General features: G+C 41.4%; 2 protein-coding genes and 2 long non-coding RNA genes across 4 annotated transcripts; all 4 read left to right on the forward strand.

Annotated features, from left to right (window-relative positions):
* The first annotated feature begins 311 nt into the window (after nt 1–311).
* Nucleotides 312–24,091, forward strand: LOC135363543 (rho GTPase-activating protein 20-like). Its single transcript, XM_064584024.1, has 10 exons — nt 312–351; nt 604–679; nt 1,376–1,543; nt 7,969–8,118; nt 10,585–10,626; nt 11,264–11,348; nt 15,466–15,543; nt 17,781–17,847; nt 20,373–20,561; nt 23,847–24,091. The coding sequence occupies exons 1-10, from the start codon at nt 312–314 to the stop codon at nt 24,074–24,076; spliced, it is 1,125 nt and encodes a 374-aa protein (XP_064440094.1). The 3' UTR covers nt 24,077–24,091.
* A 5,674-nt stretch (nt 24,092–29,765) lies between these two features.
* On the forward strand, nt 29,766–34,789 carry LOC135363649 (uncharacterized). Its single transcript, XR_010409528.1, has 3 exons — nt 29,766–29,898; nt 31,140–31,315; nt 34,580–34,789. It is a non-coding gene; the product is annotated as an uncharacterized LOC135363649 (long non-coding RNA).
* A 1,565-nt stretch (nt 34,790–36,354) lies between these two features.
* Nucleotides 36,355–40,192, forward strand: LOC135363648 (uncharacterized). Its single transcript, XR_010409527.1, has 3 exons — nt 36,355–37,113; nt 38,500–38,675; nt 40,070–40,192. It is a non-coding gene; the product is annotated as an uncharacterized LOC135363648 (long non-coding RNA).
* Nucleotides 40,193–51,322: 11,130 nt separating this feature from the next.
* On the forward strand, nt 51,323–57,088 carry LOC135363650 (rho GTPase-activating protein 20-like). The gene is made up of 4 exons (XM_064585012.1): nt 51,323–51,426; nt 52,665–52,840; nt 54,229–54,390; nt 55,909–57,088. The coding sequence occupies exons 1-4, from the start codon at nt 51,396–51,398 to the stop codon at nt 56,020–56,022; spliced, it is 483 nt and encodes a 160-aa protein (XP_064441082.1). The 5' UTR covers nt 51,323–51,395; the 3' UTR covers nt 56,023–57,088.
* The last annotated feature ends 14,795 nt before the right edge of the window (nt 57,089–71,883 follow it).

A 71,883-nucleotide genomic window follows, 5' to 3' on the forward strand; every position in this document is an offset into this window, starting at 1 on the left:
TGGCAGTTACGACATGAGCCTTAGATCCGTGACATCATAATGGTAGTGATCTCAGGTTACTATGGAATCCTCAGGCTTCAAGCATTTTACAGTACTCTGCCTAGTGCTGTAGACTCACTTGATTTTCAGTCCTGAGAACTGAAGACAAAAGGATGTTCACATCATTCAGAAAGTATGCAGAACTTATAGGTGGTCATTCAAGGCTTCACTGCAGAAGGTAGTCTTTTGATATACTATTTTTGAGCCTCAAAACAGACTGACAATAACAGGAAGTGTTGTTCTCTTTTGTTTCTTCTAATACGTGTACACTAATGAGTAACTTCAGCACCAGCTTCGTGAAAGGCTACTCAGGTTCGTAAGATTCAGTGCTGCTGAGCTGAAGAGAGCAGGGTTTACATTCTCGGAGGAGACACTTTCTTGGCTCCACGAGAGAGAATTTTCCCAGGTCTATGAAAATATCTGTCCTATTTATGAAAGAACTTTTGCATTCTGTTCAATTTAGCTGTTTTACCTATGATGACCGAAAGTCCTATCAGAGCTCAGTCAGAGCTCAGCCAAGTAATAGCTAAACTCTTGTGTTTAGAAACTTTTTGATGTTTCCAGTATTTTTGCCGATCTTTGAGAATTTTCCCCCAAGTTTGAATATTGATTTAGATAAGATTTCGATAGATTTAGATAAGTAAATTTCCAGAATCTTCAGTTGTCTTCATTTTTATCTTAACATGAAAGCAAATTGTAATTAATTCTTCACACACACACCATATCATTTTGTTTTATATTAGGCCACCAATTGTCCTGTTTGTTGTTGTTGTTTGTTTGCCTTCTTGTAATACACTCTACCTCTTGATCCTCCCCTTCCTAAAAGCTCATGATTAGCTTTGCTGCTTTCTCCACCCCATGTCTAAGTGTTGGCATGCCCAAGGGCTTTGTCCTTGAAACTGTTCTCCATCTGCATCAATTCACCAAGTGACCTCATCTCTCTCTCCTTTTTTAAAATATTTTGTTTATTTATTTGAGAAAGAGAGCATGTGAGAGAGAGAGAGAGAGAGAGCTCAAACAGGGTGGAGGGGTAGAGGCAGAGGGAGAAGCAGGCTCCCCGCTGAGCAGGGAGCCCGACGTGGGACTCGATCCCAGGACCCTGGGATCATGACCTGAGCTGAAGGCAGACGCTTAACCGACTGAGCCACCCAGACGTCCGACCTCATCTCTTTCAATAGCTTTCTATAACTCAGCGATCCCTGAATGTGAGCTCTGGAGCTCTGCTTTCGGGGTTGAGACTAAATTTTAGTGTTATGCGAACCTTGACATTTAGCATAAAACTCTATTGTGTATTTGACTAGTAACTAGCTGCTCCGTGGTGTTTGGTGGGTTGCAGGAAGAGCTCTTCTGTTGAGGTGGATGCCTGCAGCAAAAGCACTACATCATCTGAGGGTGCCGCCCATACCCTGCTTATCCACGGCCCCGTCGAGCTCAAGAGAGGCTGGAGGAGGCAGAAGCGGCACCTCTTCTTATTCAGCGATTTCTTGCTGGTGTCCGATACCAAGTATGTATACTAAGCAACGTGCCCTTGTGATGATCACGAAGTTACATTTCCATTAACCCTTACCATAAGAAGACATGACATTTTTTTCTTTTGTTTTTGCCCATGTTTGGATCCTTCATTCATTCAACAAGTACTTATGGAGGTCTTGTTTTGTGCCATACCCCGCTCCCCCCCGCCTGCAGAGAATACAATAGAGAATGTGACAAGCAGTGTGTCTCTTGCCTGGAACTTACAAATGACAAAAATAAGAGGGGTAATTATAGATTGTGATTAGTGCTTCTGATAGAAAGTAGGCAGGGGGCCGTGTGGAGATGATGGGAACGTATGAGAGAGGGGTAGTCCAGGAGGGCCTCTCCTAGGTGGCAGCACTGAAACTCGATCTATGGGATGAGAAGCAGCCACAGTCCTAGACAAGGTGCCTGAACCTTCTAGGCTGAGGGACCAGCAGGCTACGTGGGTGCAACCTGACCCCTGGGGGGAGGGGCTCAGGAAGGCTGATTTGATGGGAGCCGAAAGCATGGGGCATGCGATCAGATGTGAAACTGCGCTCGGGGTCCAGTCACACACGGTCTTCACAGGCCATGGTGAAAAGTGGAAATATTTTGCCAAAGCATTTTTAACTAGGACTGACTGAATCTGATTTATAGCTCTCGCAAATTTTTCTGACTGTTGGTAGGTAATGGATGGATGGTTGAGCAAGAGTGGGAGCAGGGAGACTGGTTAGGGGAGGCAGTAGTCCTGATGCCTGCTCTCAAGGGCTCCAGGATAGGAGTGCAGTAAAAAGGAAGGAGGCAGCAGACAGATTGGGAATATATGCTGGAGACAGAACTAACTGCGTGCACTTTCCTCTCAACCCTGAACACAAAGGTAACTGATAGCCAGCCTGGAACCTGATGATTGCTCAATAAATGTCCAAAAGCAGGTGGATGGGAGGTCAGCTGTTTACTTGCTCTGTCTCTGTCTTTTCATTATTCACAAAACATCATGAAAGACAAAGACTATTCCAACCAACCAAATATCAAGAAGCTTTTTAGTCACCAGAAAAAAAACTACGCCCCCTTTATTTTGCTGCCCTCACCAGCTCCCAGTTATGCCATGCCATTAGTAAGCCATGCAAGTACTAATTTGGCAAAATGCTGTACTCAATCTGAGTGACATTAATGATAATTTATCAGGGGCTTACTACATGACAGGTGTTATGCTAAGAACTTCATGTATGCAATCTTCTCCAACCTTACAACTACCCTGTGAGATGGGATTATTTTTATTTTAGAGAAGACCTCTGAAAATCAGAGGTCTGAAGGTTTTGCCCAGGTCACCATATTAGTGATGAGTAGAGTCTACATTTGAAATTAGGTCCGTTTCTTTCAAAGTACAGGCTTTTATTCTACGTGTGGTGCTGCTGTTTCTATTATTTCTATTTTTCTGAATTTCATACAACATTCCATGAACACCTAGATTCTCTCTCATTATTGAAATCAACCTTTCCTTTATGTTGAGTAAACAACTCCAATCTGCTTGGTATCTGGTAAGAAATAGGTCAGAATGCTTAGTGAACTGAGAAATGAAGGTAGTGTAGCTGTCCAAAAAAAAAAAAAAAAAAATCAGAGGCAAAGACAGAAATAGTAAAATATATTTGAGATGAGTGATATTGCCTACAGATGTAGCCTTGGAGGTGGTGATGTCATGAGGAGGACAGAGAGAAAAAGACTGTCCAGGTCCTGGCATGAGGTCCGTATGACGCACTCTGCTCCTCCTGATAGAGGGCCACATCATTATTTTTAAAAAAGCAGACTAGTTACCATTCCCTTTATTTAACCAAGGTGAGTACAGGAGACTAAAATGTGTGGGATGCATGCTGGGGACCACACGAGGAGCATTACAGATTCCTCGTGTAATTTCCCCACAGCCCTCCAAGGCCAGTATTGTTACCATCCACCGACTGCAGAAATGAAAGTGGGGATGGAGGAAGTCTCAGGAATGGACCTGTCATCCACAGGGAAATGGTGGGAGAGACTCCAAGCCAGGCCTGCCTTCATCCCAAGGCCACACTCTTCCTGCCACACCATGCCACACCTACTCTTGCATGCTCAGCCCGAGACACGCTAACAAACAGCAAACTCCTTTCCTGCTCCTTGGGACCTTGCAGACCACTCACATTCGATTTATAAGGGGAACAGGTTGTCCTTCACTTTGTTTTCATCTTTGTAATTATTATAGCACTTAGGGAGAGGAGAAGACCTTTCTTTTCTTACTAGAGCCATTTATTGTCCTGGATACTGCTTACCTCTCAGCGGGTTTTACAGAACCTACGGTGTTCTGCTGAAAAGATTTTATATAAAGGCAGTGTTCTTTCCCCATGAGAGAACTGCATCCTTTTAAGAGCTGAATTTTTTATTTTGATTGGTTCACTATTACAAAAGAAGTGCAACATTTTTCCTCTTCACATATTGCTTTTGAGATAGGTCTTTGTGTCTACGCAAGGGTTTTTATGATGTGACAAAATCTACATCAATGTATTTAATAATGTTCTCTTTAAGAGACTCAGCTCCTGAAAGATTATCTTATATACTTTTTACATCCATTTGGAATATTAGAAAATGTAAGTGATCTCAGGCACTTGAATGTGGCTTCTAAAACCAAGGCCCTTGACAGAGAGAGAACACAGATTTTTGGAAGTCCAAGTTCGGGACACCATCAGGGTCAGGTTCCCGCGAGAGCTGTCTTTCTGCGTGCAGATGGCTGCCCTCTCGCCTATGCCCTGTGGGGTTTCCTCAGCGCCTGCATGTACACACACACACACAGAGCTCTCTCTCCCTCTTCTTACAAGGGCACCAATCCTACTGGATTAAGCCCTTACCCTGATGGCCCCATTTACACTTAGTTACCGCTTAAAAGCTCTCTCTTCAAACATGGTCATATTGGCAGAGAGGGCTTCACGGTAAGACTGTGGGGAGCAGTGGGGGAGGGGACACAATTCTGTCCCTAGCAGTCACGAGCAGCACTTCATGCTGTGGCCGCGTACAAGTTTTTGCCACAGTTTTTAGAAAACGACCATGAGAACATTCCCATAGTAAACATTTGGGTATATTTATGATCACTGTGAATATTGGACAAGTTTACATTTTTTTTTTCTAGAAGGAAACAACTAAAAAGAAATAGCTCCTGCATTAACAACCTTGTTTCATCCCTGTCATCCTTGTTCTTGGAGGATTGTGTTATGCCCTGAATCAATCTGTTCAAATTAATCATCTGAATTTAGGGCCTACGTTTTCCAATTAGCCATAAGAAGGGGTTGGGGTGACCCAGGTTCTGTTTTACCTCAGCTCACCTGCAGGCTTCAGCTGGAAACTCTCATCTTTAGGTTGACGCTATAGAAATTAACACAAATTGGGTAAGTAGTTGACTAATTGCTACCTCTGTATTCTGTCAAAATTAGTGAATTTTAGTTTGTGTGTAATAATAAAAGGAATTTAAATGTTTGTTTCTTCACAAAGAAATTATATTTCTCTAGTCGTACAAGATGTTAATAATAGTGAAAATTGTTTGGGGATTCTTTTCATACGCCTTCAGAAATTTCTCAAGAATTGAGGTCAGATGGAACCTTCCTTATTACTTTTGATATTCATTAGAATACTAAATAAGTTATTTTTCAAAGAAAATTATTACTTTATTTTTAAGAACAGTATCTGCTTGATAAATATTAAGATATTAATACTAGTAGAGGCCCATGAAGAATTTACAAAAAGGAAGGGACTGAACTTAGTTCTTTAGACATCACATCCCTCATATGTAGTTATTAAAGAATATAAAATGAAACAAAAAATGAATTTAAATTAGGTCAAAAGATGAAGATGACTATTAACTCATTATCCGTGAAATTACAAAGAATTACTTACAGAATATAACAGGACCCCCACTCCCAACATCTGTAAAAGGATACCCCTATCTTAGAACAGGGGAAATCCCCCTAGAATCCTGTAAATTTCCACAGTGCACTGGGGCTTCCCTTCTGGTATAAAGGTTAAGGTAGCAGAAAGCAAGAGTGATATCCATCATGTTAATACAAATATAATAAAGGACTATTTTTAGAAATAAAAACCACAGTTCTTTCTCCTCCTCTTTCTTCTCCTCAAGTCAGTTTACATTAGATTAATACTTTCTAATTTCTACTGAGATAATCCAGTTGGGTCAGTGATTGAGAGTGAAGAAATGCAGTAAGACCCTAGAAGAATCCACTGAAGTATGAAGCTTTGTTGTAATAAACTTTAAATATTTCCAAGCTAGTAACCAGCTTTGTTAATATAATGTCTTGAGATTTATCCTCTCACTCCCCAGATAATCCAATGAGAAAGCCTGATGGCTCTGGGGACCGAAGTGAGGCTGAGTGAGGGTAGGAAACATGAGAAGGGTAGTTCATGGAACGATAGGTCAGCACCCACAGAGGCCAAGTGGTTACAAACATGGGCTCATGAGTTAGGCTGTCTGGGTTCAAACTCTCTTGCCTTTGGCAATTTAGTTGACCTTTCTGTGAGTTTCCTTATTTGTAAAATGGAGCTAATAAAGACCACCTAGTGTAGTTGTTTGAGGATTACATTTTTTATATTTGTATTTATAAAATATTTAGAACAGTGCTTGGCATATGATAAGTGCTCCAAATGTGATAGGACAGTCGAAACCATGCTCTGGGCTTTGGGATAACTCCTTGGTTTGGAGTAGATAATCTTGGTGCTTTCTTGAACTAAGGAGAGAATTACTGAAATGCCTTTTTCCAGGTCAATGTATTTGGAAGTCCCCACACAGTACCTTGGGTGTCTGTATACACACAGATACCTACATTAGAAAAAAAAAAAAAAAAAATCTTAAAAACCAACAGATATATGTCTATCTTTCCCATTAGCCATCTATTTCTACCCTGACAATGCCTTTGGAGTTACTATCTAGAAAAATGATTTTATCTGATAATCAGACATCTGATATCTGATAATGATTTTATCCGATGACTTTATTCATTGTGTCATAAACTTTGAATCTAGATTATCCTTCAAGTGTGCGTCCAGCAAAATTATTTTTATTTCATAAAACCCATTGGAGAGTCTTAGCTTTAATTGTTCCATGAATCACTGGAGTCACAGGGATTTTTGCACATGAGGTGTCTTTGATCTCATTTTAGTTTAGTGTTTCCACATGTGTTTCTGAATAGTAAGGAGTTCCAGAGTGGTGTGTCCAAGTTCCCTAAGCATCCCTCAGAGGGCTTATAACTATTTAAATCCCAAGCCCACCTGAGAGTTAAAGTTGTGAATTAACCAAATCAATCAATATGGTGGTTTTCATGTTAGAGATCAAAGAAGATTAGGCAGAAATTGTCAAAAAGCAATTTCACCACTGACAAAGTTGATCACCTTCTGACTCCTCAGAGAAATGGGAAGTATCCATCACTCACATATAAGACCTCCTGACCGCTGATCTGGGATTGATTGATGGATGGATTGATGATTTTTAAATTGGGCTCAATCTGTAGGCTAACAGTTTTTCAGTTTTAGCCAGAATCTAAGGGAAAATGATATGGATAAAATTTTAAGAAGGGAAATTGAAAATAACCTATGCTTTAAAGGCTAGAAAGTATTTTTTTAAAATTAAGGTTGAAAATAACTTTTAAATCTTTCTGATCCCCCCCCCCAAAAAAAATCTTTCTGATCCAAGTTTATTTTTTGTTCTTGGTTTGTCTCTCTCTCTCTCTTTTTTTTGAAGATTTATTTATGTATTTATTTATTTTAGAGAGCATGAGCGTGAGCGGGGGGAGGGGCAAAGGGAGAGGGGAAGCAGACTCCCCACTGAGAGGGGAGCCTTACATGGGGACTCGATCTCAAGACCCTGAGATCACCACCTGAGCCGAAACCAAGAGTTGGATGCTTAACCGACTGAGCCACTCAGGCGCGCCCCCTGGTTTGTGTCTCTTAAGCAAAAAATTGTATGACTATTTTTATAAATCGTGTATCAGGTAGCTTTGTTCAGCCCCTCAAATACTTTTTGAAGTAAGCAAGTCATAAATGAATAATTAACTATAATAATAACCATAAAACTATATATAATAAGAAACAAATTCTAACAATAATAAATGAATTAATGGTTTTCTTAAAAAGCTCTGGAATATATAGTCTTTACTCAACACTCAACATTCAGAAAAATGGCCACTTGCTGCCATTTGAGGAAGTGTTTTCAGGGCCTTCCTAGGGCCAGACTTTGCTCAACACACACTTTGTAAAGGTCATGTCACCATTTGCTGTGCTGGGCACAGAGGGTAATAGAGACAAGGGAGGCATGCTGTGCCCTGGAGCAGTGAGAACTGGTCTCTGATGAGCACAGCTGTTCCCATAACATTTATGAAACAAACTAACAGAGGTCTTGTTTGGGTATCTTTCTAGGTATAAGAAAAAACTTAAGATAAAAAAGAAAATACCACTGAACACCATGTGGACTGCCAACTGTATGGACAGAGTGGAGGATGCCAACATCTGTGCTGGGAGGTCCTTTATCCTGGGCTGGCCCACGGTGACCTTTGTGGCCACCTTCGGGTAAGACCGACCGTTTGGTCTTGTATTTACATGGGATAAAAAGAAAAACATTTTAATCTGATTATATGTCAAGCCAGTGACTCCCTTTTTGACTTCCCATAATGACACTCATTTGCCTTGTACTTCCCCCCAAAAGGTATGTACAAATGGGAGCAAGTAGATAACAGAGTGGGAACTATTGGAGTAATTTCTTTTGGTTTTGATCAGTGGTTTTTCCCATGGGCTCTAGGAGCCACTTGAGGAATTGGGTGTTTTAGGCATATGGAAGGAGAATCAAGAGAGTGAGGTTCTAGAACCCCTCTCCAATATCCTGCCCCCTAATTCCCAGGGGTATGTGTGTTTCTAAATCACTGGCATATTTTTCTTGAGCAAGTACTATTAAAGAGTCCAATTAAATTTGAAAAATTGCTCTTATACTCCCAAGGTCATTCCTTTAAAAATAGTATGGAATTATACAAATAAATTAATCATGTCATTGAATATGAGGTTGCCTGAATTGCTGTGTACTGATTATCTTAGTTGGTGTCTCTAGAGAGGTGACCATCTAAAACAAAAGTATGATTGCATTGAGTAGAGGTTAGTTGTGCAAGACACATTCTTAGGCTGACACGAGGATGGGGAATGTGACTCTCTACCCCGGACATCCTGAGCAGACACTCCTGAGTTTACAGGGGTGGTGCAACACTTACATCTGCTGTTTGAAACAACCACACCCCAAGTCTCATTCTTGTTTTGCACAATGAGTGTTCATCACATGCACTTAACACCCTTCTTTCTTCTCCTCACCCCACTCCACCAAAATGTCACACGTCATCACAAAGGGAAGACAACGAAAATGTTTACAAGTTGTTAATTTATTAAGCCCTATAATGCAGCGTTGACTTAAGGAGAAATTTTCAAAGCTTATTGGGAAGAAATATGTATTTATATGCTCTCCGCATGTCTTCTTTTCCACGACGTATTTCTGTAAAGATTCTCAGTTCCTCTTGCTTCCTGTCTTCTCCATGTTGCAAATGGAAGGAAACAGTTTCAATTGGGAATGTATAAAGTCTTTGACAGGGGAGTTTCCAAGAGACTTTTTTTCCCTAACAAGGAGGAAAATGTGGAAGCCAGGCTTATACATGTTATATTAGTTAAAAAGCTGTGTAAACATATAGAAGGCATTTATAACAATTCCTGGCACCTAGTGCTTTTGCTATTTGTGATTATTACTGTTCTGCAGATCAGCATGGCTAACTAGAAGCTGTGTCCATGCGCATAGGCAGGCTGGGACGCTAAGTGGGCGTTCCATTTTCCAGATGGGACAAATCCTGAAACAGCGATGGAGGGGTTGGGGAGCAGTGTTGCTGGGAGGAGTATAAAATGTGGCAGCCACTGTGGACAGTTTGATGGTTCCTCAGTAAGTCAAACAGAATTACTATACGACCCAGCAATGCCACCCCCAGATAGATACCCAAGAGAAACATAGGTCCACACAAAAATTGATACACAAACGTTCATAGCAGCATTGTCGACAATAGCCAAAAAACAAACAAACAAACAAAAGTAGAAACAACCCAAGTGTTTATCAACAAATACACAAAATATGGTACAGGAGCTAGAAACAGGAAGGAAGGAAGAGTGACTGCTTCGTGGACACAGGTTTGCTTTTGGGTGAAAAAATGTTCCAGAACTAAACAGTCACGGTAGTTGCACAAAACTGTGAATGTACTAAAGGTCACTAATGGTCAATTTTATTTTGTGTAGTTTACCACGGTAAAAAAACGCTAGTAAGTGGTAAGGCCATGTATGCATGAGGCTTAAAACATTCGCAACTTTGGGTATTAAATGCTGTGAAAACTTTAGTTGAGAAAAGACTAACCTTTAGTAGTTTAGCACTAGCTGGATCGATCTTGCTCAGAGGATCACAGTAACGAAGAATGTTTTCTAGAAACTAATTTAACACATTCCAATCTGCTATGTGTATAAAGAAATAAAAATATTACAGGTGTTTCTTCCTAAAAAGCTATTCTTGTTTCTGGGCCAAGATAGTTCCATCCAAATGCCAAATTCCTTAAGTATGATTTAATTTGAATAATAATGTTCTTTATATCTGAATAGCACTTGCAGCTGCAGGAACACTCGGGGTATAATTAACCCTTTTCCAGTTCTGGAAACTGAAGATCAGCGCAGTTAAGCAAAGTGCCCATGATCACATAGCTTGCATCACATAGTTACAATTAAGTGTTCAGATTCAAAACCAACTTTTCTCCCGCTTTAGGATCTACTTCCCATTGCTTTAATACGCTCATAAAAGAGTGGGGTCCCTCCAAAGCGCAACTATGAGGACAGTATGATATTAACACATGCATCCACATCCTTAACAACTGGCTGGTGCTATTTTTTTCTGGAATGGTGATCTTATTTTGCTAGTATAAGTATTGTATGTATCTTAATTTTTTCTTCCCATTTTTTTTTAAATTGCAGTTCTTCGGAACAAAAGGAAAAATGGCATTCTTTCCTTCAAAGGTATCTTGTCACTATACATATTATACATCTTTAACCCATGAGAAAAGAATAAATCTCTTCAAAGCAGTGCCCCCACACACTATGCTTCCCCTACTTAGTAGAAATTGTTAGACTATCCTCAAATAATTTCTTATTTAGATGTACCCTGGCTGCTACTGCAAATAATCTGCTCTTATTTACATGCACATATTGCTTGTTTTTGATGAAATTCTGGTTATCACTCTCATCTTCCCCTTCTCTCAGACCTAATGATTGGAGCTAACATTATTCTCAAAAGATACATATTAAATTTTCTTAAGTGCAATTTACTCTCCTGAGTGATGCTCAAAGCACCTTCTCATTCCTACCCTTGAAGGTGCTGGGCCCTCCAGTCTAGGCAGGAAAGCTTTGATGACTGGATCCGCTACTCACATCTTACATGACAAGAGCAACCTGTTGTTTTCTGAGTCATGTCTTATTTTCCTGAAATAGTTTTGCATGTTTTCTTCCAACCCATAATTTGATGTTGCTGAGTTTATTTACATGCATTTAAAAATAACAGAGTATGTTGAAAATTTTAGCCACATAGATCAATTTGAAAGTAAGCTAATAGCTAATTCATCCTACTCTATTTGGGGTTATTATTGAATTTGATTAGGTACATCAATCTGGCCAAAGAGAAGGACCAGCCCAAAAGCATTCCTCTCAGAATCTTCACTGAGGACATCAAGAACTGTGCCTGTGTAAGTGTTTTTAAGACCAAAAATTAAATTCCATGTTCCTGATTCAGATAGAATGAAAGAGATGGAGATGGAGATGGAGATGGAGATAGAGAGAGGGAGGGAGGGAGAGATGGGGAGGTAGGAAGGAGAGAGCAAGAGATAAGAAGAGAGAGAGTATTTGGAAAAGTACCATGTGGGAAAATGTATTTTCCTGTCTACACGTGTCTTTGTATACATAAAGAGTGAATCCTAGGTAATATGAAGCGAGAGGAATCCATGCCACAGTACTTAAGCATGGAAAGAATATTGCATGTTAAATATCCATAATATTTCCCTGGCTCTTTCTAATAGCAACAACACTGGCTTGTAATAAGGTGATTTTCACATGCAGGTATTTCCTACTAGAAGTAAACATTTTTTCCCAATGGTTACTACTTATGTACAGAATGGTTTGGATTGTTTCCACAGTTCTCCACCCTCCCCCCATTGACGCTTTATTTGGTATAACTGTAAACTCACAGAAAAGTTGTAGGTATAAAAATAAAACAAAAAACACCCCATGCACCCTTTACCTAGATTCAGCTATTAGTAACATTTTACTCCACTTGCTTTATCATTTATTTTCTTTCTCTGTCCCTATTATGTGTATGTTATACTTATTTTTGAGGGTCATACAAATGCCATGGCCCTTTATCCTTAAACCTAGGTATTTCCCAAGAATAAAGATATCCTCTTATATCACCATCACACAGTTATCACCTTTAGTAAATTTAACATCGGTGTAATACTTTACTCTGCCTTCCATGTTCCCATTTTGTCAGTTGACCTCAATAATGTCTCCTTTCCAGTACAGGATCTACTCAAGGGTCAGGTATTTCACTTAGTAGTTATATCAACTGCAGAGGGGTTTTGAAAGGTCTTTTGATCCAAGGAATATCAGGGTTGAATTGAGCTCAGAGGGATGACACTTTTAAGGGATCAGCATATTTCTATCTCATTTTCTTTTGGCTGTTGGGGGAAAAAAAATCAAACCAGTTGCCCATTCTTGGTATAAAATTTGATTTCTGAAATTGTAGTGCAGTAGCCAAGACATTTGCAATGATGAACAAGATACTTTGGGTATCTTTAAGTGACATTTTTTTTTTCCTGTTATACTTTACAGTAGCTCTAGGTCACACAAAATAGTATTTGAAGGTGGAAAAAGGGGTAGTTATTCCTGGCCAAAGCAAAAGCCATGCAAATATTTTGATTGGTTTCTAAGCACCAGGTAGATGCATTGCATGAAGGAGATAAGGCCAGAGGGTTCTCTAGCAGCAGAGCACACTCTTGTCTCTGCCTGCTTTGATTTCAGCTGTGGCAGTGGGTTACACTCAGAATTTTCCATGGAAAATTACCTTGAAATCTTTAAAAATCAACTTTATTTATGTATAATTTACACAAAATAAGCATTTCTAATGTTCTTCACTTGTTCCTGAACATCCAAGTTTCCCTCTAACACTGTTTTCATTTCATCCTAGAGAGATGATCCTTAGCATTTCTTGTGCAGACCTGGTGCAAACAGATTTTCTTAATTTCTCTTATCTGAATATGGCTTTATTTCACACTCACTCTTGAAGGATATTTTGAGGGATGTAGAATTTTGTTCGCAAACTTTTTCCTTTCAGCTCTTTAAAGATGTTCCACTGTCTTTTTGTCTTTGTGCTTTCTGATGAGTAGTCTGTGATCAATCAAACATTAATCCCCTGTAGGTGATTTGTCATTTTTCTCTAGCTGCTTTCAAGAGTTTCTCTTTATTTTTGGTTTTTAGCAGTGTGGCTATGAAGTATCAAAGCATGGTTTTCTTTGAATCTGTCCTATTTGGCATATTCTGAACTTCTTGAATTTATAAATTTAATTTCACCAAATTTGGGAAATTTTGATCATGATTACCTCAAATATTTTCTTCCCCATTTTCTCTCTCCTCTCCTCCTGAGAGTCCAGTTATATGTATATTAGACCCTTTCATATTGTTCATAGATCCCTCAGACTCTTAATTTTTTCAATCTTTTTTTCCCCTTTTCTTCTTCAGACAGGATAATTTCTATTATCTATTTTCAAATCACTGACTTCTTTTTGTCATCTCCATTATGCAATGTAGCCTAGTCAGTAAATTTTTTCTTTAAGATATTTTTCAGATAAAAAATTTCTGTTTTTAAATATTTTTAGTTTCTATGCTAAGATGCCTCTTTCGTTTATTGTGAGCATATTTTCATTTGTATCATTGAGCATTATTGTAATAGCCATTTTTGGCTAACAGTCTGAACATCTAGATCATCTCAGGGTTGCCTTCAGCTCTTGAGAATTGATCACATATTCCTTGTTCTTCATATATTAAGTAACACTTTGACTCATATAAAAAAAAGTAACATTTCTTTTTCTTTTAAATTATTTCAAAAAGCAGCTTATTTTTCTGAAGTCATTTGTTATCAGAGAGCTCTATCTACTGGAATTTATCTGTTTTGGAGAACCTACAACATGCAGGAAAATATACATACATCTCTGGAATTACTATTTTGAACATAGTATGTTCCTTATACCATGAAAACCATTATCTTGCAGACCAGATAAATTAAAAAGTGATTATTAGTATTTCAAAAGAGATTTTTTTTTCTTTAAAAAGATTTCATGGGAGGGATGCCTGGGTGGCTCAGTCAGTTATGCATCTGCCTTCGACTCAGGTTATGATCCCAGGGTCCTGGGATGGAGTCTTGCATCAGGCTCCCTGCTCAGAGGGGAGCCTGCTTCTCCCTCTGCCTTCTCTGCCTGTGGCTCCCCCTGCTTGTGCTCTCTCTCTGACAAATAAATAAACAAAAATCTTAAAAAAAAAAAAAAATTTGTGGGAAACTTTTTAAGTTGTACTGAAAGGCTTTCAGACATCTTAAAAAAAATAGCAGAGCCATTACTTCTAACTAAATTTCAAGCTAAGACCCAGTCTTGAATCCTCTAGACAATTTAACATAGGAAGCCCCTCCTAGACAATTTAACATAGGATATCCTTGAGTTTGGGTGCTCTGAGTCCTACTGCTAGGTTCTGAACACTTTTTTTTATAATCCTGAAAGCTCAAGTAGTTTGAAATCAATGAACACTTTTGTTTATACAAGTTCGATTATCAAGCAACTTTTGGGCCATCTGTCATATCAAGCAATTGCATTTCAATTCATAAGAAGAAAAATACAATGAAAGAACAAGTTTCTTTTAACTTTGTTTTTAATATTTTTAAGGACTGTGAGTGTCCACTTCTGTTGCTTGTCTTCTTCATGCACTGTTTCTCAAAGAACACAGGCCTCATTGCCTAATAATGTTATAAAAAGTGTATGCGTGGTTGGTTACATATTGTCCTATTTTAAAATGTCTTTTGGAATTCGGGTACTTTTATCGATATCATCTCAGATTCCTATCCATCCCTTTCAGATAATTTTCAATAACTGTTTTCCTTGTTGTATGGAGCAGTTTCTCAATATAAGGTGTGATAGAGAGATATTATAAGTAACTACTCACTGTCAGAGTTGCGAATGGAATATAAACTTCTAAAATTTTCAGTCTCATTTCCTAGACTCATTGGTTTTATTTGTCTCAACAGATTTCAACAATGGAAATCTTAGTAACCATGATGACACAAAGACAGTACTGACTAAATAGTAGTTTAAAAAAAAAAAAATGTCTGTCACAGACGGTTCTTATTCTGATTTTGCTGAAACTGAGTATGTAATTGCGAAGAGAGAAAAGTATCTAGCTCCTCCTTTTTAAACTATCTCCCCTCTCTATTTTGGGAATAGCCTTATGGAGCTGAGGGTCAATTCATGTCCCCTCGTGGAATTCTGTTTTTCTCTTTCTTGCTTAAGCTGCTATATTTTGTAAGCCACAAATCCTTGAAGGGAAATATATGTTTCACTGAAATGTTTCCTACTAGCCTCATGTTATGTAAAGAAATGAAAATATTGTAATCAAGGGTGTGTGCTCTACATATGCTTTACTTTGTCATTAACTGAAAACAAGCTTTGCCTTTAGAGTATGGATAATAATTTGACAATAATTATTTGGTCACCTGCTTTAAATTTTTAAAAATTTATAGCAATTTTTCTCATTTCTTTTTTACAGTCTGTAACTGTAACAGTAACAAATTCAGACACAGTGAATGACATTATCAACATGTCACTACCAATGCTAGGAATAACTGTAAGTTCCCTTGCAAACTATTTTTAATTTAAAAACCATCTTTGACTTTTGAGATTTGTGTGTGTGTGTGTGTGTGTGTGTGTTGTGTACCTCCCGTTATAAGACAGCTGATTATTATACATATCATAGTCATATTTTGTCCCCCAGATTTAGAAATTGAAGGCAGCAAAGCTATATTATTAGCCTATACATGGGTGCTCTTCTTGTCTTCCCATTTTAAATTTTCTGCGAATTCAAAATCATAGCATAAAATTGGGCTATAATTTTAGAGTGCTAATAACAACATGCAGTTTATTGTATATATTTTATACACAGACAATAAAATATTTCTAAGTTTCTAAATATTTCCTCCTCTATTGGACTCTTCTGTCTGTGTCTTCATTCCTGATTCCTCCCCATCCCTGTTTACCCTGGTCATCACCCAAGGACTCAATCCCAGTTAGATGAATCCTAAATTATATGTTTTGTTGTACATTTTGACATAAAGACCACATGGCTAGAAGCTACCTCCTCTTGATGCAGTTCCTTGGGATGAGGCGGCTCACACCCCTTATGAACTGGTAAAGAGGACAAGTTCTGAATAAGACCATGATCTGGGGGCAGTTGCGTACATATCACTTTCATCTTGTTTTGGTTTTAACGGCCTGTTCCTTTATGTTTTGATGGTGCTGGTGTGAGTTGCTGGATTTTTTTTTTTTTTTTTTTTTTTTTGATGAAAGACATGGACATATTTGAGGATGAGGTTTTCTAAGGGAAAAGAGAGGGAGAGTGATAGTCAGATGGACAGAACTGAACGGAGCACTTGTAAAGCACAGCTTCTTATATAAAATCCTCTATAAATGCAAAAATGTCTTGCTATTATGACATGACATAATTACAAGATTCTTACTTAAATTCTGTCTGACCCAATGGTATAATAAAGCCCCTTAAAAATTCAGGGCAACTGGAATTTAGCATAAGAAATCAATGATTTCTGTACAAACAAAATTTAATAATATATCTGAAATAAAATTGAATTTATATGTACTGAGTAAAGCACATATCTACATTGATTTCTAACCTGTATGATATATATACCCTAAATAGGAATTAAGTCTTAGACAGAGAGTGAGTGGTTTTAGGGATGAAGTTGAGGAGATTGATTAATGATGAAGCTCATTTTATTTCATGTTTGTGATTTTCCTTTGCATAAAGTGATCAATCTCACCACACAAAGAATTTCTGTTTTAATGAAGAATTGGGGTTATTTGGCTTTATGTATGCCTGATTTAAGGGATTCCAGCATAGCATTTCCAAACCCTACCCTACCTTACTAGCTCTCACGAGTTATTTGCAATACAATTTTGAGCAGATTTAGCTATGTGTGTGTGTCTGTGTGTCTGCGTGTGTCTGTGTGTGTGTCTGTGTCCATACCTATGACCTTTCTTCATAAGGGCAAGACCATGATTTTTAATCAGGAGTCCAGGTCAAGCATAGTACTTATCACCAACAACTCCATGTCAAACATTTTTTGCTTTAGTCTCCTGGAAGACTCTCTAAAATAGTTCAGCGGTCTTTATAATTTAGATGTGTTTGTTTCAAGTAGGACTTCCAGGTTTACTGGGCGGTCATTCTGCTGGGAGTAATTGTTTTCTGCATCTGATATGTTGTCTAGGTTAGAGTCCTTGTTCTTTCTCTCCCTGAAGTGGGGCTTGCCTGCACCAAAGCCAGTGGCTGACTTCAGTCCACTATCTCCTCAAGGCCTCTTGGGCGTTTGTCTCCTTTTGCCCAGGGCTGCGGAACTATTGATGCCTTTCAAGTTACTTTGCTCAGGAATAGTCATAGCAGGGTATATGGCTCTCTGGACAATATGCATGTCAGGGCAGGGACATTTGGCGGCAAAAGCCAGCATTATCCAAGGAATCTAGAGACAGCGGAAGGCAGGACTCTGAGATTAGAAGTTTCCTCCTTAGCGAAGGGGCACAACTGTGATTTCTTAGGCCATGGGCCACCCACACCGTGAGGGGCTGATTGTACTGTGGTTTCCTGGCCTTTATCAAAAATGACAAGAACCTGGGACGGTCCACTGGAGGCTATGAGGGAACAAGTTAACAAGTACTGTAGCTACCTCCATGGACCAAATGGCATTTATACTGGCCCCAATTCTTTCTTTCTGGAAACAGAGAAATGCAAAGGAAATGTGTTCTTCAAGTACTGTGAAAGATTTGTTATGATGCATAGTTCTTTTTGTTTCCAAGGGCTCTGAGAAAGACTACCAGCTGTGGGTGAGTGCTGGCAAGGAAGCGTCCCCACACCCACTCACTGGTAAGTGTCAGGGAAAATCTAAGATGGGATTGATTAGGTTCAAAATTGTAACTCTACATCTCAAAGTAATGGTTGTTCTGTCTTCAGCTTAAATACCCTTAAAAGTGAAAATCACATGCAATATTCACTCTCACGTTTATTAAAGAATTACCAGGTGCTTACTTGTTCCCAGGCACTGAGGACATCTCTTCATTCATCAGCTTAAGGTCTAGTTAGGGAGAGAAATGTAAATTTTTCGTTTCTACTTCATTTTACCTGACAAACGGAGCTGTCTTAAAAATTTTTTTGTTTATTGTTTACTTACTTATTTACTCACTTAGGTATGAAAGCATAGAATTGGAATTTTTTTTCCCCATACATTTATTTTTCATATTCCAGTCTTGAATTCCAGTTCCTAACGACTAAATAGCCTCTATTTTGTGAGAATCCGCTAAAATCCAATCATGTCTCTGAATCCAGGTATAGGTATGTATTTAACACCTGCTCTGTGCCCAGAAGTTTTCTCAGCATCATAAAGAGAATGAGATAATCACATTTAAACTCCTCAAGTCTTCACTGACTAAACTACCTGCACTTTGTTGTTTCTCAGGCTTTTTCCATCACTGTTCTTAAGGTTATTGATAAACAGATTACACCTCTCCTAAAATAGTTATTAGCACAAGTTCTCTAAAAAAAAATCTTTGGATTAGCAAAATTGTTCAGTGCTTACCAAAAATAGAAGGATTAAAAAACAAGAGAAAAAAGAGAGGATCTGTAGCAGACCTTGAAGTATAGTAATGTATGGTAATGGTGACAATGATTTCTGCTAGAAATCTTAGAGCATTCCTTCTTACATGCGTTTTTCAAAATCTTTTTAATAATCCTGTGAGGCGGGATGCCTGGGTGGCTCAGTTAAGTGTCTGCCTTTGGCTCAGGTCATGATCCCAGGGTCCTGGGCTCCTTGCTCAGTGGGGAGCTGTTTCTCCCTTGGCCTGCCGCTCCCCCTGCTTGTGCTCTCTCTCTCTCTCTGACAAATAAATAAATAAAATCTTAAAAAGAAAATAATCCCGTGAGGCTATTACTCTTTTTCAAGTTATCTAAAGAATATTTTCAAGTGATCTAGAAATCTAAATAACCAATTTCTTTCTACGAAATGTATATTCCCAGTCTTAGAATACAGAGAGTCACCAAGGGCATAGCTGAGGAAAAAAATCCCCCCCACCATTTCATGTTTCATATTAATATTGACATCTCTGTAAAAGTCGGCCAACCACAAAAAGGAAAAAAGTCAAATACTTAAATATATTTATTTTAATAAAGTGCATTAATTTAGGTAAAACAATAGAGATGATAACTTTTTAGACTTTGAGCAGCTTCACACACCAAGGCAGCTCTAAGGAATCCGGAGAGCCTGTCATTCATGATGATCCATTGGCAGCATTCAAAATGCATTTTTTACCAATGCTCTCAATTCTCAATTGTGGATTATCTCCTGGTTATCTTTGTGATTTGGTTGTATTGCTGTCATAGAAGCTTCTTTTTCCTTAAAAGAGGGAAGTCACTGTGATTCTTGTGAACACATCACTGACACTGCATCTATGACAGATGAGAAGGAACAGCAAAAGCTCCCCAAGTTACATTCAATAATAAATCAGAAATGACAGAAAGAGAACTTCCATTCTGTTCTTAAAAAATGAGATCCATATCCTATAGCACAGGGTCTTTGAGAATTCTATAGAGAGGAAACAATTTAAAGCATACAAGAATAAAACAAATCACTTGGCAGGCAACTCTCACTGACTCTGGGTGCAGTTTTCCACTCTGTAAACATCGTTTTGCACTTTGCTTGTGGGTTCCCAACACTGTTCAGCCTTCCCTCTGATCATCACCTGGCAGGACTCCCCTTGGAGGAAGGGCAGCAGTGGGAGGGAAGTATAAAGCATAAAGGCAACCCATCCCACTGCCCTTGAGTAGCTCTGCCTCTAGAAATTGACAAAAGGAAATGAAAAAAAAATCTGCTCAACTGACATTATGTGAGAGAGAATAGCAATTCTTAATATATATGTTCAATTATTTAAAAAATATTACCCACCAATGCATATTAATATATTTACTCTGATCCTTATAAGTTTGTGTGAGGGCAAGCATTTCAAAGGATGAATGTAAGGCTCAGAGGGGTCAAGTAATTTGCCTAAGATGTGCAGATCTCGTTAGTGTCAAGGCAGAAACTAGAAGGCCTTAAATATTCTCAGATGGAAACACAGCAAAAGTCAGCATTGTGCAATGCACTGATGAATCTTTGTATTCCAAGTAAAGTAACATGCTTTACATTTTTTTTCTCTTTTTAAAATCTTTTCCTTGGGCACCTGCTTTCTGCAGGGTGTCTCCAACAAGAGCGAATATGATGCTCACTCAGGAGGCACAGAGTGAGTGCCAGAAGCCCCAGGAGAATAGCAGCATATACCAGTGTGATGCATACACTCATGGGAAGGGGGATTTGATCAGAGCCATCACCATCAGCCTGAATCTATATTTTTTCCATATAGGACATAAACATCCCTATGGAATTAAAATGAGCCATCTTCCATCTACCACACTGCTGCCGCAGACACCAGAGGACTCCATCTCTCCTTCCACCCTCCAGGAGTCCCTCCTTCTGGAGCAGGGGTTCGCAGAGATGCAAGGCCGGTTCATCCTGAAGCCCAGGCACCCGGCGCAGAATGAGCAAGGGAGAGGTGAGCCCCTTCCCTTTCTTCAGGTGTCTCCTCTTGGCTCATGTCTCCACTCTTGCCCACAAATTGAGGACACAGAGCTCACTCTCTCTGTGGGGGGTGGGGAGGAACAGTAGAGGCAAGAACCCCAAAACTGCACAGAATCGAGCTTAGAGAAACCCAAAGGTCTTAGGACCCAACTCACTTCGAGGAAGGTTGTGTGCTTGTTTTAATTCTCCTAGGTAGACTGTTAGCTCCTTTCTCTGTATCCCCAGAACACTTTCTACATATAATTATGTGAGTACACATCTGTGTGTCTTCTTAGAGCACAAGCTGTTTGTGGCCTGGAAACAGGTCTTCCCTATTCCAGGGTTTTATCTAGTATCTCAGGCCATCACAGGATGGAATCAAATGACTGCATGGCTTAGACGCACCTGGAATGGAAGAACTCCAGTGGAGTAAAGAGTTATGGAACTGAATTGGATTTATTCTGGGCTTAGGCTGAAGTGGCCTTGGGCTTACAGTTAGAATTCAAGTCTCAATTCTGCCCCCACTTTCCATGTCTGCTTCAGACACAGGTCAAGGCTGGAGCTAGACTGAATGTTTATGGTCAGGGCTTTTTCATCTTCCTTCTTGCTATTTTTTTCCCTACCATTCCAGTATTCTCCCATTGATATTTTTTTCTCTGATGAAAATGTGTTATTCATCTGAGAAGTATTGGGCCAAAATAGAAAGTATTTTATTGTTATGATTGTTATTCTATAAGCACAAAGTTTCAAAAATTTTATTTTTTAATATTCATACCCTAATTCAAGCATTAGGAAACATTAACCCAAATCTTGCCAGGACTGTTTAAGAAAGAATAGGTTTCCATAAAGTTAGCTTGTTTAATCATTCCTATATTTTTCATGGCTATAGCATATATTTTTATTAGTAATAGAGGCAACATGACCTCTAACAGCAAATAATGTACATTATGAAACATCCAGCTAAGCCTGAAAATACCTTGGAGAAAGTATAGGACTCAATGTGTACTTATTTTCTGTATACTCATAGAGTAGCTAGATATATAGCTTTGTACCAAGGGATACAACATTCTTCTTAAGAGCATTCTTCTTATTAAAGCTGAAGAATGGAATATATTTGGGTAGTTTTAGAAATAATAAAACTAGGGGAAGAGTAGGGAACCCAGGTTGCATACAACAACTCAACTTACATATTAACACGTATCTTCAGCAAATGCATACATTTTGATGTACAGGAATCTCCTCCTGGATTTAAGAATGTGTTTGCTTTCTTTCTTCTCTCCTTTTAAAATGGTAGCGGTATCAATTTCAGAGCAGGAAGAAAGAGCCTTAGTTAAGTAAAGTGGTAGCCATCCTTCATGATTGCCTACCTTCTAGAGGTTGCAAAATCAAATAGAGAATGGGAGTGATGTCTGCTTTGGAGGGGGAAGAGACTGACGTCTAGACTGCCTGAGGCCTTCTGAGCAAGGAAATTACTTTTATCAAGGCTGCCACGAGCCATGCCTTGTGCTGAGTAGTACATTACATTTAGTTCAACGAGTTGTAGGCAGCAGCATTTATGTTAAAGTTAAGCAAACCAAAGCTTAAGAATTTTTGAGTAATCTAACTAGGTGGCAGAACCAGGATGCTTCTGGTTCTTAGATCCTGGTCTCTCTGGTCAAGTGCCATGAGTGTTGCCACCCACGTGAGTGGATACGGTGATGCACTCACTACATCCCAGAAAAGCCCAGTGGACAGGTGTTTATGGGTGTTTGGTGAAATGTTGCTCATTTGTTTATCCTTCTACAGCTTGGCTCCTCTGTGGACTTTTAAAGAATTCAGTTATTTAAGCAGATTTTATAAGCAAATGTTAAGGTATCTTATAAGGAAAACATTCATAGCTGAGCAGTAGAAACTTTCAACTCAGCTTTTCACTGCAGATCACCTTTTCTTTGTAAAGCTCTTCTTCTGCATTCCTTTGATAGGGAATGTTGGGTAATTCAAAATCATCTCTGGAAATTGGGGATAAATCAGGCATTCATAATCTCTCATTGTTTTTCTTTTTGTATGTTTTCTTTCAAGCCTTGTACTGGTATGGTGTATATACATGTATGTTTGAGTATGTGTGAGGAATTGGGTGCAATTCATTGTGGATTAGACTCTTTTCCGTAAATATCAAACATAATTTACAAAAAAAAAAAGTCATCTCTGGGTAGCTTGGTGGGGTATCACAAGAAAACACAGTCACCTGGAATCTTACCACATAGCCAGCATGTAATGACTATTTCCCAAGAACCCTGAATGCAGGGAGTCATCCTTGGGGATGGCCCAGAGCAGAGACACCAGAGGCCGCCTGAGAAGTGGGGTCAGGCGGATCATGTCATGAAAGGCAGATCCTTTTGATCATAGAAAGATGAGCACTCAGGGGCACCTGGGTGGCTCAGTCGTTAAGCGTCTGCCTTCAGCTCAGGTCATGATCCCAGGGTCCTGGGATCTAGCCCTGCATCGGGCTCCCTGCTCAGTGGGAGTCTGCTTCTCCCTCTCCCAATCCCCCCCTGCTTGTGTTCCCTCTCTCGTTGTCTCTCTCTGCCAAATAAATAAATAAAATTAAAAAAAAAAAAAAAAAGTTGAGCACTCAGAAAGCCAAAGAGGAAACTTAAGACTGGAAGGAGACTCACTGTGAAAGCAGATGATTAACAAACTCAGCTTGATTTGAATACCAGATCTTTTGAGCTTTTAAAATCAGATCTGACACTGGATGAATCCACTAATCATACTTACCAATAGGAAACAAACAACAAGTTAAGTGCCTCATGATAAAGCACAACGGGCAGTAGATGGGATTGAAAGCATTGACACTAAGTCTGATCAAGTCTCTAGGTTTAACCATCAGTTTGCAGGATCTGGGGAACAACTGTTAACACCATAAGAATGCTATTGGCCAATTTCAAAACATGGAAAATTCTACACAAAAAATGCCTCAGTTTCCCTCTTCTAGCCATTGCAGTGAATGTACCGTAGAATGGGAATGGTGAAAATAAGGTTAAGCGGGATGGCTGGGTGGCTCAGTTGTTAAGCGTCTCCCTTGGGCTCAGGTCATGATCCCTGTGTCCTGGGATTGAGCCCTGCATTAGGCTCCATGCTGGGTGGGAAGCCTACTTTTCCCTCTCCCGCTCCCCCTGCTTGTGTTCCAATTCTCACTGGCTCTCTATCAAAAAATAAATAAAATCTTTAGAAAAAAAAAGAAAAGAAGGTTAAGCGAATAAAACAACAACTACTACTACTAATCTCACTTCTTCCTTAGATTACAGGCAGAAGACAGTTAAAAGCGGTTTTTTCAGAGACTGGGCCTGTTGTCTGGGCTCCAGCACTAGCCAGGACAGCCAGTGCACAACCCCACCTTCTTCAAAGCCAGGACAGCTCTTTGGAGTTTCCCTAATGGATGTGTGTAATAAAGACAACTTGCCCTTCCCAATCCCGGTAGGTCATCTCCTTTTGGTCTTCTATAGCCCTTCTGAGGAGGGGACACTCTGAGAGGCCACGTGTCCTCATCCAAATCTATTCCCAAATGGAGAAGTCATTAGACAGCCCCTGGCTTTGGCTGAGAAGCTCTGTTACTGTTATTTCAAAGAATAGAATCTGATTTAGGTCCTGCAGAGTCATGAGGCAAATAAAACAGGAAAAGACATTCTTGTCCATTCCACTTGGGTCTTGTTTCCGCAAAGACATGCGGAGGCTTGTTCAGATCAGTCAAAATGGACTCTGTGTATGTGAGTCTCTGAGAGTCCACCTCATCTTCACACTCTCCCCTCATTGCCTTCCTGAACTCACATGAGTCTCAAGTCTCCTTCAGCAGAGTCTACTCAGTCTAACAACTGTAAACATCTGACACGAGCATAGACTCATCCTCTGGCAAATAGGAAACTATTAATCCTAACAGAATATGTCAAATGAAAGCCACAGAGTTTGGCCTGTGTTATCTCAAGCTGCTGTAGTGAATTGTCAGTGTGGACATTCACTGAGTATTCGGTGTCTCTGCAAGCACTGTCCGGGATGTAGGGAACGTTCTGCTAGCTATGAAGAAATGAATCATCTTAGCTAGCATGTTACCTGCTAGCTACTACCCCAGGTCCTTGCATCACAGCAAATTTAGAGGGTAGCTAGGATTATCATCCTCCACACTTCTTAAACGAATCGGAAAAGCCTCAGTACAGGATGTATGTGCCCCAGGTCACACAATAGATAAGTAGCATAATAGACTTCAGATCCATTTTATTCCCTGAGTCCAGCCCTTATTAAGATTCTACACAGCAGAGAGAGGACATGAAGATACAGCAAAAGACAATGAAAGACTCATGAGAAGGGAGGGTAATCAGAGAAAGAGAAGAGAGTTTCTGAGCCTGACTTTAAAAGAGGGAAAGAAATAGAACAAGTAGGAATGGAGTATACACTCACTTAAAGAGAAATAAACAAATGGGAAATGTGTATTTCCTAAATAGACTTCCATACTTGGGGGAGAGCATCTATGTAAGGCAATAATGAGAAAAGAATGGTAAAGTAGGAAACAGACGGTGATTGTGCAAAGGCCTTGAAGCAGAGAATTTTGATTGAAGAGTGGAAACTCAATGGAAAGGAAAATCTGCTTAAAAGAAGTGTTTAAAATGTTTCAGTGTATGACTGTAAAATGGATATATGGGTAGAAAGTATATAGAGAGACACTGAAAAAAAAAAACAATCTAAATTGACTTTAGTCCTTTCAGCTCAAAAACAGTGTACCATTGCATTCCCCTCCTCTTTCAAAACGGAGGCAAGCTTGAGCTCTGCGTTTGGGGTATGAGATGCGATATAATTTTCTTTTCTTCCTACAGGATATGCTTTCCTTTATTAATCAAAAAGCGTCCCTCACAGAATGCATCTTCAGCAAATCACCCAATATAAAATCAACCAGGGTCCTAAAGGAGAAACTAAATTCTGGGGTCAAAGTGGACCTGTACAGCGAATCTGTTCATGTGGTCGCATCCGTCTTAAAGGTAGGGAAGGTTCTAGCATTATCCACTCACGAGTAACTGAAGCTATGATTGGTGTCTTTCATCATGACTGCTCAAGAACCATAATGGGCATAATAGATTAAGAACCTGACAAGGTGAAAAACGCTTGACAAAATCAAAATTTAAGGAAGCTACTTTAGGAGTTAAAAGCCCCATATGTTAGAAATTCTTTCTGTTTTCACCACACACCGCCTACCCTGCCTTCACTCCTGAAGTCGCCATGCAAAATACTAATACTGAAATGACTACTAGTCATGATAATAAATTTCAAAATACGCACTGACACATACACACTGTTTACCCATGCAAACATTCTCACCACCCTCCTAGTGAAGGCAAAGTTTCCAAAAGAAATAGAACAGGGAAAGAATTTAATCCATCCACCTTGGCACTTATGAACAGCTCTGAACCACCCTATGTTAACGTATTAATGACTACAGTCTTAGAATCTCAGTCACATTTGGTCTTCCCTTGTCCCCCGTTAATGTTCGAAGATGTGATCAATAGCAAAGTCCAGAAATGACTTAGGTAACCACTCCTACACTGCGGTCATAGTGATATCCAGTAGTAATATACATATAGGCATCAGGAGACAGGAGAAGAATGCTGATACATTACATAGCAAGATGAGTGTTGCCCTCTGTAAGGTGAGCACATGGAATCGATTTTCTAGCAAGAGTTAGGAGGTTCCGGGTGCCTGGGTGGCTCAGTTGGTTAAGCGACTGCCTTCGGCTCAGGTCATGATCCCGGAGTCCTGGGATCGAGTCCCACATCGGGCTCCCGGCTCAGCAGGGAGCCTGATTCTCCCTCTGACCCTATCCCCTCTCATGCTGTTTCTCTCTCTCTCTCTTTTAAATAAATAAATAAATAAAATCTTTAAAAAAAAAATCATTAAAAAAAAAAAGAGTTAGGAGGTTCCTTCCTGATTCGGTGTTATAAGCACCGACTAGGAAGAGGGTATGCACATGTGGGCATAGTGCTTAGACATTTCTAAAGTTTTCTCTTCCTGAAGTTGATGGATCTTGGTGGAGAAACAGACTCTGCAACTTTGGCCTTGATAATATCATGTCAAAAAACTGGGAATGGACCTAATCTAGAAATGAATCTATCCTCAGGACCTCAGTGAGTCTACTATTAGACTCTCGACTTTTAGACAGTTAAGAAAAGGAAGAATGAAGCAATTGTGCGAGTAGCTTTCTTCCAGGGAGCACACATACCCCGAGTGAGAAGACCTAGTTCTTTCCTAATATGTGTGCAAGAGCCCACCTGTTTCTGTTTCGATTGTTTCAGGCCTTTTCTTGCTAGAGTTAAGAGCTAGCACTGTGTCTAAAACAAGCAACATGGGTAAGCGTATTTCTGTCCAAGAAGCTAAAAGGATTTAGGATGGTCTATAGCCAGACCCTGTCAGTTTGTGGTACTTTGCAAAAAAAGCACACAAAGAAAATAAGTTCCAGATGATAGAAGGGAGCTTTATCTTCATTTCTACCACAGCCTAAGCTCTGCTTTAATGCCTCTAAGATTTAGGGGGAGAATATCCAAGCACCTGATGCTGCGTGTGCAAGTCAATGGAGAGTCAGAGCCAAGCTCCGTGTGGGTCCCAGTTTGGGTATCTGTGAAGGAAGTGGGGGCTGAACTGAATTTTTTAACTACATATTTTCTCTGTAATATTTCCAATACATATTTTCTGTAATATATATACATATTTATTTTTATCTCCACAAGGATTTCCTAAGAAATATCCCAGGATGTATATTTTTGTCTGATCTCTATGACAAATGGCTCGGTGTTATTGATCAAGGGAACGAAGAGGAGAAGATGACTGCAGCGCGGAGGTAACGATGCAATAATTACTCTACTCTGGTCACATCTCCAAAATACACCCAACATACTATTAGGAAAACATTGGCTTACGTTTTGCAGCTTTGCCCACTATAATCATGACCAATGTCAAAGAGTTTCAATTCTTCAAAGCCATGGGGGTCAGCTTCAGAATAGAGGCACGCTTTAGGGCTATTATTGTTCTTCTCCTGATCTTATTAATGTGGACTCCTTGGCCGTTTGACACCTTCTGGATCCATGAAACTTGTAGACGAAATTCCCTGGTTCAAGACACATGCAAGAGCATCAACTGCCAGGGCTATGACCTTAAAAGTCTGTCAAACATTTAACTAACCAGAGAAGTGTTTATCTGGCTCAGGAACTAAATTCAGTGCAACAATTTTGTCTACATTCATGCCTGGAACTCTGATAGAGAGGGGTTGTGTGCTAGATATACAAGGATGTATCCTTTTCCCTGTCTCTGTTTTTCCAACCTCTTAAGTGGAATCATTTACCTAATTTAAAGTGTGTTTTTCTGACCTTAGGCTTTTAGCCCAGCTGCCAAGAGCAAATATTGTTCTCTTGCGATACCTTTTTGGAGTGCTATACAACATTGAGCAACATTCCTCATCCAATCACATGACAGCTTATAATTTATCCGTTTGTATAGCCCCAAGCGTTCTTTACCCACCTGATTCCGGCACCTTGGAATTGGAAGACAACTTGATAAAAAAGGTAATGAGAGCTCTCATTTTTGTCCCCCAAGGGGTAGAATCCCTACTTTGAACCGGACATGTGCAGTAGTAACTCTGACGGATGGAACCTTGTGAAGTGCACATTTTCGTTAGGCCCCTGTGGAGTGGCAGAGTTCTTTAGGCTACTCTGGCGGGGTCTGGGAAGGGGTGTCGTTAAACGGGAAACTCGGAGCAGTCGAGTCACTTCTTCACCCTCCAGGAGACTAAACACTAGACTGACTAAACGAGAGAGAGAAGAGTCGTGTGATACGATAGGAAAGAACCTGGGCTTTGGAGCTTCACCAGTCAAGGTTCAACTCTCAGCCTAATCCCTGAGGGACTCGTAACCTTGGGCAAAGCCATGGTTTCCTCACTACACAATGGCGACAACAGCCAGCTCCTCTGGTCATCACTGGCACATCCTGGGTGGCTTGGGCAATATGAGCCCCCATGGCTCCAAACACATTGGCCTTCCTCTGCCAATTGTGGCTCATCTAGAAAAGTACTCAGCTACTATTTCACCTCTGCTACGTCATATGGAAACTAGCAAGAGATTCCAGAATATCCTAATAAGATGACAGGTCTTCCCCAAGCTCACACAGAGAGAGCCAGCATGAGGCAAAGCAATGCGTGAGAAGGGACTGAAGTTAGACAGACAGATACATTTTCTCTCCAGCTGTGTGGGTTTTCCCTCACAACCCCACCAAAATCTCTGCTTCCCAACTTTTAGATACTTCTTCATTTAAGAAATGGTTTTCTTAAGTTTTTGTTCATACTTTATATAAAGTTTCATAAGATGTTATACATCAGTTACAGCTCAATAAAACTGGAAACAAAATTTAAAAACAAAAAATAAGTAAACTTTAATAAGGTAGGCTACTTTGAAAATTATCCTTGTTTTATTTATATTTTGATATGTATTTATTTGAGAGAGGGAAAGAGAGAGCGTGAGCGGGTCAGGGGCAGAAGAAGAGGGAGAGGGAGAGGGAGAAGCCCAAGCCGATTCCCCGCTGAGCACGGAGCCCAAAGTTGGCTCCATGTTGGGCTGGATCTCACCATCATGAGATAGTGATCTGAGCCAGAATCAAGAGTCAGATGCTCAACTGAGGGGCCCCCAAAATTATCCTAGGCTTAATGATGTAACCACTGATACCAAAATGTTGGCTATTAAACTAGGCCACATATTAAAACTTTAGCCTACTGATTAGCAGTATTTTAAAATGTGTACGCAAAGTACACGGAAAAGTATCACTCTTCCTAAGTTATTTCTTAGAGAATTCTGGTCTCTGTTTTTTATTTTATTATTTTTTTTAAGATTATATTTATTTTCTTGACAGAGGCAGACACAGCGAGAGAGGGAACACAAGCGGGGGGAGTAGGAGAGGGAGAATCAGGCTTCCCGCTGAGCAGGGAGCCCGATGTAGGGCTGATCGCATCACCCTGGGATCATGAGCTGAGCTGAAGGCAGACGCTTGACCGATTGAGCCACCCAGGCGCTCCTGGTCTCTATGTATTTTTATCAGTTCTGAATTTTTCTGGGAAATCTTTCACATTCTTTCTTAGATCCAAGGTCTATATACATAATGTGATTTATAGCTATGCCCTATGGAAAGAGCACCCCATTCTTGTCTTTTTGTGTTACAGATTTCTCTTGTACAATTTCTCATTGAAAATTGCCTTAAAATATTTGGAGAAGACATCACTTCCCTCTTGGGAGAGAACTCAATGAGTCGTGGTAACAGCGAGCAGGCTGCAGGTACCGGGAATAATTTTATTGGCTTTAGTGAGAAGCAGACAGCAAGGCTGCCAGGGGTCATGGGAGATGCTTAGACAGAGCTGTTCTGGAGCCCAGAGCATCGCCAGGGCAAGGATTTCCATGGGCTCCTTCGTCCGAAGGCTGGCTCACAGGTCAAGGGAGGTTCCACACTGTTGTGAGACCAAAGAAAGGATAAGATGAGGTCTCTGACTTCAAGAAGTTTCTAGTGCAGATCATAACAGAATTAGGACTCATCATGGTATGCCACAGTGTTTGGGAACTTTTTCTCACAAAATTTAAATGGGTGCTATATATATATCTATGTAGTTATATATATTACATAATTATATACTGATACTATATAAATATATAAACATAATGTATATATTTATGTATATTACATGTGCGCTGGTTGAAGCCAGAGAAAGGGGCCTTTCTTCCCCTCCCTCCTCTTTTGGCTCAGGGGCTCTTGAGGCACCACAGGATTCCAGTGCCCTTTGAAATGGGTTGAAAAGAATTCGCATCTTTGAGAAAAAAGAACTTGACTTGATGTCAAACAACCTCTCCAGAGTGTAAATTCCTGTACCCCCATTTACCAGCTATATTATCTTTGGCCCATTATAGCAGCTAAGCATCAGTTTATTCATCTCTAAAATGTGGATAAAAATAATGTCTAAATCTTAGAATTGTTGTGTAGAATAAATAAGATGATGGATGTAATTCAAAAAAAGCCATTAATAGCACTAGGAGAAGTGCCCCTGACACTAGAGGTAGTATGATTTGAGCCTAGCTAATCAGACCTAACTGGCAGCAGTCCACCTTAGAAGGTAGACTTTCGATTCAGAACCTGGAGACACGTATCATCAATCCCTCCATATTTTTGACATTTCTTGTTTTCATGACACGTACCACATACTTTGAGGAAAGTTTTAGGAAAATACAAGTCATCAGGAATTAAGATGAGTCTGAGGCACCTGGGTGGCTCAGTCGTTAAACATCTGCCTTCAGCTCAGGTCATGATCCTGGGGTCCTGGTACCGAGCCCCGAGTCGGGCTCCCTGCTCCAAGGGAAGCCTGCTTCTCCCTCTCCCCCGCCCCCTACTTGTGTTCCCTCTCTTGCTGTCTCTCTCTCTCTGTCAAAAAATAAATAAAATCTGTAAAAAAAAAAAAAAAAAAAGGAAAAAGAAGGTTCAACATATTAAACAACAACTACTACTACGAGTACTCTCACTTCTTCCTTAGACTCCAGCCTGAAGACTGTGAAAACCCGTTCTTTCAGAGATAGGGCGTTTTGTCGGGGTTCCAGCACTTCCCAGCACAACCAGTGCACAGCCCCACCTTCCGCAAAGCCAGGACAGCTCTTTGGAGTTCCCCTCATGGATGTGTGTGATAAAGACAACTTCTCCTTCCCAATTCTGGTAGGTCATCTCATTTTGGTCTTCAATAGCCCTCCTGAGAAGGGGAAACTCTGAGAGGCCAAGCGTCCTCATCCAAATCTATCCCCAAATGAAGATGTCATTAGACAGCCCCTGGCTTTGGTTGAGAAGCTCTGTTACTGTTATTTCAAAGAATAGAATCTGATTTCGGTCCTGCAGAGTCATGAGGCAAATACAACAGGAAAAGTCATTCTTCTCCATTCCACTTGGGTCTTGTTTCCACAAAGACATGCGGAGGCTTGTTCAGATCAGTCAAAATGGACTCTGTGTATGTGAGTCTCTGAGAGTCCACCTCATCTTCACACTCTCCCTTCATTGCCTTCCTGAACTCACATGAGTCTCAAGTCTCCTTCAGCGGAGTCTACTCAGTCTAACAATTGTAAACATCTGACACAAGCATAGACTCATCCTCTGGCAAATAGGAATCTGTTAATCCTAACAGAATATGTCAAATGAAAGCCACAGAGTTTGGTCTGTGTTATCTCAAACTGCTGTAGTGAATTGTCAGTGTGGACATTCACTGAGTATTCGGTGTCTCTGCAAGTACTGTACGGGATGTAGGGAACGTTCCGCTAGCTATGAAGAAATGTATCATCTTAGCTAGCATGTTACCTGCTAGCTACTACCCCAGGTCCTTGCTTCACAGCAAATTTAGGGGCTAGCTAGGATTATCATCCTCTGCACTGCCTAAACGAATCAGAAAAGCCTCAGTACAGGATGTGTGTGACCCAGCTCACACAATAGATAAGTAGCATAATAGACTTCAGATCCGTTGGATTCCCTGAGTCCAGCCCTTATTAAGTTTCTACACAGCAGGGAGAGGACATGAAGATAGAGCAAAAGACAATGAAAGACTCATGAGAAGGGAGGGTAATCAGAGAAGGGGAAGAGAGTTTCTGAGCCTGACTTTACAAGAGGGAAGGAAATAGAACAAGTAGGAATGGAGTATACAGTCACTTAAAGAGAAATAAACAAATTGGAAATGAGTATTTCCTAAATAGACTTCCATACTTGCGGAAAAGCATGTATGTAAGGGAAAAATGTGAAAAGAATGGGAAAGTAGGAAACAGACGGTGATTCCGCAAAGGCCTTGAGACAGAGAAGTTTGATTTAAAAGTGTAAACTTAGTGGAAAATCTGATTAAAAGAAGTGTTGAAAATGTTTCAGTGTATGACTGTAAAATGGATATATGGGTAGAAAGTATATAGAGAGACACTGAAAAAACAGCAATCTAAATTGACTTTAGTCCTTCCCGCTCTAAAACATTGTACCATTACATTCCCCTTTTCTTTCAAAACGGAGGCAGGCATGGTATATGAGATGCCATATACTTTTCTTTTCTTCCTACACGGTATGCTTTCCTTTATTAATCAAAAACGGCCACTCGCAGAAGGCATATTCAGAAACTCAGCCAATATAAAATCCCGCAGAGTCCTAACGGAGAAACTAAATTCTGGGATCAAAGTGAACCCGTACAGGGAATCTATTCATGTGTTCGCATCCGTCTTAAAGGTAGGGAAGGTTCTAGCATTATCCACATGTGAGTAACTGAAGCGATGATGGGTGTCCTTCATCATGACTGCTCAAGAACCATAACGGGCAGAGTAGATTAAGAACCTGACAAGCTAAAAAACGCTTGACAAAATCAAAATTTAAGGAAGCTACTTTAGGAGTTAAAAGCCCCATGTGTTATAAATACTTTCTGTTTTCACCACACACGGCCCTCCGCACCTTCACTCCTGAAGACTCCATGCAAAATACTAATACTGAAATGACTACAGTCATGATACTAAATTTCAAAATACGCACTGACACAAACACACTGTTTACCGAAGCAGACATCCTCACCACCCTCCTAATGAAGGCAAACTTTCCAAAAGAAATAGAACAGGGAGGGGCGCCTGGGTGGCTCAGATGGTTAAGCGTCTGCCTTCGGCTCAGGTCATGATCCCAGTGTCCTGGGATCGAGCCCCGTATCGGGCTTCCTGCTCAGCGGGGAGCCTGCTTCTCCCTCTCCCTCTGCCTCTCTCCCTCCTCATGCTCTCTCCCTCTCTATCTCTGTGTCTCAAATGAATAAGAAAAAAAACAAAAAAGAAGAAATAGAACAGGGAAAGAATTTAATCCATGCAGCTTGGCACTTATGAACAGCTCTGAACAACCCTATGTTAATGTAGTACTGACTACAGTCTTAGAATCTCAGTCACATTTGGTCTTCCCTTGTCCCCCATTAATGTTCGAAGATGTGATCCATAGCAAAGTCCAGAAATGACTTAGGTAACCACTCCTACACTGGGGCCATAGTGATATCCAGTAGTAATATACATATAGGCATCAGGAGACAGGAGAAGAATGATGATACACCAGGTAGCAAGATGAGTGTTGCCCTCTGTAAGGTGCACACATGGAATCCATTTTCTAGCAAGAGTTAGGAGGTTCTTTCCTGATTCCGTGTTATAAGCACCGACTAGGAAGAGGGTGAGCACTTGTGGGGAGAGTGCTTAGACATTTCTAAACTTTTCTCTTCTTGAAGTTGACGGATCTTGGTGGAGAATGAGATTCTGCAACCTTGGCCTTGATAATATCATGGCAAACTAACTGGACAATTGTCCTAAACTAGAAATGAATCTATCCTCAGGACCACAGTGAGTCTGCCATTAGACTCTCGACTTTTAGACAGTTAAGAAAAGGAAGAATGAAGCAATTGTGCGAGTAGCTTTCTTCCAGGGAGCACACATACCCCGAGTGAGAAGACCTAGTTCTTTCCTAATATGTGTGCAAGAGCCCACCTGTTTGTGTTTTGATTGTTTCAGGCCTTTTCTTGCTAGAGTTAAGAGCTGGCGCTGTGTCTAAAACAAGCAACATGAGTATGTGTATTTCTGTCCAGGAAGCTAATAGGATTTAGGATGGTCTATAGCCAGACCCTGTCAGTTTGTGGTACTTTGCAAAAAAAGCACACACACAAAATAAGTTCCAGATGATAGAAGGGAGCTTTATCTTCATTTCCACCACAGACTAAGCTCTGCTTTATGCCTCTAAGTTTTAGTGGGAGAAAATCCAAGCACCTGCTCCTGCGTGTGCAAGTCAATGGAGAGTCAGAGCCGAGCACCGTGTGGGTCACAGTTTGGGTATCTGTGAAGGAAGTGGGGGCTGAACTGAATTTTTTAACTACATATTTTCTCTGGAATATTTCCATTACATATTTTCTATAACATATATACATAGTTTTTTTTTTTTTATCTCCCTAAGGATTTTCTTAGAAATATACACGGAAGTATATTTTTATCTGATCACTATGACAAATGGCTCGGTGTTATTGATCAAGGCAACGAAGAGGAGAAGATAACTGCAGCCCAGAGGTAATGATGCAATAATTACTCTGGTCACATCTCCAAAATACAGCCAACATACTATTAGGAAAACATTGGCTTACGTTTTGCAGCTTTGCTCACTATAATCATGACCAATGCCAAAGAGTTTCAATTCTTCACACCCATGGGGGCCAGGTTCATAATGGAGACACACTTTAGGGCCATTATCGTTCTTTTCCTGATCTTATTAATGTGGAATCCTTGGCCGTTTTACATCTTTTGAATACATGAAACTGTTAGGGGAAATCCCCTGGTCCAAGACAGATGCAAGAACATCAATTGCCAGGGCTATGACCTTAAAGGTCTGTCAAACATTTAACTAACCAGAGAAGATTTTATCTGGCGCAGGAACTGAAGTCAGGGCAACAATTTTGTATACATTCATGCCTGGAACTCTGCTACAGCGGGTTGTGTGCTAGATATACAAGGATGTATCCTGTTCCCTGTCTTTTTTTTCAACCACCTAAGTGGAATCACTTGCCTAATTTAAATGTGTATTTTTCTGACCTTAGGCTTTTACCCCAGCTGCCAAGAGGAAATGTTGTTCTCTTGCGATACCTTTTTGGAGTGCTATACAACATTGAGCAACATTCCTCATCCAATCAGATGACAGCTTATAATTTATCCGTTTGTATAGCCCCAAGCGTTCTTTACCCACCTGATTCCGGCACCTTGGAATTGGAAGACAACTTGATAAAAAAGGTAATGAGAGCTCTCATTTTTGCCCCCATGGGGTAGAATCCCTACTTTGAACCGGACATGTGCAGTAGTAACTCTGATGGATGGAACTTTGTGAAGTGCACATTTTCATTAGGCCCCTGTGGAGTGGCAGAGTTCTTTAGGCTACTCTGGCGGGGTCTGGGAAGGGGTGTCGTTAAACGGGAAACTCGGAGCAGTCGAGTCACTTCTTCCCCCTCCAGGAGACTAAACACTAGACTGACTAAACGAGAGAGAGAAGAGTCATGTGATACGATAGGAAAGAACCTGGGCTTTGGAGCTTCACCAGTCAAGGTTCAACTCTCAGCCTAATCCCTGAGGGACTCGTAACCTTGGGCAAAGCCAAGGTTTCCTCACTACACAATGGCGACAACAGCCAGCTCCTCTGGTCATCACTGGCACATCCTGGGTGGCTTGGGCAATATGAGCCCCCATGGCTCCAACCACATTGGCCTTCCTCTGCGAATTGTGGCTCATCTAGAAAAGTACTCAACTACTATTTCACCTCTGCTACATCTTATGGAAACTAGCAAAAGATTCCAGACCATCCTAGCAAGATGACAGGTCTTCCCCAAGCTCACACAGAGAGAGCCAGCATGAGGCAAACCAATGCGTGAGAAGGTACTGAATTTAGACAGACAGATACATTTTCTCTCCAGCTGTGTGGGTTTTCCCTCACAACCCCACCAAAATCTCTGCTTCTCAACTTTAAGATTCTTCTTCATTTAAGAAATGGTTTTCTTATGTTTTCGTTCATACTTTATAAAGTTTCATAAGATGTTATACATCAGTTACAGCTCAATAAAACTGGAAACAAAATTTAAAAACAAAAAACAGGTAAACTTTAATAAGGTAGGCTACTTTGAAAATTATCCTAGTTTTATTTATTTTTTGATATTTATTTTTTGGAGAGAGGGAAAGAGAGCGTGAGCGGGGCAGGGGCAGAAGAAGAGGGAGAGGGAGAAGACCAAGCCAATTCCCTGCTGAGCCCAGAGCCGAAAGTTGGCTCCATGTGGGGCTGGATCTCACCACTATGAGATTGTGATCTGAGCCGAAATCAAGAGTCAGACGCTCAACTGAGGGGCCCCGAAATTTATCCTAGGCTTAAAGATGTAACCACTGATCCCAAAATGTTAGCTATGAAACTAGGCCACACATTAAAACTTTAGCCCACTGATGAGCAGTATTTCAAAATGTGTACCCAAAGTACACGGGAAAGCATCAGTCATTCTAAGTTATTTCCTAGAGAACTCTGGTCTCTATTTTTTTTTTTGGTTTTTTTTTTTTAAGATTTTATTTATTTACTTGACAGAGAGGGAACTCAAGCAGGGAGAGTGGGAGAGGAAGAAGCAGGCTTCCCGCTGAGCAGGGAGCCAGATATAGGGCTGATCCCAGCACCCTGGGATCATAAGCTGAGCCGAAGGGAGATGCGTAACTGACTGAGCTACCCAGGTGCCCCTGGTTTCTACGTATTTTTATCAACTCTGAATTTTTCTGATAAGTCCTTCACGTTTTTTCTTAGATCCAAGGTCTATATACAAAATGTGTTTGCTAACTATGGCCTATGGAAAAGAACACCCCATTTTTGTCTTTTTGTGTTACAGATTTCTCTTGTACAATTTCTCCTTGAAAATTGCCTCAGGATATTTGGAGAAGACATCACTTCCTTCTTGGGAGAGAAGTCAATGAGTCGTGGTAAGAGCGAGAAGACTGCAGCTACCGGGAATAATTTAATTGGCTTTAGTGAGAAGCAGACAGCAAGGCTGCCAAGGGTCATGGGAGATGCATAGACAGTGCTGTTCTGGAGCCCAGAGCATCACCAGGGCAATGATTTCCATGTGCTCCTTCTTCCAAAGGCTGGCTCACAGGTCAAGGGAGGTTCCACACTGTTGTGAGACCAAAGAAAGGATAAGATGAAGTCTCTGACTTCAAGAAGTTCCTAGGGTAGATCATAAAGACATTAGGACTCATCATGGTATGCCATAGTGTTTGGGAATTTTTTCTAACAAAATTCTAAAAGGGTGCTATACATATATATACATATATATTTGTATATATATGTATATATGTAATAACGAATCAGAAAAGCCTCAGTACAGGATGTATGTATATGTATGTATATATTTGTATATACATATATATATGTAAAACAAATCATACATATGTATGTAGTTATATATAATATATAATTAGATACTTATACTATATAAATATATTATCATAATATATATATTTATGTATATTAGAAGTGCTCTGGTTGAAGCCAGAGAAGGGGCCTTTCTTCCCCTCCGTCCTCTTTTGGCTCAGGGGCTCTTGAGGCACCACCGGATTCCAGTGGCTTTAAAATGGGTTGAAAAGAACTGGCATCATTGAGAAAAAAGGACTTGACTTGATGTCAAACTACCTCTCCAGAGTGTAAATTCCTGTGCCCGCATTTACCAGCTATATTATCTTTGCCCAGTTATACCAGCTCAGCATCAGTTAATTCATCTCTAAATATGGATAAAAATAATGTCTAAATCTTAGAATTGTTGTGTAGAATAAATAAGATGATGGATGTAATCCAAAAAAAGCCATTAATAGGACTAGGAGAAGTGCCCCTGAGACTAAAGCTAGTATGTTTTGAGCCTAGCTAATAACAGCTGTCAGCAGTCCACCTTGGAAGGTAGACTTTCGATTCAGAACCTGTAGACACGTATCATCAATCCCTCCATATTTCTGAGATTTCTTGGTTTTATGATGCTTACGACATTGATTTGAGGAAATCTTTAGGAAAATACAAGTCATCAGGAATTAAGATGAGTCTGGGGCACCTGGGTGGCTCAGTCGTTAAGTAACTGCCTTCAGCTCAGGTCATGATCTCGGGGTCCTGGGATCAAGCCCCGCATCGGGCTCCCTGCTCCGAGGGAAGCCTGCTTCTCCCTCTCCCCGTCCCCCTGCTTGTGTTCCCTCTCTCGCTGTCTCTCTCCCTCTATCAAAATATAAATAAAATCTGTAAAAAAAAAAAAAAAAAAAAGGAAGAAGAAGTTTCAGCGGATTAAAGAACAACTACTACTACTAGTACTCTCTCTTCTTCCTTAGACTCCGGCCAGAAAACTGTGAAAAGCTGTTCTTTCAGAGACAGGGCCTTTTGGTGGGGCTCCAGCACTTGCCAGCAAAACCAGTGCACAACCCCACATTCTGCAAAGCCAGGAGAGCTCTTTGGAGTTTGCCTCATGGTTGTGTGTTATAAAGACAACCTGGCCTTCCCAATTCTGGTAGGTCATCTCATTTTGGTCTTCTATAGCTCTTCTGAGGGGGGGAAACACTGAGAGGCCACGTGTCCTCATCCAAATCTATCCCCAAATAGAGAAGTCCTTAGACAGCCCTGGTTTTGGCTCAGAAGCTCTGTTACTGTTATTTCAAGGAACAGAATCTGACTTAGGTCCAGCAGAGTCATGAGGCAAATACAACAGGAAAAGACATTCTTGTCCATTCTACTTGGGTCTTCTTTCCGCAAAAACCCACCGAGGCCTGTTCAGATGAGTCAAAATGACTCTGTGTATGTGAGTCTCTGAGAGTCCACCTCATCTTCACACTCTCCCTTCATTGCCTTCCTGCACTCACATGAGTCTCAAGTCTCCTTCAGCGGAGTCTACTCAGTCTAACAACTGCAAACATCTGACACGAGCATAGACTCATCCTCTGGCAGATAGGAAACTATTAATCCTAACAGAATATGTCAAATGAAAGCCACAGAGTTTGGCCTGTGTTATCTCAAACTGCTCTAGTGAATTGTCAGTGTGGACATTCACTGAGTATTTGGTGTCTCTGCAAGCACTGTACGGGATGTAGGGAACGTTCTGCTAGCTATGAAGAAATGTATCGTATTAGCTAGCATGTTACCTGCTACCTACTACCCCAGGTCCTTGCATCACAGCAAATTTAGGGGCTAGCTAGGATTATCATCCTCCGCACTGCCTAACCGAATCAGAAAAGCCTCAGTACAGGATGTATGTGCCCCAGCTAACACAATAGATAAGTAGCATAATAGACTTCAGATCCGTTGGATTCCCTGAGTCCAGCCCTTATTAAGATTCTACACAGCAGAGAGAGGACATGAAGATAGAGCAAAAGACAATGAAAGACTCATGAGAAGGGAGGGTAATCAGAGAAGGGGAAGAGAGTTTCTGAGCCTGACTTTAAATGAAGGGAAGGAAATAGAACAAGTAGGAATGGAGTATACAGTCACTTAAAGAGAAATAAACAAATGGGAAATGAGTATTTCCTAAATAGAATTCCATATTTGGGGAAGAGCATCTACGTAAGGGAATAATGAGAAAAGCATGGTAAAGTAGGAAACACATGGTGATTGCACAAAGGCCTTGAAGCAGAGAAGTTTGACTTAAGAGTGGAAACTCAATGGAAAGGAAAATCTGATTAAAAGAAGTGTTTAAAATGTTTCAGTGTATGACTGTAAAAAAGATATTTGGGTAGAAAGTATATAGAGAGACACTGAAAAAAAAAAAAAAAAACTAAGTAAATTGCCTTTGGTCCTTCCCGCTCTAAAACAGTGTACCATTACATTCCCCTCCTCTTTTAAAACAGAGGCTAGCTTGTGCTCTGTGTTTGTGTATATGAGATGCCATATACTTTTCTTTTCTTCCTACAGGATATGCTTTCCTTTATTCATCAAAAAGGGCCTCTCACAAAAGGCATCTTCAGAAAATCAGCCAATATAAAATCCTGCCATGTCCTAAAGGAGAAACTAAATTCTGGCTTCAAAGTGAACCCGTACAGTGAATCTGTTCATGTGGTCGCATCCGTCTTAAAGGTAGGGAAGGCTCTAGCATTATCCACACTTGAGTAACTGAAGCTATGATTGGTGTCCTTCATCATGACTGCTCAAGAACCATAACGGGGATAATAGATTAAGAACCTGACAAGCTGAAAAACGCTTGACAAAATCAAAATTTAAGGAAGCTACTTTTGGAGTTAAAAGCCCCATATGTTAAAAATACTCTGTTTTCACTACACACGGCCCTCCCCACCTTCACTCCTGAAGACTCCATGCAAAATACTAATACTGAAATGACTACTAGTCATGATAATAAATTTCAAAATACGCACCGATACATACACACTGTTTACCCATGCAAACATCCTCACCACCCTCCTAATGAAGGCAAACTTTCCAAAAGAAATAGAACAGGGAAAGAATTTAATCCATCCACCTTGGCACTTATGAACAGCTCTGAACAACCCTATGTTAACGTAGTAATGACTAGTCATAGAATCTCAGTCACATTTGGTCTTCCCTTGTCCCCCATTAATGTTCGAAGATGTGATTAATAGCAAGGTCCTAAAATGATTTAGGTAACCACTCCTACACTGGAGCCATAGTGATATCCAGTAGTAATATACATATAGGCATCAGGAGACAGGAGAAGAATGATGATACACTAGGTAGCAAGATGAGTGTTGCCCTCTGTAAGGTGCACACATGGAATCCATTTTCTAGCAAGAGTTAGGAGGTTCTTTCCTGATTCCGTGTTATAAGCACCGACTAGGGAGAGGGTGAGCACTTGTGGGGAGAGTGCTTAGACATTTCTAAAGTTTTCTCTTCCTGAAGTTGATGGATCTTGGTGGAGAATCAGACTCTGCAACCTTGGCCTTGATAATATCATGGCAAACTAACTGGACAATTGGCCTAAACTAGAAATGAATCTATCCTCAGGACCACAGTGAGTCTGCCATTAGACTCTCGACTTTTAGACAGTTAAGGAAAGGAAGAATGAAGCAATTGTGAGAGTAGCTTTCTTCCAGGGAGCACACATACCCCGAGTGAGAAGACCTAGTTCTTTCCTAATATGTGTGCCAGAGCCCACCTGTATGTGTTTTGATTGTTTCAGGCCTTTTCTTGCTAGAATTAAGAGCTAGCACTTTGTCTAAAACAAGCAACATGGGTATGTGTATTTCTGTCCAGGAAGCTAATAGGATTTAAGATGGTCTATACCCAGACCCAGTCAGTGTGTGGTTCTTTGAAAAAAAAACCACACACAAAATAATTTCCCGATGATAGAAGGGAGCTTTATCTTCATTTCCACCACAGGCTAAGCTCTGCTTTTATGCCTCTAACTTTTAGCGGGAGAAAATCCAAGCACCTGCTCCTGCGTGAGCAAGTCAATGGAAAGTCGGAGCCGAACTCCGTGTGGGTCCCAGTTTGGGTATCTGTGAAGGAAGTGGGGGCTGAACTGAATTTTTTAACTACATGTTTTCTCTGAAATATTTCCAATACATAGTTTCTATAGTATAAATATATATATTTTTTTATCTCCCTAAGGATTTTCTTAGAAACATCCAAGGAAGTATATTTTTATCTGACCTCTATGACAAATGGCTCGGTGTTATTGATCAAGGCAACAAAGAGGAGATGATAACTGCAGCTCGGAGGTAACGATGCAATAATTACTCTACTCTGGTCACATCTCCAAAATACACCCAACATACTATTAGGAAAACATTGGCTTACGTTTTCCAGCTTTGCCCACTATAATCATGACCAACGCCAAGGAGTTTCGAGTCTTCACACCCATGGGGCCCAGCTTCAGAATAGAGGCACACTTTAGGGCTATTATTGTTCTTCTCCTGATCTTATTAATCTGGACTCCTTGGCCGTTTTACACCTTCTGGATCCTTGAAACTGGTAGACAAAATTCCCTGGTCCAAGACAGATCAAGAGCAACAACTGCCAGGGCTATGACCTTAAAAGTCTGTCAGACATTTAACTAACCAGAGAAGTGTTTATCTGGCTCAGTAACTGAATTCAGTGCACCAATTTTGTCTACATTCATGCATGGAACTCTGCTACAGCGGGTGGTGTGCTAGATATACAAGGATGTATCCTGTTCCCTGTCTCTGTTTTTCCAACCTCCTAAGTGGAATCACTTGCCTAATTTAAAAGTGTGTTTTTTTGACTTTAGGCTTTTAGCCCAGCTGCCAAGAGCAAATGTTGTTCTCTTGCGATACCTTTTTGGAGTGCTATACAACATTGAGCAACATTCCTCATCCAATCAGATGAAACCTTATAATTTATCCGTTTGTATAGCCCCAAGCGTTCTTTACCCACCTGATTCCGGCAGCTTGGAATTGGAAGACAACTTGATAAGAAAGGTAATGAGAGCTCTCATTTTTGTCCCCCAGGGGGTAGAATCCCTACTTTGAACCGGACATGTGCAGTAGTAACTCTGACAGAAGGAACTTTGTGAAGTGCACATTTTCATTAGGCCCCTGTGGAGTGGCAGAGTTCTTTATGCTACTCTGGCGGGGTCTGAGAAGGGCTGTCGTTAAACGGGAAACTCGGAGCAGTCGAGTCACTTCTTCCCCCTCCAGGAGACTAAACACTAGACTGACTAAACGAGAGAGAGAAGAGTCGTGTGATACGATAGGAAAGAACCTGGGTTTTGGAGCTTCACCGGTCAAGGTTCAACTCTCAGCCTAATCCCTAAGGGACTCGCAACCTTGGGCAAAGCCATGGTTTCCTCACTACACAATGGCGACAACAGCCAGCTCCTCCGGTCATCACTGGCACATCCTGGGTGGCTTGGGCAATATGAGCCCCCATGCCTCCAAACACATTGGCCTTCCTCTGCCAATTGTGGCTCATCTAGAAAAGTACTCGGCTACTATTTCACCTCTGCTACATCATATGGAAACTAGCAAAAGATTCCAGAATATCCTAATAAGATGACAGGTCTTCCCCAAGCTCACCCAGAGAGAGCCAGCATGAGGCAAAGCAATGCGTGAGAAGGGACTGAAGTTAGACAGATAAGTTTTCTCTCCAGCTGTGTGGGTTTTCCCTCACAACCCCACCAAAATCCCTGCTTCCCAACTTTATGATACTTCTTCATTTAAGAAATGGTTTTCTTAAGTTGTTGTTCATACTTTATAAAGTTTCATAAGATGGTATACATCAGTTACAGCTCAGTAAAACTGGAAACAAAATTTAAAAGCAAAAAATAAGTATACGTTAATAAGGTAGGCTACTTTGAAAATTATCCTTGTTTTATTTAGATTTTGATATGTATTTATTTGAGAGAGGGAAAGAGAGAGCGTGAGCGGGGCAGGGGCAGAAGAAGAGGGAGAGGGAGAGGGAGAAGCCCAAGCCCATTCCCCGCTGAGCACGGAGCCCAAAGTTGGCTCCATGTGGGGCTGGATCTCACCACCATGAGATCGTGATCTGCGCCGAAATCAAGAGTCAGACGCCCAACAGAGGGGCCCCGAAATTTATCCTAGGCTTAAAGACGTAACCACTGATCCCAAAATGTTAGCTCTTTAACTAGGCCACGCATTATACCTTTAGCCCACCGATGGGCAGTATTTTAAAATGTGTACCCAAAGTACACGGGAAAGTATCACTCTTTCTAAGTTATTTCTGAGAGAACTCTGGTTTCTATTTGTTTCTGTTTTTTTGTGTTTTTTTTTAAACTTTTATTTATTTACTTGACTGAAAGAGACACAGCGAGAGAGGGAACACAAGCAGGGGGAGTGGGAGAGGGAGAAGTAGGCTTCCCGCTGAGCAGGGAGCCCCATGTAGGGCTGATCCCAGCACCCTGGGATTATGACCTGAGCCGAACGCAGACGCTTAACCGACTGAGCCACCCAGGCGCCCCTGGTTTCTACATATTTTTATCAACTCTGAATTTTTCTGAGAAGTCCTTCCCATTTTTTCTTAGATCCAAGGTCTGTATACAAAATGTGATTTATAACTATGCCCTATGGAAAAGAGCACCTCATTCTTGTCTTTTTGTGTTACAGATTTGTCTTGTACAATTTCTCATTGAAAATTGCCTCAGGATATTTGGAGAAGACATCACTTCCCTCTTGGGCGAGAACTCAATGAGTCGTGGTAACAGCGAGAAGGCTGCAGGTACCGGGAGTAATTTAATTGGCTTTAGTGAGAAGCAGACAGCAAGGTTGCCAGGGGTCATGGGAGATGCTTAGACAGAGCTGTTCTGGAGCCCAGAGCATCGCCAGGGCAAGGATTTCCATGGGCTCCTTCTTCCGAAGTCTGGCTCACAGGTCAAGGGAGGTCCCACACTGTTGTGAGACCAAAGAAAGGATAAGATGAGGTGTCTGACTTCAAGAAGTTTCTAGTGTAGATCATAAGGGCATTAGGACTCATCATGGTATGCTACAGTGTTTGGGAATTTTTTCTAACAAAATTCTAAGTGGGTGCTATATATCTATATATATATACAACATCATACATATATATGTAGTTATATAGATATATAATATATAATTAGATACTTATACTATATAAATATAACCATAGTATATATATTTATGTATATTAGATGTGCTCTGGTTGAAGCCAGAGCAAGGGGCCTTTCTTCCCCTCCCTCCTCTTTTGGCTCAGGGGCTCTTGAGGCACCACAGGATTCCAGTGCCCTTTGAAACAGGTTGAAAAGAACTGGCATCATTGAGAAAAAAGGACTTGACTTGATATCAAAAAACTTCTCCAGAGTGTAAAGTCCTGTGCCCCCATTTACCAGCTATATTACCTTTGATCAGTTTTTCTAGCTCAGCATCAGTTTATTCATCTATAAATGTGGATAAAAATAATGTCTAAATCTTAGAATTGTGGTAAACACTAAATAAGATGATGGATGGAATCCACAAAAAGCCCTTAATAGGACTAGGAGAAGTGCCCCTGAGAGTAGAGCTAGTACGATTTGAGCCTAGCTAATCACAGCTACCTGGCAGCAGTCCACCTTAGAAGGTAGACTTTTGATTCAGAACCTGGAGACACGTATCATCAATCCCACCATATTTCTGACATTTCTTGGTTTTATGATGCTTACCACATTGCTTTGAGGAAATCTTTAGGAAAATACAAGTCATCAGGAATTAAGATGTGTCTGGGACGCCTGGGTGGCTCAGTCATTAAGCGTCTGCCTTCAGCTCAGGTCATGATGCCGGGGTCCTGGGATCGAGCCCCGCATCGGGCTCCCTGCTCCGAGGGAAGCCTGCTTCTCCCTCTCACCCTCCCCCTGCTTGTGTTCCCTCTCTCGCTGTCTCTCTCCCTCTTTAAAAATATAAATAAAATCTGTAAAAAAAAAAAAAAAAAAAAAGGAAAATGAAGGTTCCGCGTATTAAACAACAACTACTACTACTAGTACTCTCTCTTTTTCCTTAGACTCCGGCCGTAAGACTGTGACAAGCCGTTCTCTCAGTGACAGGGCCTTTTGTCAGGGTTCCAGCACTTGTCAGCACAACCAGTGCACAGCCCCACCTTCCGCAGAGCCAGGACAGCTCTTTGGAGTTCCCCTCATGGATGTGTGTGATAAAGACAACTTGCCCTTCCCAATTCTGGTAGGTCATCTCCTCTTGGTCCTCTACAGCCCTCCTGAGGAGGGGAAACTCTGAGAGGCCACGTGTCCTCATCCAAATCTATCCCCAAATGGAGAAGTCATTAGACGGCCCCTGGCTTTGGCTGAGAAGCTCTGTTACTGTTATTTCAAGGAACAGAATCTGACTTAGGTCCAGCAGAGTCATGAGGCAAATACAACAGGAAAAGACATTCTTGTCCATTCCACTTGGGTTTTGATTCCGCAAAGACTCACCGAGGCCTGTTCAGATCAGTCAAAATGACTGTGTGTATGTGAGTCTCTGAGAGTCCTCCTCATCTTCACATTCTCCCTTCATTGCCTTCCTGCACTCACATGAGTCTCAAGTCTCCTTCAACGGAGTCTACTCAGTCTAACAACTGCAAACATCTGACACGAGCATAGACTCATCCTCTGGCAAATAGGAATCTGTTAATCCTAACAGAATATGTCAAATGAAAGCCACAGAGTTTGGCCTGTGTTATCTCAAACTGCTGTAGTGAATTGTCAGTGTGGACCTTCACTGAGTATTCGGTGTCTCTGCAAGCACTGTACGGGATGTAGGGAACGTTCTCCTAGCTATGAAGAAATGTATCGTATTAGCTACTTTGTTACCTGCTAGCTACTACCCCAGGTCCTTGCATCAAAGCTACCTAGGATTATCATCCTCCACACTTCCTAACCGAATCAGAGAAGCCTCAGTACAGGATGTAAGTGACCCAGCTCACACAATAGATAAGTAGCATAATAGACTTCAGATCCGTTGGATTCCCTGAGTCCAGCCCTTATAAAGATTCTACACAGCAGAGAGAGGACATGAAGATAGAGCAAAAGACAATTTAAGACTCATGAGAAGGGAGGGTAATCAGAGAAGGAGAAGAGAGTTTCTGAGCCTGACTTTAAAAGAGGGAAGGAAATAGAACAAGTAGGAAAGGAGTATACAGTCACTTAAAGAGAAATAAACAAATGGGAAATGAGTATTCCCTAAATAGACTTCCATACTTGGGGAAGAGCATCTACGTAGGGGAATAATGAGAAAAAAATGGTAAAGTAGGAAACAGACGGTGATTCCGCAAAGGCCTTGAAGCAGAGAAGTTTGATTTAAGACTGGAAACTCAATGGAAAGGAAAATCTGATTAAAAGAAGTGTTTAAAATGTTTCAGTGTATGACTGTAAAATGGATATTTCGGTAGAAAGTATATAGAGAGACACTGAAAAAAAAAAAAAATTCTAAATTGACTTTGGTCCTTCCCGCTCTAAAACAGTGTACCATTACATTCCCCTCCTCTTTCAAAACGGAGGCAAGCTTATGCTCTGCGTTTGTGGATATGAGATGCCATATACTTTTCTTTTCTTCCTACAGGCTATGCTTTCCTTTATTAATCAAAAAGGGCCCCTCACAGAAGGCATATTCAGAAACTCAGCCAATATAAAATCCTGCCATGTCCTAAAGGAGAAACTAAATTGTGGGGTCAAAGTGAACCCGTACAGCGAATCTGTTCATGTGGTCGCATCCGTCTTAAAGGTAGGGAAGGTTCTACCATTATCCACACACGAGTAACTGAAGCTATGATTGGTGTCCTTCATCATGACTGCTCAAGAACCATAACGGGCATAATAGATTAAGAACCTGACAAGCTGAAAAACGCTTGACAAAACCAAAATGTAAGGAAGCTACTTTAGGAGTTAAAAGCCCCAAGTGTTAGAAATACTTTCCGTTTTCACTACACACCGCCTTCCCCACCTTCACTCCTGAAGACTCCATGCAAAATACTAATACTGAAATGACTACTAGTCATGATAATAAATTTCAAAATACGCACCGATACATACACACAGTTTACCCATGAAAACATCCTCACCACCCTCCTAATGAAGGCAAACTTTCCAAAAGAAATAGAACAGGGAAAGCATTTAATCCATCCACCTTGGCACTTATGAACAGCTCTGAACAACCCTATGTTAACGTGGTAAATGACTACAGTCATAGAATCTCAGTCACATTTGGTCTTCCCTTGTCCCCCGTTAATGTTCGAAGATGGGATCCATAGCAAGGTCCAGAAATGACTTAGGTAACCACTCCTACACTGGGGCCGTAGTGATATCCAGTAGTAATATACATACAGGCATCAGGAGACAGGAGAAGAATGATGATACACTAGGTAGCAAGATGAGTGTTGCCCTCTGTAAGGTGCACACATGGAATCGATTTTCTAGCAAGAGTTAGGAAGTTCTTTCCTGATTCCGTGTTATAAGCACCGAGTACGAAGAGGGTGAGCACTTGTGGGGAGAGTGCTTAGACATTTCTAAAGTTTTCTCTTCCTGAAGTTGACGGATCTTGGTGGAGAATCAGACTCTGCAACCTTGGCCTTATTAATATCATGGCAAACTAACTGGACAATTGTCCTAAACTAGAAATAAATCTATCCTCAGGACCACAGTGAGTCTGCCATTAGACTCTCGACTTTTAGACAGTTAAGAAAAGGAAGAATGAAGCAATTGTGAGAGTAGCTTTCTTCCAGGGAGCACGCATACCCCGAGTGAGAAGACCTACTTCTTTCCTAATATGTGTGGAAGAGCCCACCTGTTTGTGTTTTGATTGTTTCAGGCCTTTTCTTGCTAGAGTTAAGAGCTAGCACCTTGTCTAAAAAAAGCAACATGGGTATGTGTATTTCTGTCCAGGAAGCTAATAGGATTTAGGATGGTCTATAGCCAGACCCTGTCAGTTTGTGGTACTTTGCAAAAAAAAAGCACACGCACAAAATAAGTTCCAGATGATAGAAGGGAGCTTTATCTTCATTTCCACCACAGGCTAAGCTCTGCTTTTTGCCTCTAAGTTTTAGCGGGAGAAAATCCAAGCACCTGCTCCTGCGTGTGCAAGTCAATGGAGAGTCAGAGCCGAGCTCCGTGTGGGTCCCAGTTTCGGTATCTGTGAAGGAAGTGGGGGCTGAACTGAATTTTTTAACTACATATTTTCTCTGGAATATTTGCAATACATAGTTTCTATAGTATATACAGATATATATATATATTTTTTTATCTCCCTAAGGACTTTCTAAGAAATATCCAAGGAAGTATATTTTTATCTGACCTCTATGACAAATGGCTCGGTGTTATTGATCAAGGCAACAAAGAGGAAAAGATAACTGCAGCCCAGAGGTAATGGTGCCATAATTACTCTACTCTGGTTACATCTCCAAAATACAGCCAACATACTATTAGGAAAACATTGGCTTACGTTTTGCAGCTTTGCCCACTATAATCATGACCAACGCCAAAGAGTTTCAATTCTTCACACCCATGGGGCCCAACTTCAGAATAGAGGCACGCTTTAGGGCTATTATTTTTCTTCTCCTGATCTTATTAATGTGGACTCCTTGGCCGTTTGACACCTTCTGGATCCATGAAACTTGTAGACGAAATTCCCTGGTTCAAGACACATGCAAGAGCATCAACTGCCAGGGCTATGACCTTAAAAGTCTGTCAAACATTTAACTAACCAGAGAAGTGTTTATCTGGCTCAGGAACTGAATTCAGTGCAACAATTTTGTCTACTTTCATGCCTGGAACTCTGCTACAGCGGGTGGTGTGCTAGATATACAAGGATGTATCCTGTTCCCTGTCTCTGTTTTTCCAACCTCCTAAGTGGAATCACTTGCCTAATTTAAAAGTGTGTTTTTCTGACCTTAGGCTTTTAGCCCAGCTGCCAAGAGCAAATGTTGTTCTCTTGCGATACCTTTTTGGAGTGCTATACAACATTGAGCAACATTCCTCATCCAATCAGATGACAGCTTATAATTTATCCGTTTGTATGGCCCCAAACGTTCTTTACCCACCTGATTCCGGCACCTTGGAATTGGAAGACAACTTGATAAGAAAGGTAATGAGAGCTCTCATTTTTGTCCCCCAGGGGGTAGAATCCCTACTTTGAACCGGACATGTGCAGTAGTAACTCTGACGGATGGAACTTTGTGAAGTGCACATTTTCATTAGGCCCCTGTGGAGTGGCAGAGTTCTTTATCCTACTCTGGCGGGGTCTGGGAAGGGGTGTCGTTAAACAGGAAACTCGGAGCAGTCGAGTCACTTCTTCCCCCTCCAGGAGACTAAACACTAGACTGACTAAACGAGAGAGAGAAGAGTCATGTGATACGATAGAAAAGAACCTGGGCTTTGGAGCTTCACCAGTCAAGGTTCAACTCTCAGCCTAATCCCTGAGGGACTCGTAACCTTGGGCAAAGCCATGGTTTCCTCACTACACAATGGCGACAACAGCCAGCTCCTCCGGTCATCACTGGCACATCCTGGGTGGCTTGGGCAATATGAGCCCCCATGCCTCCAAACACATTGGCCTTCCTCTGCCAATTGTGGCTCATCTAGAAAAGTACTCGGCTACTATTTCACCTCTGCTACATCATATAGAAACTAGCAAGAGATTCCAGAATATCCTAATAAGATGACAGGTCTTCCCCAAGCTCACCCAGAGAGAGCCAGCATGAGGCAAAGCAATGCGTGAGAAGGGACTGAAGTTAGACAGACAGATACGTTTTCTCTCCAGCTGTGTGGGTTTTCCCTCACAACCCCACCAAAATCCCTGCTTCCCAACTTTACGATACTTCTTCATTTAAGAAATGGTTTTCTTAAGTTTTTGTTCATACTTTATAAAGTTTCATAAGATGGTATACATCAGTTACAGCTCAGTAAAACTGGAAACAAAATTTAAAAGCAAAAAATAAGTAAACTTTAATAAGGTAGGCTACTTTGAAAATTATCCTTGTTTTATTTATATTTTGATATGTATTTATTTGAAAGAGGGAAAGAGAGAGCGTGAGCGGGGCAGGGGCAGAAGAAGAGGGAGAGGGAGAGGGAGAAGCCCAAGCCCATTCCCCGCTGAGCACGGAGCCCAAAGTTGGCTCCATGTAGGGCTGGATCTCACCACCATGAGATCGTGATCTCCGCCGACATCAAGAGTCAGAGGCCCAACAGAGGGGCCCCGAAATTTATCCTAGGCTAAAGACGTAACCACTGATCCCAAAATGTTAGCTCTTAAACTAGGCCACGTATTATAACTTTAGCCCACGGATGGGCAGTAGTTTAAAATGTGTACCCAAAGTACACGGGAAAGTATCACTCTTTCTAAGTTATTTCTGAGAGAACTCTGGTTTCTATGTGTTTCTGTTTTTTTGTGTTTTTTTTAAACTTTTATTTATTTACTTGACTGAGAGAGACACAGCGAGAGAGGGAACACAAGCAGGGGGAGTGGGAGAGGGAGAAGCAGGCTTCCCGCTGAACAGGGAGCCCGATGTAGGGCTGATCCCAGCACCCTGGGATTATGACCTGAGCCGAACGCAGACGCTTAACCGACTGAGCCACCCAGGCGCCCCTGGTTTCTACATATTTTTATCAACTCTGAATTTTTCTGAGAAGTCCTTCCCATTTTTTCTTAGATCCAATGTCTGTATACAAAATGTGATTTATAATTATGCCCTATGGAAAAGAGCACCCCATTCTTGTCTTTTTGTGTTACAGATTTGTCTTGTACAATTTCTCATTGAAAATTGCCTCAGGATATTTGGAGAAGACATCACTTCCCTCTTGGGCGAGAACTCAATGAGTCGTGGTAACAGCGAGAAGGCTGCAGGTACCGGGAGAAATTTAATTGGCTTTAGTGAGAAGCAGACAGCAAGGTTACCAGGGGTCATGGGAGATGCTTAGACAGAGCTGTTCTGGAGCCCAGAGCATCGCCAGGGCAAGGAGTTCCATGGGCTCCTTCTTCCGAAGTCTGGCTCACAGGTCAAGGGAGGTTCCACACTGTTGTGAGACCAAAGAAAGGATAAGATGAGGTGTCTGACTTCAAGAAGTTTCTAGTGTAGATCATAAGGGCATTAGGACTCATCATGGTATGCTACAGTGTTTGGGAATTTTTTCTAACAAAATTCTAAATGCGTATAACATCATACATATATATATAGTTATATATATATAATTAGATACTTATACTATATAAATATGTAATCAATATATATATATATTTATGTATATAAGATGTGCTCTGTTTGAAGCCAGAGCAAGGGGCCTTTCTTCCCCTCCCTCCTCTTTTGGCTCAGGGGCTCTTGAGGCACCACAGGATTCCAGTGCCCTTTGAAGCGGGTTGAAAAGAACTGGCATCATTGAGAAAAAAGGACTTGACTTGATGTCAAAAAACCTCTCCAGAGTGTAAAGTCCTGTGCCCCATTTACCAGCTATATTATCTTTTGCCAGTTATTCCAGCTCAGCATCAGTTTATACATCTGTAAAATGTGGATAAAAATAATGTCTAAATCTTAGAATTGTGGTAAACACTAAATAAGATGATGGATGGAATCCACAAAAAGCCATTAATAGGACTAGGAGAAGTGCCCCTGAGAGTAGAGCTAGTACGATTTGAGCCTAGCTAATCACAGCTACCTGGCAGCAGTCCACCTTAGAAGGTAGACTTTCGATTCAGAACCTGGAGACACGTATCATCAATCCCTCCATATTTCTGACATTTCTTGGTTTTATGATGCTTACCACATTGCTTTGAGGAAATCTTTAGGACAATACAAGTCATCAGGAATTAAGATGAGTCTGGGGCGCCTGGGTGGCTCAGTCATTAAGCGTCTGCCTTCAGCTCAGGTCATGATCCCGGGGTCCTGGGATCGAGCCCCGCAACGGGCTCCCAGCTCCGAGGGAAGCCTGCTTCTCCCTCTGCCCCTCCCCCTGCTTGTGTTCCCTCTCTCGCTGTCTCTCTCCCTCTGTCAAAATATAAATAAAATCTGTAAAAAAAAAAAAAAAAGGAAAATGAAGGCTCAGCGTATTAAACAACAACTACTACTAATACTCTCTCTTCTTCCTTAGACTCCGGCCCTATGACTGTGACAAGCCGTTCTTTCAGAGCCAGGGCCTTTTGTCGGGGTTGCAGCACTTGTAGGCACACCCAGTGCACAGCCCCACCTTCCGCAAAGCCAGTACAGCTCTTTGGAGTTTCGCTCATGGATATGTGTTATAAAGACAACCTTCCCTACCCAATTCTGGTAGGTCATCTCCTTTGGTCTTCTATAGCCCTCCTGAGGAGGGGACACTCTGAGAGGCCACGTGTCCTCATCCAAATCTATCCTCAAATGGAGTAGTCATTAGACAGCCCCTGGTTTTGGCTGAGAAGCTCTGTTACTGTTATTTCAAGGAACAGAATCTGACTTAGTTCCAGCAGAGTCATGAGGCAAATACAACAGGAAAAGACATTCTTGTCCATTCCACCTGGGTCTTGTTTTCACAAAGACCCACCGAGGCTTATTCAGATCAGTCAAAATGGACTCTGTGTATGTGAGTCTCTGAGAGTCCACCTCATCTTCACACTCTCCCTTCATTGCCTTCCTGCACTCACATGAGTCTCAAGTCTCCTTCAGCGGAGTCTACTCAGTCTAACAACTGCAAACATCTGACACAAGCATAGACTCATCCTCTGGCAAATAGGAATCTGTTAATCCTAACAGAGTATGTCAAATGGAAGCCACAGAGTTTGGCCTGTGTTATCTCAAACTGCTGTAGTGAATTGTCAGTGTGGACGTTCACTGAGTATTCGGTGTCTCTGCAAGCACTGTGCGAGATGTAGGGAACGTTCTGCTAGCTATGAAGAAATGTATCATTTTAGCTAGCATGTTACCTGCTACCTACTACCCCAGGTCCTTGCATCACAGGAAATTTAGGGGCTAGCTAGGATTATCATCCTCCGCACTGCCTAAAGGAATCAGAAAAGCCTCAGTACAAGATGCATGTGCCCCAGCTCACACAATAGATAAGTAGCATAATAGACTTCAGATCCATTGGATTCCCTGAGTCCAGCCCTTATTAAGTTTCTACACAGCAGGGAAAGGATATGAAGTTACAGCAAAAGACAATGAAAGACTCATGAGAAGGGAGGGTAATCAGAGAAGGAGAAGAGAGTTTCTGAGCCTGACTTTAAAACAGGGAAGGAAATAGAACAAGTAGGAATGGAGTATACAGTCACTTAAAGAGAAATAAACAAATGGGAAATGAGTATTCCCTAAATAGACTTCCATACTTGGGGAAGAGCATCTATGTAGGGAATAATGAGAAAGAAATGCTAAATTAGGAAACAGACGGTGATTCCCCAAAGGCCTTGAAGCGGAGAAGTTTGATTTAAAAGTGGAAACTCAGTGGACAGGAAAATCTGATTAAAAGAAGTTTTTAAACTGTTTCACTGTATGATTGTAAAATGGATATTTGGGTCAAAACTATATAGAAAGACACTGAAAAAAAGAAACCAATCTAAATTGACTTTACTCCTTCCCACTCTAAAACAGTGTACCATTATATTCCCGTGCTCTTTCAAAATGCAGGCAAGCTTGTGCTCTGCGTTTGTGGATATGAGATGCCATATACTTTTCTTTTCTTCCTACAGGATATGCTTTCCTTTATTAATCAAAAAGGGCCCCTCACAGAAGGCATATTCAGCAAATCAGCCAATATAAAATCCTGCATGGTCCTAAAGGAGAAACTAAATTCTGGGGTCAAAGTGAACCCGTACAGCGAATCTGTTCATGTGGTCGCATCCGTCTTAAAGGTAGGGAAGGTTCTACCATTATCCACACACGAGTAACTGAAGCTATGAGGCACACTTTAGTCCTTCAACAAGACTCCTCAAGAACCATAAAGGGCATAATAGATTAAGAACCTGACAAGCTAAAAAACCCTTGAGAAAATCAAAATTTAAGGAAGCTACTTTAGGAGTTAAAAGCCCCATGTATTAGAAATACTTTGTTTTCACTACACACCGCCCTCCCCACTTTCACTCCTAAAGACTCCATGCAAAATACTAATACTGAAATGACTACTAGTCATGATAATAAATTTCAAAATACGCACCGATACATACACACTGTTTACCCATGCAAACATCCTCACCACCCTCCTAATGAAGGCAAACTTTCCAAAAGAAATAGAACAGGGAAAGAATTTAATCCATCCACCTTGGCACTTATGTACAGCTCTGAACAACCCTATATTAACGTAGTAATGACTACAGTCGTAGAATCTCAGTCACATTTCGTCTTCCCTTGTCCCCCGTTAATGTTCGAAGATGTGATCAATAGCAAAGTCCAGAAATGACTTAGGTAACCACTCCTACACTGCGGTCATAGTGATATCCAGTAGTAATATACATATAGGCATCAGGAGACAGGAGAGGAATGATGATACACTAGGTAGCAAGATGAGTGTTGCCCTCTGTAAGGTGTACACATGGAATCCATTTTCTAGCAAGAGTTAGGAGGTTCTTTCCTGATTCCGTGTTATAAGCACCGACTAGGAAGAGGGTGAGCACTTGTGGGGAGAGTGCTTAGACATTTCTAAACTTTTCTCTTCTTGAAGTTGACGGATCTTGGTGGAGAATGAGACTCTGCAACCTTGGCCTTGATACTATCATGGCAAACTAACTGGATATTGTCCTAAACTAGAAATGAATCTATCCTCAGGACCACAGTGAGTCTGCCATTGGACTCTCGACTTTTAGACAGTTAAGAAAAGGAAGAATGAAGCAATTGTGAGAGTAGCTTTCTTCCAGGGAGCACGCATACCCCGAGTGAGAAGACCTACTTCTTTCCTAATATGTGTGCCAGAGCCCACCTGTTTGTGTTTTGATTGTTTCAGGCCTTTTCTTGCTAGAATTAAGAGCTAGCAGTGTGCCTAAAACAAGCAACATGGGTATGTGTATTTCTGTCCAAGAAGCTAATAGGATTTAGGATGGTCTATAGCCAGACGCTGTCAGTTTGTGGTACTTTGCAAAAAAAGCACACATACAAAATAAGTTCCAGATGATACAAGGGAGCTTTATCTTCATTTCCACCACAGGCTAAGCTCTGCTTTTATGCCTCTAAGTTTTAGCGGGAGAAAATCCAAGCACCTGCTCCTGCGTGTGCAAGTCAATGGAGAGTCAGAGCCGAGCTCCGTGTGGGTCCCAGTTTGGGTATCTGTGAAGGAAGTGGGGGCTGAACTGAATTTTTTAACTACATATTTTCTCTAGAATATTTCCAATGCATATTTTTCTATAATCTATACACATATTTTTTTTTATCTCCCTAAGGACTTTCTGAGAAATATCCAAGGAAGTATATTTTTATCTGATCTCTATGACAAATGGCTCGGTGTTATTGATCAAGGCAACAAAGAGGAGATGATAACGGCAGCCCGGAGGTAACGATGCATAATTACTCTACTCTGGTCACATCTCCAAATAATACCCAACATACTATGAGGAAAACATTGGCTTACATTTTGCAGCTTTGCCCACTATAATCATGACCAACGCCAAAGTGTTTCAATTCTTCACGCCCATGGGGGCCAGCTCAGAATAGAGGCACACTTTAGGGCTATTATTGTTCTTCTCCTGATCTTATTAATGTGGACTCCTTGGCCGTTTTACACCTTCTGGATCCATGAAACTGGTAGACAAAATTCCCTGGTCCAGGACAGATCAAGAGCAACAACTGCCAGGGCTATGACCTTAAAAGTCTGTCAGACATTTAACCAACCAGGCAAGTGTGTATCTGGCTCAGGAACTGAATTCAGTGCAACAATTTTGTATACATCCATGCCTGGAACGCTGCTAGAGCGGGTTGTGTGCTAGATATACAAGGATGTATCCTGTTCCCTGTCTCTGTTTTTCCAACCTCCTAAGTGGAATCACTTGCCTAATTTAAAAGTGTGTTTTTCTGACCTTAGGCTTTTAGCCCAGCTGCCAAGAGCAAATGTTGTTCTCTTGCGATACCTTTTTGGAGTGCTATACAACATTGAGCAACATTCGTCATCCAATCAGATGAAAGCTTATAATTTATCCGTTTGTATAGCCCCATGCGTTCTTTACCCACCTGATTCCGAAAGCTTGGAATTGGAAGACAACATGATAAAAAAGGTAATGAGAGGTCTCATTCTTGTCCCCCAGGGGGTAGAATCCCTTCTTTGAACCGGACATGTGCAGTAGTAACTCTGACGGATGGAACTTTGTGAACTGCACATTTTCATTAGGCCCCTGTGGAATGGCAGAGTTCTTTATGCTACTCTGGCGGGGTCTGGAAAGGGGTGTCGTTAAACGGGAAACTCAGAGTGGTCGAGTCACTTCTTCCCTCTCCAGGAGACTAAACCTAGACTGACTAAAAAAGAGATAGAAGAGTCGTGTGATACGATAGAAAAGAACCTGGGCTTTGGAGCTTCACCAGTCAAGGTTCAACTCTCAGCCTAATCCCTGAGGGACTCGTAACCTTGGGCAAAGCCATGGTTTCCTCACTGCACAATGGCGACAACAGCCAGCTCCTCCGGTCATCACATGCACATCCTGGGTGGTTTGGGCAATATGAGCCCCCATGCCTCCAAACACATTGGCCTTCCTCTGCCAATTGTGGCTCATCTAGAAAAGTACTCGGCTACTATTTCACCTCTGCTACATCATACGTAAACTAGGAAGAGATTCCAGAATATCCTAATAAGATGACAGGTCTTCCCCAAGCTCACCAAGAGAGACAGTATGAGGCAAAGCAATGCGTGAGAATGGACTGAAGTTAGACAGACAGATACATTTTCTCTCCAGCTGTGTGGGTTTTCCCTCACAACCGCACCAAAATCCCTGCTTCCCAACTTTAAGATACTTCTTCATTTAAGAAATGGTTTTAAGTTTTTGTTCATACTTCATTAAGTTTCATAAGATGTTATACATCAGTTACAGCTCAATAAAACTGGAAACAAAATTTAAAAACAAAAAATAAGTAAACTTTAATAAGGTAGGCTACTTTGAAAATTATCCTAGTTTTATTTATTTTTTGATATGTATTTATTTAAGAGATGGAAAGAGAGACCATGAGTGGGGCAGGGGCAGAGGAAGAGGGAGAGGGAGAAGCCCAAGCCGATTCCCCGCTGAACACGGAGCCCAAAGTTAGCTACATGTGCGGCTGGATCTCACCACCATGACATCGTGATCTGCGCCAAAATCAAGAGTCAGACGCCCAACTGAGGGGCCCAGAAATTTATCCTAGGCTTAAAGATGTAACCACTGATCCCAAAATGTTAGCTCTTAAACTAGGCCACGCATTATAACTTTAGCCCACTGATGAGCAGTATTTTAAAATGTGTATCCAAAGTACACGGGAAAGTATCACTCTTTCTAAGTTATTTCAGAAAGAACTCTGGTTTCTATGTGTTTTTGGGTTTTTTTGTTTTTTCTTTAAACTTTTATTTATTTACTTGACTGAGAGAGACACAGCGAGAGACGGAACACAAGCAGGGGGAGTGGGAGACGGAGAAGCAGGCTTCACGCTGAGCAGGGAGCCTGATGTAGGGCTGATCCCAGCACCCTGGGATTATGACCTGAGCCGAACGCAGACGCTTAACCAACTGAGCCACCCAGGCGCCCCTGGTTTCTACATATTTTTATCAACTCTGAATTTTTCTGAGAAGTCCTTCCCATTTTTTCTTAGATCCAAGGTCTGTATAGAAAATGTGATTTATAACTATGCCCTATGGAAAAGAGCACCCCATTCTTGTCTTTTTGTGTTACAGATATGTCTTGTACAATTTCTCATTGAAAATTGCCTCAGGATATTTGGAGAAGACATCACTTCCCTCTTGGGCGAGAACTCAATGAGTCGTGGTAACAGCGAGAAGGCTGCAGGTACCGGGAGTAATTTAATTGGCTTTAGTGAGAAGCAGATAGCAAGGTTACCAGGGGTCATGGGAGATGCTTAGACAGAGCTGTTCTGGAGCCCAGAGCATCGCCAGGGCAAGGATTTCCATGGGCTCCTTCTTCCGAAGGCTGACTTGATGTCAAAAAACCTCTCCAGAGTGTAAAGTCCTGTGCCCCCATTTACCAGCTATGTTACCTTTGATCAGTTTTTCTAGCTCAGCATCAGTTTATTGATCTCTAAAATGTAGATAAAATAATGTCTAAATCTTAGAATTGTGGTAAACACTAAATAAGATGATGGATGGAATCCACAAAAAGCCATTAATAGGACTAGGAGAAGTGCCCCTGAGAGTAGAGCTAGTACGATTTGAGCCTAGCTAATCACAGCTACCTGGCAGCAGTCCACCTTAGAAGGTAGACTTTCGATTCAGAACCTGGAGACACGTATCATCAATCCCTCCATATTTCTGACATTTCTTGGTTTTATGATGCTTACCACATTGCTTTGAGGAAATCTTTAGGACAATACAAGTCATCAGGAATTAAGATGAGTCTGGGGCGCCTGGGTGGCTCAGTCATTAAGCGTCTGCCTTCAGCTCAGGTCATGATCCCGGGGTCCTGGGATCGAGCCCCGCATCGGCCTCCCTGCTCCGAGGGAAGCCTGCTTCTCCCTCTGCCCCTCCCCCTGTTTGTGTTCCCTCTCTCGTTGTCTCTCTCCCTCTGTCAAAATATAAATAAAATGTGTAAAAAAAAGAAAAAAAGGAAAAAGAAGGTTCAGCGTATTAAACAACAACTACTACTACTAGTACTCTCTCTTCTTCCTTAGACTCCGGTCGGAAGACTGTGAAAAGCCATTTTTTCAGAGACAGGGCCTTTTGGTGGGGCTCCGGCACTTCCCAGCACACCCAGTGCACAGCCCCACCTTCCGCAAAGCCAGGACAGCTCTTTGGAGTTTCCCTCATGGATGTGTGTGATAAAGACAACTTGCCCTTCCCAATTCTGGTAGGTCATCTCCTTTTGGTCTTCTACAGCCCTCCTGAGGAGGGGAAACTCTGAGAGGCCACGTGTCCTCATCCAAATCTATCCCCAAATGGAGAAGTCATTAGACAGCCCTTGGCTTTGGCTGAGAAGCTCTGTTACTGTTATTTCAAGGAACAGAATCTGACTTAGGTCCAGCAGAGTCGTGAGGCTAATACAACAGGAAAAGACTTTCTTATCCATTCCACATGGGTCTTGTTTCCACAAAGACCCACCGAAGCCTGTTCAGATCAGTCAAAAAGGACTCTGTGTATGTGAGTCTCTGAGAGTCCACCTCATCTTCACACTCTCCCTTCATTGCCTTCCTGCACTCACATGAGTCTCAAGTCTCCTTCAGTGGAGTCTACTCAGTCTAACAACTGCAAACATCTGACATGAGCATGGACTCATCCTCTGGCAAATAGGAATCTGTTAATCCTAACAGAATATGTCAAATGAAAGCCACAGAGTTTGGCCTGTTTTATCTCAAACTGCTGTAGTGAATTGTCAGTGTGGACCTTCACTGAGTATTCGGTGTCTCTGCAAGCACTGTACGGGATGTAGGGAACGTTCTCCTAGCTATGAAGAAATGTATCATATTAGCTACTTTGTTACCTGCTAGCTACTACCCCAGGTCCATGCATCACAGCAAATTTAGGAGCTAGCTAGGATTATCATCCTCCACACTTCCTAACCGATTCAGAAAAGCCTCAGTACAGGATGTATGTGCCCGAGCTCACACAATAGATAAGTAGCATAATAGACTTCAGATCCATTTTATTCCCTGAGTCCAGCCCTTATTAAGATTCTACACAGCAGAGAGAGGACGTGAAGATAGAGCAAAAGAGAATTTAAGACTCATGAGAAGGGAGGGTAATCAGAGAAAGAGAAGAGACTTTCTGGGCCTGACTTTAAAAGAGGGAAGGAAATAGAACAAGTAGGAAAGGAGTATAGAGTCACTTAAAGAAAAATAAACAAATGGGAAATGAGTATTCGCTAAATAGACTTCCATATTTGGGGAAGAGCATCTACATAAGGGAATAATGAGAAAAGAGTGGTAAAGTAGGAAACAGATGGTGATTCCGCAAAGGCCTTGAAGCATAGAAGTTTGATTTAAGAGTGGAAACTCAATGGAAAGGAAAATCTGATTAAAAGAACTGTTTAAATTGTTTCAGTGTATGACTGTAAAATGGATATTTGGGTAGAAAGTATATAGAGAGACACTGAAAAAAAAACAATCTAAATCGACTTTGGTCCTTCCCGCAGTAAAACAGTGTACCAGTACAGTCCCCTCCTCTTTCAAAACGGAGGCAAGCTTGTGCTCTGCGTTTATGGATATGAGATGCCATATACTTTGCTTTTCTTCCTACAGGGTATGCTTTCCTTTATTAATGAAAAAGGGCCCCTCACAGAAGGCATATTCAGAAACTCAGCCAATATAAAATCCTGCCATGTCCTAAAGGAAAAACTGAATTCTGGGGTCAAAGTGAACCCATACAGCGAATCTGTTCATGTGGTCGCATCCGTCTTAAAGGTAGGGAAGGTTCTAGCAGTATCTACACACGAGTAACTGAAGCTATGACTGGTGTCCTTCATCAAGACTGCTCAAGAACAATAATGGGCATAATAGATTAAGAACCTGACAAGCTGAAAAACGCTTAACAAAAGCAAAATTTAAGGAAGCGACTTTAGGAGTTAAAAGCCCCATGTGTTAGAAATACTTTCTCTTTTCACTACACACCGCCCTCCCCACCTTCACTCCTAAAGACTCCATGCAAAATACTAATACTGAAATGACTACTAGTCATGATAATAAATTTCAAAATACGCACCGATACATACACAGTTTACCCATGAAAACATCCTCACCACCCTCCTAATGAAGGCAAACTTTCCAAAAGAAATACAACAGGGAAAGAATTTAATCCATCCACCTTGGCACTTATGAACAGCTCTGAACAACCCTATGTTAACATAGTAATTACTACAGTCATAGAATGTCAGTCGCATATGGTCTTCCCTTGTCCCCCGTTAATGTTCGAAGATGTGATCAATAGCAAGGTCCAGAAATGACTTAGGTAACCACTCCTACACTGGGGCCATAGTGATATCCAGTAGTAATATACATACAGGCATCAGGAGACAGGAGAAGAATGATGCTACACTAGGTAGCAAGATGAGTATTGCCCTCTGTAAAGTGCACACATGGAATCGATTTTCTAGCAAGAGTTAGGAGGTTCTTTCCTGATTCCGTGTTATAAGCACTGACTAGGGAGAGGGTGAGCACTTGTGGGGAGAGTGCTTAGACATTTCTAAAGTTTTCTCTTCCTGAAGTTGATGGATCTTGGTGGAGAATCAGACTCTGCAACCTTGGCCTTGATACTATCATGGCAAACTAACTGGACAATTGGCCTAAACTAGAAATGAATCTATCCTCAGGACCACAGTGAGTCTGCCATTAGACTCTCGACTTTTAGACAGTTAAGAAAAGGAAGAATGAAGCAATTGTGCGAGTAGCTTTCTTCCAGGGAGCACACATACCCCGAGTGAGAAGACCTAGTTCTTTCCTAATATGTGTGCAAGAGCCCACCTGTTTGTGTTTTGATTGTTTCAGGCCTTTTCTTGCTAGAGTTAAGAGCTAGCACCTTGTCTAAAACAAGCAACATGGGTATGTGTATTTCTGTCCAGGAAGCTAATAGTATTTAGGATGGTCTATAGCCAGACCCTGTCAGTTTGTGGTACTTTACAAAAAAAAAACCACTCACACAAAATAAGTTCCAGATGATAGAAGGGAGCTTTATCTTCATTTCCACCACAGGCTAAGCTCTGCTTTTATGCCTCTAAGTTTTAGCGGGAGAAAATCCAAGCACCTGCTCCTGCGTGTGCAAGTCAATGGAAAGTCAGAGCCGAGCTCCGTGTGGGTCCCAGTTTGGGTATCTGTGAAGGAAGTGGGGGCTGAACTGAATTTTTTAACTACATATTTTCTCTGGAATATTTCCAATACATAGTTTCTATAGTTTATATTTATGTATATATATATATATATATATTTTTTTTTATCTCCCTAAGGATTTTCTTAGAAATATCCACGGAAGTATATTTTTATCTGACCTCTATGACAAATGGCTCGGTGTTATTGATCAAGGCAACAAAGAGGAGAAGATAACTGCAGCCCAGAGGTAATGATGCCATAATTACTCTACTCTGGTCACATCTCCAAAATACAGCCAACATACTATTAGGAAAACATTGGCTTACGTTTTGCAGCTTTGCCCACTATAATCATGACCAACGCCAAAGAGTTTCAATTCTTCACACCCATGGGGCCCAACTTCAGAATAGAGGCACGCTTTAGGGCTATTATTGTTCTTCTCCTGATCTTATTAATCTGGACTCCTTGGCCATTTGACACCTTCTGGATCCTTGAAACTGATAGACAAAATTCCCTGGTTCAAGACACATGCAAGAGCATCAACTGCCAGGGCTATGACCTTAAAAGTCTGTCAAACATTTAACTAACCAGAGAAGTGTTTATCTGGCTCAGGGACTGAATTCAGTGCAACAATTTTGTCTACATTCATCCCTGGAACTCTGCTAGAGCGGGTTGTGTGCTAGATATACAAGGATGTATTCTGTTCCCTGTCTCTGTTTTTCCAACCTCCTAAGTGGAATCACTTGCCTAATTTAAAAGTGTGTTTTTCTGACCTTAGGCTTTTAGCCCAGCTGCCAAGAGCAAATGTTGTTCTCTTGCGATACCTTTTTGGAGTGCTATACAACATTGAGCAACATTCGTCATCCAATCAGATGACAGCTTATAATTTATCCGTTTGTATAGCCCCAAGCATTCTTTACCCACCTGATTTCGGCACCTTGGAATTGGAAGACAACTTGATAAAAAAGGTAATGAGAGCTCTCATTTTTGTCCCCCAGGGGGTAGAATCCCTACTTTGAACCGGACATGTGCAGTAGTAACTCTGACGGATGGAACTTTGTCAAGTGCACATTTTCATTAGGCCCCTGTGGAGTGGCAGAGTTCTTTATCCTACTCTGGCGGGGTCTGGGAAGGGGTGTCGTTAAATGGGAAACTCGGAGCAGTCGAGTCACTTCTTCCCCCTCCAGGAGACTAAACACTAGACTGACTAAAGGAGAGAGAGAAGAGTCATGTGATACGATAGAAAAGAACCTGGGCTTTGGAGCTTCACCAGTCAAGGTTCAACTCTCAGCCTAATCCCTGAGGGAGTCGTAACCTTGGGCAAAGCCATGGTTTCCTCACTACACAATGGCGACAACAGCCAGCTCCTCTGGTCATCACTGGCACATCCTGGGTGGCTTGGGCAATATGAGCCCCCATGCCTCCAAACACATTGGCCTTCCTCTGCCAATTGTGGCTCATCTAGAAAAGTACTCGGCTACTATTTCACCTCTGCTACGTCATATGGAAACTAGCAAGAGATTCCAGAATATCCTAATAAGATGACAGGTCTTCCCCAAGCTCACCCAGAGAGAGCGAGCATGAGGCAAAGCAATGCGTGAGAAGGGACTGAAGTTAGACAGACAGATACGTTTTCTCTCCTGCTGTGTGGGTTTTCCCTCACAACCCCACCAAAATCCCTGCTTCCCAACTGTATGATACTTCTTCATTTAAGAAATGGTTTTCTTAAGTTGTCATTCATACTTTATAAAGTTTCATAAGATGGTATACATCAGTTACAGCTCAGTAAAACTCAAAACAAAATTTAAAAGCAAAAAATAAGTAAACTTTAATAAGGTAGGCTACTTTGAAAATTATCCTTGTTTTATTTATTTTTTGATATGTATTTATTTGAGAGAGGGAAAGAGAGAGCGTGAGCGGGGCAGGGGCAGAAGAAGAGGAAGAGGGAGAGGGAGAAGCCCAAGCCCATTCCCCGCTGAGCACGGAGCCCAAAGTTGGCTCCATGTGGGGCTGCATCGCACCACCGTGAGATCGTGATCTGCGCCACAATCAAGAGTCAGACGCCCAACTGAGGGGCCCCGAAATTTATCCTAGGCTTAAAGACATAACCACTGATCCCAAAATGTTAGCTCTTAAACTAGGTCACGCATTATAACTTTAGCCCACCGATGGGCAGTATTTTAAAATGTGTACCCAAAGTACATGGGAAAGTATCACTCTTTCTAAGTTATTTCTGAGAGAACTCTGGTTTCTATGTGTTTCTGTTTTTTTGTGTTTTTTTTTAAACTTTTATTTATTTACTTGACTGAAAGAGACACAGCGAGAGAGGGAACACAAGCAGGGGGAGTGGGAGAGGGAGAAGCAGGCTTCCCGCTGAGCAGGGAGCCCGATGTAGGGCTGATCCCAGCACCCTGGGATTATGACCTGAGCCGAACGCAGACGCTTAACCGACTGAGCCACCCAGGCGCCCCTGGTTTCTACGTATTTTTATCAACTCTGAATTTTTCTGAGAAGTCCTTCCCATTTTTTTCTTAGATCCAAGGTCTGTATACAAAATGTGATTTATAACTATGCCCTATGGAAAAGAGCACCCCATTCTTGTCTTTTTGTGTTACAGATTTGTCTTGTACAATTTCTCATTGAAAATTGCCTCAGGATATTTGGAGAAGACATCACTTCCCTCTTGGGCGAGAACTCAATGAGTCGTGGTAACAGCGAGAAGGCTGCAGGTACCGGGAGTAATTTAATTGGCTTTAGTGAGAAGCAGACAGCAAGGTTGCCAGGGGTCATGGGAGATGCTTAGACAGAGCTGTTCTGGAGCCCAGAGCATCGCCAGGGCAAGGAGTTCCATGGGCTCCTTCTTCCGAAGGCTGGCTCACAGGTCAAGGGAGGTTCCACACTGTTGTGAGACCAAAGAAAGGATAAGATGAGGTCTCTGACTTCAAGAAGTTTCTAGTGTAGATCATAAGGGCATTAGGACTCATCATGGTATGCTACAGTGTTTGGGAATTTTTTCTAACAAAATTCTAAATGGGTTCTCTCTCTCTCTATATATATATACACATATATATATAACATCATACATATATATGTAGTTATATATATATAATATATAATTAGATACTTATTCTATATAAATATATAATCATAATATATATATTTATGTATATTAGATGTGCTCTGGTTGAAGCCAGAGCAAGGGGCCTTTCTTCCCCTCCCTCCTCTTTTGGCTCAGGGGCTCTTGAGGCAGCACAGGAATCCAGTGCCCTTTGAATCGGGTTGAAAAGAACTGGCATCATTGAGAAAAAAGGACTTGACTTGATGTCAAACAACCTCTCCAGAGTGTAAATTCCTATGCCCCCATTTACCAGCTATATTATATTTGGCCAGTTATTCCAGCTCAGCATCAGTTTATTCATCTCTAAAATGTAGGTAAAAATAATGTCTAAATCTTAGAATTGTGGTAAACACTCTATAAGATGATGGATGTAATCCAAGAAAAACCCATTAATAGGAGTAGCAGAAGTGCTCCTGACACCAGAGGTAGTATGATTTGAGCCTAGCTAATCACAGCTACCTGGCAGCAGTCCACCTTAGAAGGTAGACTTTCGATTCAGAACCTGGAGACACGTATCATCAATCCCTCCATATTTCTGACATTTCTTGGTTTTATGATGCTTACCACATTGCTTTGAGGAAATCTATAGGAAAATACAAGTCATTAGGAATTAAGATGAGCCTGGAGCACATGGGTGGCTCAGTTGTTAAGTGTCTGCCTTCAGCTCAGGTCATGATCCGGGGGTCCTGGAATCGACCCCCGCGTTGGGCTCCCTGCTCTGAGGGAAGCCTGCTTCTCCCTCTCCCCCTCCCCCTGCTTGTGTTCCCTCTCTCGTTGTCTCTCTCCCTCTGTCAAAATATGAATAAAATCTGTAAAAAAAAAAAAAAAAAAAAGGAAAAAGAAGGTTCAGCGTATTAAACAACAACTACTACTACTAGTACTCTCTCTTCTTCTTAGACTCCGGCCGGAAGACTGTGAAAAGCCATTTTTTCAGAGACAGGGCCTTTTGGTGGGGCTCCCGCACTTGCCAGCTCACCCAGTGCACAGCCCCACCTTCCGCAAAGCCAGGACAGCTCTTTGGAGTTTCCCTCATGGATATCTGTGATAAAGACAACCTGCCCTTTCCAATTCTGGTAGGTCATCTCCTTTTGGTCTTCTATAGCCCTCCTGAGGAGCGGAAACTGAAAGGCCAAGCGTCCTCATCCAAATCTATCCCCAAATGGAGAAGTCATTACATAGTCCCTGGCTTTGGCAGAGAAGCTCTGTTACTGTTATTTCAAAGAACAGAATCTGATTTAGGTCCAGCAGACTCATGAGGCAAATACAAAAGGAAAAGACATTCTTGTCCATTCCACTTCTGTCTTCTTTCCACAAAGACCCATGGAGGCCTGTTCAGATCAGTCAAAATGGACTCTGTGTATGTGAGTCTCTGAGAGTCCACCTCATCTTCACACTCTCCCTTCATTGCCTTCCTGCTCACATGAGTCTCAAGTCTCCTTCAGCAGAGTCTACTCAGTCTAACAACTGCAAACATCTGACACGAGCATAGACTCATCCTCTGGCAAATAGGAATCTGTTAATCCTAACAGAGTATGGCAAATGAAAGCCACAGAGTTTGGCCCGTGTTATCTCAAACTGCTGTAGTGAATTGTCAGTGTGTACATTCACTGAGTATTCGGTATCTCTGCAAGCACTGTACGGTATGTAGGGAACGTTCTGCTAGCTATGAAGAAATATATCACCTTAGCTAGCATGTTACCTGCTAGCTACTACCCCAGGTCCATGCATCACGGCAAATTTAGGGGCTACCTAGGATTATCATCCTCCGCACTGCCTAAACGAATCAGAAAAGCCTCAGTACAGGATGTATGTGCCCCAGCTCACACAATAGATAAGTAGCATAATAGACTTCAGATCCGTTGGATTCCCTGAGTCCAGCCCTTATTATGTTTCTACACAGCATGGAGTGGACATGAAGATAGAGCAAAAGACAATTTAAGACTCATGAGAAGGGAGGGTAATCAGAGAAGGACAAGAGAGTTTCTGAGCCTGACTTTAAAAGAGGGAAGGAAATAGAACAAGTAGGAAAGGAGTATAGAGTCACTTAAAGAGAAATAAACAAATGGGAAATGAGTATTTCCTAAGTAGACTTCCATACTTGGGGAAGAGCATCTATGTAGGGAATAATTAGAAAAAAATGCTAAAGTAGGAAACAGATGGTGATTCCCCAAAGGCTTTGAAGCAGAGAAGTTTGATTTAAAAGTGGAAACTCAGTGGATAGGAAAATCTGATTAAAAGAAGTGTTTAAAATGTTTCAGTGTATGACTGTAAAATGGATATTTCGGTAGAAAGTATATAGAGAGACACTGAAAAAAAAAAACAATCTAAATTGACTTTAGTCCTTCCAGCTCAAAAACAGTGTACCATTACATTCCCCTCCTCTTTAAAAACGGAGGCAAGCTTGTGCTCTGCGTTTTTGGATATGAGATGCCATATACTTTTCTTTTCTTCCTACAGGATATGCTTTCCTTTATTAATCAAAAAGGGCCACTCACAGAAGGCGTCTTCCGCAAATCAGCCAATATAAAATCCTGCAGAGTCCTAAAGAAAAAACTAAATTCTGGGGTCAAAGTGAACCCGTACAGCGAATCTGTTCATGTGGTCGCATCCGTCTTAAAGGTAGGGAAGGTTCTAGCATTATCCACACGTGAGTAACTGAAGCTATGATTGGTGTCCTTCATCATGACTGCTCAAAACTGTAATGGGCATAATAGATTAAGAACCTGACAAGCTGAAAATGCTTGAGAAAATCAAAATTTAAGGAAGCTACTTTAGGAGTTAAAAGCCCCATGTGTTAGAAATACTTTCTGTTTTCACTACACACCGCCCTCCCCACCTCCACTCCTGAAGACTCCATGCAAAATACTAATACTGAAATGACTACTAGTCATGATAATAAATTTCAAAATACGCACTGACACAAACACACTGTTTACCGAAGCAGACATCCTCACCACCCTGCTAATGATGGCAAAGTTTCCAAAAGAAATAGAGCAGGGAAAAAATTTAATCCATCCACCTTGGCACTAATTAACAGCTCTGAACAACCCTATGTTAATGTAGTAATGAGTACAGTCTTTGAATCTCAGTCACATTTGGTCTTCCCTTGTCCCCCGTTAATGTTCGAAGATGTGATAAATAGCAAATGACTTAGGTAACCACTCCTACTCTGGGACCATAGTGATATCCAGTAGTATACATGTAGGCATTGGGAGACAGGAGAAGAATGATGATACACTAGGTAGCAAGATGAGCGTTGCCCTCTGTAAGGTGCACACATGGAATCGATTTTTTAGCAAGAGTTAGGAGGTTCCTTCCTGATTCTGTTTTATCAGCACCGACTAGGAAGAGGGTGTGCACTTGTGGGTATGGTGCTTAGACATTTCTAAAGTTTTCTCTTCCTGAAGTTGACGGATCTTGGTGGAGAATCAGACTCTGCAACCTTGGCCTTGATAATATCATGGCAAACTAACTGGACAATTGGCCTAAACTAGAAATGAATCTATCCTCAGGACCACAGTGAGTCTGCCATTAGACTCTCGACTTTTAGACAGTTAAGAAAAGGAAGAATGAAGCAATTGTGAGAGTAGCTTTCTTCCAGGGAGCACACATACCCCGAGCGAGAAGATCTAGTTCTTTCCTAATATGTGTGCAAGAGCCCACCTGTTTGTGTTTTGATTGTTTCAGGCCTTTTCTTGCTAGAATTAAGAGCTAGCACTTTGTCTAAAACAAGCAACATGGGTATGTGTATTTCTGTCCAGGAAGCTAATAGGATTTAGGATGGTCTATAGCCAGACCCTGTCAGTTTGTGGTACTTTGCAAAAAAAGCACCCACAAAAAATAAGTTCCAGAGGATAGAAGGGAGCTTTATCTTCATTTCCACCACAGGCTAAGCTCTGCTTTTATGCCTCTAAGTTTTAGCGGGAGAAAATCCAAGCACCTGCTCCTGCGTGTGCAAGTCAATGGAGACTCAGAGCCGAGCTCCGTGTGGGTCCCAGTTTGGGTATCTGTGAAGGAAGTGGGGGCTGAACTGAATTTTTTAACTACATATTTTCTCTGGAATATTTCCAATAAATATTTTCTACAATATATATACATATTTTTTTATCTCCTAAGGACTTTCTTAGAAATATCGAAGGAAGTATATTTTTATCCAATCTCTATGACAAATGGCTCAGTGTTATTGATCAAGGCAACAAAGAGGAGAAGATAACTGCAGCCCAGAGGTAATAATGCCATAATTACTCTACTCTGGTCACATCTCCAAAATACACCCAACATACTATCAGGAAAACATTGGCTTACGTTTTGCAGCTTTGCCTACTAAAATCATGACCAACACCAAAGAGTTTCAATTCTTCACACCCATGGGGTCCAGCTTCAGAATAGAGGCATGCTTTAGGGCTATTATTGTTCTTCTCCTGATCTTATTAATGTGGACTCCTTGGCCATTTTACCCCTTCTGGATCCATGAAAGTGGTAGACGAAATTCCCTGGTCCAAGACAGATGCTAGAGCATTGACTTCCAGGGCTATGACCTTAAAAGTCTGTGAAACATTTAACTAAGCAGAGAAGTTGTTATCTGGCTCAGGAACTGAATTCAGTGCAACAATTTTGTATACCTTCATGCCTGGAACTCTGCTAGAGCGGGTTGTGTGCTAGATATACAAGGATGTATCCTGTTCCCTGTCTCTGTTTTTCCAACCTCTTAAGTGGGATCACTTGCCTAATTTAAAAGTGTGTTTTTCTGACTTTAGGCTTTTAGCCCAGCTGCCAAGAGCAAATGTTGTTCTCTTGCGATACCTTTTTGGAGTGCTATACAACATTGAGCAACATTCCTCATCCAATCAGATGACAGCTTATAATTTATCCGTTTGTATAGCCCCAAGTGTTCTTTACCCACCTGATTCCGGCAGCTTGGAATTGGAAGACAACTTGATAAGAAAGGTAATGAGAGCTCTCATTCTTGTCCCCCAGGGGGTAGAATCCCTACTTTGAACCAGACAAGTGCAGTAGTAACTCTGACGGATGGAACTTTGTGAAGTGCACATTTTCATTAGGCCCCTGTGGAGTGGCAGAGTTCTTTATCCTACTCTGGCGGGGTCTGTGAAGGGGTGTCGTTAAACGGGAAACTCGGAGCAGTCGAGTCACTTCTTCCCCCTCCAGGAGACTAAACTCTAGACTGATTAACGAGAGAGAGAAGAGTCGTGTGATACGATAGGAAAGAACCTGGGCTTTGGAGCTTCACCAGTCAAGGTTCAACTCTCAGCCTAATCCCTGAGGGACTCGTAACCTTGGGCAAAGCCATGGTTTCCTCACTACACAATGGCGACAACAGCCAGCTCCTCCGGTCATCACTGGCACATCCTGGGTAGCTTGGGCAATATGAGCCCCCATGCCTCCAAACACATTGGCCTTCCTCTGCCAATTGTGGCTCATCTAGAAAAGTACTCAGCTACTATTTCACCTCTGCTACGTCATATGGAAACTAGCAAGAGATTCCAGAATATCCTAATAAGATGACAGGTCTTCCCCAAGCTCACCCAGAGAGAGCCAGCATGAGGCAAAGCAATGCGTGAGAAGCGACTGAAGTTAGACAGACAGATACGTTTTCTCTCCAGCTGTGTGGATTTTCCCTGACAACCCCACCAAAATCCCTGCTTCCCAACTTTATGATACTTCTTCATTTAAGAAATGGTTTTCTTAAGTTGTCGTTCATACTTTATAAAGTTTCATAAGATGGTATACATCAGTTACAGCTCAGTAAAACTGGAAACAAAATTTAAAAGCAAAAAAATAAGTAAACTTTAATAAGGTAGGCTACTTTGAAAATTATCTTAGTTTTATTTATTTTTTTGATATGTATTTATTTGAGAGAGGGAAAGAGAGAGTGTGAGAGGGGCAGGGGCAGAAGAAGAGGGAGAGGGAGAGAGAGAAGCCCAAGCCGATTCCCTGCTGAGCACGGAGCCCAAAGTTGGCTCCATGTGGAGCTGGATCTCACCACCATGAGATTGTGATCTGAGCCGAAATCAAGAGTCAGACGCTCAACTGAGGGGCCCCCAAATTTATCCTAGGCTTAAAGACGTAACCACTGATCCCAAAATGTTAGCTCTTAACCTAGGCCACGCATTATAACTTTAGCCCACGGATGAGCAGTATTTTAAAATGTGTACCCAAAGTACACGGGAAAGTATCACTCTTTCTAAGTTATTTCTGAGAGAACTCTGGTTTCTATGTGTTTTTGTTTTTAGGTTTTTTCTTAAGCTTTTATTTATTTACTTGACTGAGAGAGACACAGCGAGAGAGGGAACACAAGCAG

This window comes from Mirounga angustirostris, unplaced genomic scaffold (genome assembly GCF_029215605.1).
Source record: "Mirounga angustirostris isolate CCGP_5_RB_7025 unplaced genomic scaffold, mMirAng1.0.hap1 SCAF_2, whole genome shotgun sequence".
In the NCBI taxonomy this organism is placed as follows: Eukaryota; Metazoa; Chordata; class Mammalia; order Carnivora; family Phocidae; genus Mirounga; species Mirounga angustirostris.

What these genes read in the sequence shown, in the direction of transcription:
- LOC135363543 (XM_064584024.1), top strand. Translation starts at nt 312, where the DNA reads ATGAGTAACTTCAGCACCAGCTTCGTGAAAGGCTACTCAG. An exon ending in ACCTTTGTGGCCACCTTCGG is followed by an intron (nt 8,119 to 10,584) that starts GTAAGACCGACC and finishes TTTAAATTGCAG; the next exon opens with TTCTTCGGAACAAAAGGAAA. An exon ending in ACATCAAGAACTGTGCCTGT is followed by an intron (nt 11,349 to 15,465) that starts GTAAGTGTTTTT and finishes TCTTTTTTACAG; the next exon opens with TCTGTAACTGTAACAGTAAC.
- LOC135363650 (XM_064585012.1), top strand. Translation starts at nt 51,396, where the DNA reads ATGAGTCGTGGTAACAGCGAGAAGGCTGCAG. An exon ending in TAACAGCGAGAAGGCTGCAG is followed by an intron (nt 51,427 to 52,664) that starts GTACCGGGAGAA and finishes CTTCTTCCTTAG; the next exon opens with ACTCCGGCCCTATGACTGTG. An exon ending in ACCTTCCCTACCCAATTCTG is followed by an intron (nt 52,841 to 54,228) that starts GTAGGTCATCTC and finishes TTCTTCCTACAG; the next exon opens with GATATGCTTTCCTTTATTAA.